At 37.6% G+C, this 61578-nt stretch overlaps 1 long non-coding RNA gene across 1 annotated transcript; it reads left to right on the top strand.

Moving 5' to 3' along the window:
- The first annotated feature begins 27202 nt into the window (after nucleotides 1-27202).
- Nucleotides 27203-46061, top strand: LOC125689396 (uncharacterized). Its single transcript, XR_007375239.1, has 3 exons — nucleotides 27203-27235; nucleotides 44172-44263; nucleotides 45235-46061. It is a non-coding gene; the product is annotated as an uncharacterized LOC125689396 (long non-coding RNA).
- Nucleotides 46062-61578: the final 15517 nt, after the last annotated feature.

Genomic DNA, 61578 nt, shown 5'->3' with positions numbered 1-61578 from the left:
GAAATCCACAGTTGCTGGCTTTGTTGCACATTTTATAGTGGTCATACTATCAAGTCTACTTTGGCTGGTTGTTTTCGGTGGTTGTTGTTGTTTTTTCCAAATCCTCTTCATGAGGTTTTGAAGTGTGTTTCAGTTTCTTTTGGTGTTTCAAATTGTATCCCTGAGTCCCAAGCAGAAGGGAGGGTGACTTCATTAAATGTAATGGTTGTAATGGCTGTGTAGGGTTTTTTGTTTTGTTGAATAGAGACATCAGTATAGGGATGAAGATGTTAATATTTGGACTGTATCATGTTTCCTATTCTATGTAAATTATTTATGATGTTTTTCTTTTATTTCTTTCTCATTTTTTTTCTTTGCAAGTGTGTGTGTGTGTGTGTGAGAGAGAGAGAGAGAGAGAGAGAGATTAATGAAATTTCATTTTGTTTTGCCAAAGATTGTAAATAATTATTTATTTGTTTACATGGACGGAAATTTATCATTTAACGTCCTGATTCATTTAGTCAGATCCTCATCTATCTATCTATCTATATATATTTTTAAAGAAATTAATGATAGGAAATAAACTGTAAAAAGGTTTTATAAAAAAAAAAAAAATCTCTTTACCTTTTTTATAGTTTAAATGTTTCTTTAAAGGAATATTCCATTCCCCAAGGCCCTTTGTTAGATAACTTCTTGCCTTGCTATGAACCAGCTCATTTTAAACTGACCAATAAATCTGCTGCTTGGCTACAGCTTGACAGTTGTCTTCTCAGATTATAAATGACAGGTTTCCTACTCGCATTGACAAGAGACATGGTTCCACATAATACCTTGTCTGGCAAACTTTCTCAAGTTTTACTTATTGTGAGTGAGAAATTTTGGTCCTATTTTTTTTGTTGTTGTTGCATTTGTATACACATTTCTAGTTTGGATCTTGGCTGATGCATTTGAACAAATACATAATCCTCGTCTGCAGCTGCTTCTGCTGCATGTCCCATTTACATCACTGGGATATGTTTGCCTGAGCAAGGATTGCCTTCCTGCTGGAGACTTTCAGGAATGAGTGCTTAGTAATAACTTAGAGTAAGATACGAGAAATTCTTATCATGAGAGGTCTTCACCATCACTATGAACCCCTCCCAGGAGGGGTATTTGAAATGGATTAGGAAAAGTCAGAATGTCCTGCATCTCAAAATGCCACTTTTGAGGTATGAACTGTAGTCATCTCCTCTTGCAATTAATACTAGCTATTAATTTTCCTCGGCCTGCCCAATAGTGTGCAACTGTTTGCTTTCCTTTGCTTGTGCTTCCAGTGTGCCAAAGCTGGAGTATTCAGACCATTACACAAGAAAACCATCTACTCCACAGTACCATCTTTTGATGAATCCTTTAAGCTAATATAAATATCCAGGCCTGATGAGAGTGGCTCTTTTCTGTTTATGCTGCAAAGAAGAAAGTGATTGGCATTGTTTGGGTAATACAGTAATCAAGATCTTTGTTACCTATGTTCTCAAGAGTCTCTTATACGCATCTATGAGAACAAGGTTGTTGTTAGTTTTGGGAATTAATGCTTTATAATGACTTGAAAAGAATGAAGGGGGGGAAAAAAACTCTTCATGGCAACCAAACCAAAATCTCCCAAACAGACCCAGGGAAATAAAACTATTAAACAAGTGAAACCATGGCAACACTGCACTACTGTATTACTAACAGTGTCTCCAAGAAAAAAAGAAGTGAATGGAGGAACAAAAAAAGCAGTAACACTTCCTGAACTCTCTACTTCGATCTCCATACAGATTTTTGAAAATATTCATGAATATTTGGATAATTTTGGAAAAATTAATTTTAAATTTTGGCAGCCTCTGCAATTCTTGTTCCCGGAGTCATAGGGATACGAAAAAAGGCCTGAAATCCCTGGAAAGAAGCTGATTTTTTGATTAAGGGGAGACGTTGGTGGGACCTGGAATCCTTTGGATGTCAGGGGGAAATTCTTTAAAGAGAGAGTGGTGAAGTGCTGGAACAGGCTGCCCAGAGAGGTTGTGGATGCCCTGTCTCTGGAGGTGTTTAAGAGTGGATGGGGCCCTGGGCAGCCTGGTCTAGTATTAAATGGGGAGGTTGGTGGCCCTGCATGTGGCAGGGGAGTTGGAGATTCATGATCCTTGAGGTCCCTTCCAACCCTGGCCATTCTGTGATTCTATGACCTGGCCTCCAATTCTGCTACTGACTTGTATAACACTATACAGACTTCTTTTTTTTCGTTTCTGTGAGCATCAGGATCCCATCTAACAATCAGTGATCAAATTTCCTCCCCTTTTAAGATCCTTCTGGTAAGTTTTATGTATCTTACTGTTTCTGAGTCAGATAAAAGAATAGGAAACACTAAAATCCTGAAACCCCTGAGAGAAATTCTTGCCCAATTTTAAAACAAGAATTTTTCAGATAAGATTTGGATAAAACTCTGAATTCTGAAAAATAATGATAAACTCACTTCAGAATTTGTCAATCTTAATAATATGTTTACATTGACTTTTCCAGAAAGAAAGGAAAAAGTGCACCTAACCACTGTACCTGTTATTTCTCATGTCAGGCAGCAGAAATATTAGCATCATGAATGCTTACATCTGCATCTACTACTTGCTGGAGTCAGAAGCTGAGTAGACTATCAGAGTCAGTGGGCCAAATCCTCAGCTTGGGATATGGATGTTTTCCTACAGACGTGAATGTTATCTGGATGAGATTCAGGGTTCTGCCTGTGCTGCAAACCTCCATAGAGGAAGAGCTGTAATACACATATGGGAACATCTGTTCTCTAAAGTGATTTAAAAAATAATATGTAATAATTTGGCACAGTCTTGTTCCCGATATGGAGAAGACCACCCTTGTAGATCAGCAAGAGGGACTTCGAAGCAAAAGAAACGTGGGATTGATTAAGCCAAAGGTCCATCTTATCCATTATCCTACTTCTTGAAAGCCGCTAGTCCCAAATGTGCCAAAGGAGAGTGTAAAATTCTAATCATTAAAAATTATACATCCATATGCCTGGAGGAAAAAAATGTTCTTACCCCCAGGCAGGTAACATGAGGTGTTTTATGCTTTCTTGCCTCTGTGGCTTATGTTACAATAATGTAACTGCAAATGTTCTTCTTATTTATATATATATATTTTTTTTTAATCCCACTTCTTGACTTTAGTAAAATCTACTTTTGAATTCCTGATGTTGATTATGCATGATACACAGTATAATTTTCCTTTTGATAATTTCAGATCTGTTACTGCTTAGTTTTGGTTTTTTTCAGTCTGTTTCTCGCAAGCTTTGGGAAGGAGAGAAATGCATACATTTCATCATAAAACTTTGTGTAAAAAAAAAAAAAAAAAAATACAACCACAAAACCTATGATATTTTGCTCTGCTCTTTTTCTCTGTGTGCTTGCCTTGGTAATGGGATCAAGAAATACATCAAAGGTAGAAGAATGTTCACTGCTTGCTGCCATAAGCTGCAGTGTTGTAGTTCTCTTCATGTCACTTTTTCCCATGTCTCTCTGTCCAGCTTTGTGGAGTCTCATTATAACATGTACATACACATATATAATATATACATTTTGCAAAGAATGAAAATTACTTTGTGCTTGTTTTATTTTCAGTGCTTTTCCTACCCACCTGCTGCTGGCCATTGTTGGAATCTGGCAAGTGAGTTGGACACTGGATGTTTTACAGTCTTATTCTGTCAATGACCGTTGATCATTATCCAGTCATCTTGATATTTGTAGAGCTAGACAGGAACATGTTTATTGCTCTTCTTTTAAAAGGAAGTGAATTCCTTTTCAGACATCTGCTGAGCATTTCTGGTCTCCTTTCAGCACCACAGAATGCACCAGCAGCCTCTAGATGCTGGAGGCATGTGTTGCAAATCACACTTAAAATCTCAGCAACATCTGTAGTAAGGTAACTTGTAACTTGGAAATGGGTTTTAGACATCAAGATTTCATAGTCATTCAGTAACTTTCAGGAGATAAGGACTTGACATTCCATTTGTCAACTGATTTTCTCTCCTTAAATAATGTTGACACAAAGGGAGAAGGTGGAAAGCTGCAAGCACTGTCAACTGCTTCATTGGATATTTTTTGACCAACATCCTTTTATGTATGTGAAAAAAATGAAAGACAGAATTATCAGTTTTATTCCAGGCAGAATTTCCTCAGATAACGTCTTCTAATTATTCATTCTAGTTCTCTTTCTGGAATTTCTGCTGCTACTCACTTGAAAGTAGCAACAACAACCAACAGAAAAAAAATTAGAACAGGATGAACCTATGATAGACAGACAGTGATTCAAGTTATAGGGAGCCAATCAGAGTATTCAAAAAAACGAGATTCAGGAGCAGTGGAAACCAATTGTGAAGACATTCCTTACTGGTAAGTCTTATATACTGGGAGGTGAAGCATGGACCCCAAATAAATTAATCTTTCCTGAGTACTGAAGATTCAGCTACACTGCCTGCTCTAGGAGTTTGCAGTCAGAAGTAAAGGACCACCCAAATGGAGCTAATTCAGAGGGTTTAACTATACTCAACAGTTCAACTTTGATACTGAAGAAGTGAAGACAACGTCTAGAGTTGATCCCAGTGTTGTGCAGCAGATTGTTTTCTCAACTGCGATTCAGTTGCAAAGAGACTGGCAATTGCTCTTTGAGACAAAAGCACTTACCCATTTAAGACAGAAGTTCTTATGCTTGTAAAGGAGACCAGAAGCTGAGAAGAAAGAGAACTTTGTTAATTGTTAAAGTTAATTAAGATTTGCATAATTTTCAAAGAAATAGAACATCCAGAGGCAGTAAAGTGGCTGAGATCACATCCAAATAAAAGGAAAAATCTTGGTTCTAATGAAGTGCAGAAAAAAGATACTAATAAAGGGAAAGGTGACTATGCATTAATATTTTTTTCATTAATATGATGAGAGGAAAAGTACAAATGAGCTGCAGAAAGCAGGAGCTGGCACTTGCAGCATGATCCTACCTGAACATTTGTGACAGCCAAAGAAATATTCAAGGTAAGTAATTGTGCCTTCCACTGTCCTCATGCTCAAGCCTTTACAGAGGAGAGAGGGAAAATAAGCTCTTCAGGCACAGAGGTTTGCAGATCAGTTACATGACTGCTATGGTACCTGTATTTAAAATACTCTTCCCTCTCTATATAAATATTTCTATAGTATGAGATTTAGCACCTAAGTGTTGTGCTTAAGATTTAAATCTTTTTTATGATGCATATAGACAAAAAAAATTACTTATTATTTCTGGAATATTTGTGCCAGTGGGTTTTTTTTGTTTGTTTGTTTGATTGTTTTATTCTATGGACCGGAAATTCATAATGCTACTATATGCCATAGAGAATGAAATACTGTTCTGAAAGTGTTCTTTAAAGATGTCCAGTACAAGGACTGTGCTGTTGTAGCACTGTGAAGGATTGTTGTTTCTACCTCTTTGTTCCTATTCAGAACATGTTCACAGTATGGTGGCCACTATTTTTCAAATATGATGCACATTTTACCTCAATGTACTATGTGCATATTTTCTTCTCTGTATTGTTTCTCCCAATAAAGCATGAGATATTGTGATTTACCAATAGCACTGATAAATTGCAGCCTACTCCCATGCTAGCACAACTATCATCTGTTACTTCATACCATCTATTTACTCCCTGCCCAATTTCCAAAACAGAATTGAGACAACGTGGTTTTTGCAGAACTTTATTTTTAAAACTACAGGATTGCTTGTTTAACTACTGCATTAATTTTTATACCTTCAAAATAAATTAATGTTCCATTTACACATACAAATTTCTTATAAATATGTGGTTTGCTTTTCTGTATAGTTTTGACTCGAGTTTCAATATTGATTTTAAAATATTAACACTTCCAGAGGCAATGGAAAGGATTTAATCAGTGTACTTTTTTTGTGCCCTTTCCTGTAACGTTCTGTATAAGTTCTAGCAGTGAAATGCAGCTTAGGAAACCTTTGAGCTGTATTGTTTAAGGAAGAACTGGTGTTTTTCAAGAGGAAAGATTATTTTGTAAGAAACTATAAACCTTTCACTGCAAAGTGATTAATAAGTAAAATAAGAAATGGCAAGTATCTGGGATATCTCTTCCTCTTCTATTGCTCAATCATTACTCTGTATAGACGTGTCCATGTGAGATGAGCCAATGTAGTCAGCTTGCCTTGTTGGGACTACCAATTTTTCATGCACATGTTCATAATTTTGAGGGATATACATTCTTTCAGCAAAAAACCTGATACTTGTTATACTGCAAGTGTTTTGCATTAAGAATGTAAAACAAAACCGAAGCTGTGGAAAGAGTAATTTATTCAATAGGAGACAATGTCAAAGCATTTTAATTTCCTCTTATATCCATAATTTTGTTCCTCATCAGCTGGGGCTCTGACTTGTTTATGCTCTGTGCTCTGATGTCCATATTATGTGAAAAGTTGTTCAATTTCTTCCAGGTATTACCTCTAGGAAGGGTAGAAAATCCTCCCATTTTTACCTCTCACAGCTCTGAGCTGCAAGGGGTGAGACAGTGTCTCCCAGCATCACAGAAAAGCATGCACTGAGAAGGAAACTGGAGAAGGAGTAAAACAAAAAAAGTGAACCAGAGGAATCTGCACAACTATTTGCTGGGTTTCACAACCCCAAATGGCAGCCATTGAAGAGGGCTCTTAAGGTTGTCTAAATTTTCTTCAAACTAGACATTAACTTTCTGAAGTGTATTAAGCCAAAGGGATTTCTTTAAAAAACTTATCTAAAAGGAAACAACAGAAGTATTTGCCAGCTAATCTATCTAAGGCTTGTTTGTCTACCTTCTCTTCTGCCTCAGCAGGCAGCTCTGGAGCAGCTGGCAATATTCAGCCGCTACCAATTGGCGGGTGGCCATGTGTGCCCCTGGGCCAGCTGCTCCATGTACTGCCTTCTTGCCAGCTTCCCTGGAGTGGGTGGGATCCTCACAGGTGTGGAGGTATCAGGTGGGAGAAAGGGGAGATTAGACGCTTCTGATGGGATTTTGTAGAGGTGGGGACGTGCCTCAATTTGTTGCTCAACTGTGAGTCATGAAACCCTAGCGAACTTTATTAATAAAGTCTATTAATGTAGGCTTTCTCTGATTACTTAGTCAAGGATATTGACTTTTCTCACCCTGGGTCAGTTAAAAAGTATTTGTGGCCATCTACCTATTTCAAATACACTTGCATATACACAAGACCATATATAGATAGTTTCAAGGCAAGTGCTTATGCTCACAGGTGTTTGCATGCAAATCATAATGGAGAAAAAGAATCCACACACGAAGAAAAACACACAATTCTTGTTAACAAAAACATGTTGATTCAAAACAGTTATAGAAAAAATATAATTTCTAAACTTACAGCTCAGTGGCAGATGGAGAAATATTACAGTGATTTGTGTTGCAAAGGGGCCTCCACTTCTTTAAACACCAATGCCAATATCACTTTGATGAAGCTATTGGAAAGCCAGCAGAAATTTCTCAGACAGAGACATGTAACATACCAGATGTGGCCTAGAGGAATGAATAGGGGGAGTACAACAGCAATAAAATTGTACAGAATTTTATAGGGACTGTCAAACCACACAAAAGAGGTGGGCAGCAGGAGAAGATACTCTGTTCAGTTACAGTCAGCACTTGCAGAACTGTAGGGTCTGGTCTGCAGAGATCATCAGTATCTGAACCTACCCTGGGGGATGCAGTGCAGTGTGCATCAGAAGCCAGCTGTTTGATTTTCTACGTTGCAGTATATTTGTTTTAAAATAGATTATAAAAGCAGGAGAGCCAAATTCCTACTTCAGTTGTGCATGGCAGTCTCAAGAATTAGATGTATTAATAAAATACAGAAGTTAGAATGCTCCTTAAAATGATCTTACAGAGATGGCATTTTTCAGTTGTGTACTTTTTATTTTGAAGGATTTTTCTTTTTTCTGGTTTCTTCATCCTGTCTGGACAAAACAAGGCAACTGATCTATGTTCTTACCTAGAAATACCAAGGCCTGTTAAAGACCTTCCATCTTAAAGATGGAAACAGAAATGATTTGATATTCTTAATGTGGAGCTGAAGACAATGGTTAAATCATATTTTCCAAAGGCATACTACTCGTAAAGCACCGACCATTTGGTCTGTACATCATGATGTCGCACTTGCAGCTGTGGCTGTAAGAAGTGCTGCGTTTCCAGATGTATGAGACAGATGATACTCTGGTAAATATATGTGGGGAGTGAAGGGGGGGAGCAGAAATGGGATTTACCCATCTGAGATGTAGATTACACCTGGTCTAACTCTTCCTACATCCTTTCCATTTACTCAGTGCTGTAAATTCCATTTTGGACTAGGATGGACTTTAGTTAATGATGGAAACGTGCAGTTTTGACACCCTCTCTATTGTGGAACTAAACAAAGCCACTGGGCTCTCTAAATAATAATAGAAGTTATTCTAGTCTCCATGGGAACAATTAGGAAAAGATATGGCTACAGATGCCAACTGGGTCTCTCTTCTGAAGTCCACGCTTCTGTTTGCAGAGTTCCTTTGCTACAAGAGTGGAAAAACAAATTAGATCTTTTTAACAAAAATTGCCAGAAGAGATGGTTAATCTCTTCTGTGCAGTTACTGCTGTTGTAAAAACACACCCTTCAAGAGCAACAATTCTTTCAGGATAAAAAGGAGGACCAGAGCTTACTGGAGGATGAGTACTGGGGCTGAAGCCTGGGAATGAAGAACTCAGAAGAACTTTATTTCTGAACTGTGGACTTTCAAATGATGTTTAAAATAGTACCGAATAGTCTAGGCAAAAGAAATGGAAAATAGCATTTTAAGATAGTTGTTCTAATCTCTGAGGTCTTCTAAATAAATACTTTCTTTAAGGAAGTAATAATGCTGTCTTAAAAGATGGGCATCGTTTCAATCCCGTAATCCAGTTCAATCCATTGTGGGGCTTTTTAGCACAAAGAACTCACAGTTTAACTTCAGAATAAAACTGTTTAAAGATATACAAGGAAACAGTTACCTCATCAACATTGCTGAGCTAACACTACTGCATATACTGACTATATCACAAATGATGACACTGACAAAATGTTGAGAAGAAACTGTGCTATTACGCCTGAATTGCCCTTTATAGTCCTAGCATCACAGCAGGTGAAAGTGAAAGGAAGCAGAAATGTCTCTCGTGGATACTGCTGGCCAAAACATTTAGATTTCAACCCCATACTGTGCACGCATACCAATGGTGGAGTATGCATGAACAATTAAAGTTGAAATAAATATTTCAGCAGTCACACATCATAGCAGTAGTGAGAATCAGAACCTTGTGTTGGTAACTCTTCGTCACTTCTGTGTAGGAATATTTGAAAGCCTTAATTGTCTACTGGCCTAACCATGAGGTGATGATCACTGCCTACAAAGTGCTGAAAGCTCTCAGAAACCACTGCAGTCAGATCAAAGAGATGCTGATATTTGGTACTTTACAGCAGCAGCAACATCCTTCCTCTCCAGACCCATACTACTTTTTGGAGGTCCTCATTGCAACCAATAGTTGTCATTAAACAACAATAGCAGTTCATCTGGAATTCCAGCTGTGTTTGGGCTGACAGCTTCAATTTCCAAGCTTGGTATCAATGAAATCTGTTTCTGACTCTGGAGAAGAAACAAGGCATTTGATCTTGAATTGTGGAAGACCACTCCTTTCCCCATACTCTCACGCCTTTCGTGTCTCCTTGAATTGAATCTGCTACTGCCAGCACACAGGGGAAGCCAGGTATGGTGATGTCAACAGGGCTCCTTCAAGCAGACTATGTGTCATCAAAGAGCTGCTCCTTGGAGGAAACCTGGAACAGTGCCTGGAGTTAGTGGAGGCTGCCAGCAATCTGAGAAGCATTTATCTTGTTGAAGGGGGCCAAAGGGCACTGGCGGTCTGTCCTTCTCATCAAATCAGTCAGACACCGAGGAGCAATTCCAGCAAAACAGTCCAAAGTAAGCACCATGATTCTGAGAGGGGTAAATAACACTAGAAGCCAAAGAAGTTCTTGAAGAAATAATGTGGTAATATTTCACTAGGCCACCTACTGCCATAGTTAAGCAGCTGCACTATGTACAAATGTAAGGTGAGCAGGGAATCTGTCATGGTTCTATGTTTTTTGTTTTTGTTTTTGTTTTTGGGTTTCAGTATTCCACATCAAAACATCATGTAGTGTACGGGGCATTAAAGTGTCACTGCCCCAATTCCAAGTACCTACCCATGTACATTACAGAAGTCACGGGATCTGGCCCTTCCGGGTGGGGGGGGGCGCTCTCTTGCTGCCTTGCAGTGGGTGCTGGAGGGTGCTTTCCTAGCCGTTCCAAGCTTTTCAGGTTTGAATCGGTCCCGGGAACTCTCTCTCTCTCATCTTGTCTGATTTATTAATCTCAATTGCAATTAAATTGTATCTATTGTGTTATCTTGTATTCCAATATTATAGTAAAATAAGTTTTCCTCCATAGATTGTTGCCGCTGTTCTTTTCCTCCCTTCCTTCCTTCCCATTTTTGTGGGACTGGGGTGTGGGGGGGGGGAGGGCAGAGGCCTGTCGCCCCTGTCACGGACATAGATTGATCTGGTCAAATCCGTGACAGAATCCCAGCAGGAAGTGTGGGCAATATTCTTAAACCTCACTTTAAAAGCAGGCAAAAATATAACTCCAGAAATCTGAAAAACAAATTATGAGGCAAATTTACGTATGCTAAAGAATGTTTGAAGATGATTGGAAGACACATTAGCAGAAAGGAGCAGAAAAGTACTGCATGGCTCTCCCTTTAATCACAGCAGACCTACAGATTACCTAATTATGTGCAATTGTCCAGTGTCTTTATTAAAATCCGTATGTCAGGGAGAAAGTTGTTGTTTTCTTTTTGGTGCTTTGGTGGTGGTGGTTTGTGTACATATATGCTGAACTGAAAAAAACTCTGCATTTAGACAGGAGAAGAAGCACTGTATTTTATCATAATTGGATTTAGATGTTCAGCCTCCAGTTGCTCTGTGATCACTGGTATCTATTGTGTCTTTACTCCTGGTAATAAAATCTCCTAGGTAACACCTACTGATCTTTTACCAGTATCCACCGTGACAGAGAGCTGCAGAATGGGTACTGTGCTAACAGACGGGGGGCTCCCAGGTGCTGGGAGCAGCAGGGATTCAACTCCTACAGACATCAGCAGGGCACTGGGAAGCCCCAGCACCAAGCAAGTCTCTGAGAACCAGGCTGAGATGAGGCTGGGCTGGGAACAGGACCTGCCAGTGGGGCCCAGGATAAGTCTTGGTGAGGAGGACTGGATTCAGGCATGGCCTCAGTGAAGGCTTGTTAAGGCTGAAGGCAGGAGCTGTGGCTGCAGCAGCCCCAAGGACTGTCCAGCCCTAGTCAGGAGCTTTCCTTCTTTTTCCTGGCAGTAACTCCTGCTTCAGGTGATCTGGCCTGAGCTTCTCTGATCTAGATGTCTTGGCAGAGCTCAATCCCTCCTAAGATTTTAGATTCTCTGAGGCTCATACCAGGTCATGAAGTTTGGTGGTCTTCAGTGTAACGCATAAAAAGTACTGTGTGCCAGACCAGTTTGTTCAGAGCTGGAAAGACTATGTGGAAGGCCTCTGTGAATGCTATAAGCCACAGTGATGTATTAACAAATTTATTCATGCTTGTTTTATCAGAAACCAGAATCAGCTGCGTAATCTCACGCACAAATTAGAGCCAGAAGCTGTATCTGTTCACTTAAGCTATCTTTTTCCCTGTGCTGATCCAACACCACACTTTGCCTGTCATCAGGACAGCAGTTGTCCCACTGCATGAGTTTCAGCTACTTCTTTTATAGGGAGTTAGATGGGGCAGGCTGTGCATAAATGAAGCTTCAGCTTTGCTAGCATCCCACTATGAATGAACTTCAGTTTTTTCAGGCTGCTCTTGTAGATACTTTTCTTTTTTAATCATTTCTGTCAAGGAGAAACATTGCTTTTTTTGTTTGGTAAGTCACTTGTGTTTTCATTTTCATAATGAAAATTTCATAATTTTAATAATTTCTGTGCTTACTCACGTGTACTTGGAAATAAAACCTCAATCTTTCTGCTATGTTTGCATGTATGGAGGAGCCACTACACATCCCTGCCCAATCTGTCAGAGGCTTTAATGTGAAACAAGGACTGCCTAGCAAATCAGCATCATTGTAGAACAGTGGTCCCACTGTTGTCTTGAGTGTAATTATAATAGGCTGTTCTGAGTGCAAGATATGGTTAATTTTGAAGTGACATATGTTTACATTGTTAACACATAAAACCAATGATCTTCTAACATGTCACATGGGTGAGTTTTGTAATACAATCTCTGTTAGTCAGTGACCATATTTGTGGCTTAACAAAGTTTTTCAAATACAGCATTTATAGTTTACTTTTGATATGACAAGATCCATGTTAAGCATGAATGCTAGCAGGTAAATAGTATATCCCCAGATGGTAACCTCGTAACCAAAGAGTTTTGTAGGCTGGGGTAGTGCTGTGGTTGTAGAAACTGAAAAGTCAGGGAATAAGCCTAATGGGGTAACAGGAGAAGCTTGATGGGAGTAAGGGTCATCAGTTAACTGCTATGTGTAGTTTTCTGATAGCATTTAAAAATCATAGGAGCATAGAATAGTTTGAGTTGAAAGAAACTGTAAAGATTATCTAGTACCAAGCCCTCTGCTGTGAGCAGGAATACCTTCCACAGAGAGGCTGATCAAAGTCCCTGTCAATCTGACCTTAAATACTTCTAGGGATGGGGCATCCACAGCTCCATCGAGCAGCCTGCTCCAGCACCTCACTACTCTCATACTAAAGGATTTTTTACTTCTATCTAATCTAAATTTACCCTCATTTAGTTTAAAGCCATTACAGCACATTCTATCACTGCACTTCTTCTCCAACATTATTTATTTTTTAGGTGTTGGAAAGCTGCTAACGTGCCTCCTCAGAGCCTTCTCTTCTCCAGGCTGAACAACCCCAACTCTATCAGCTTGTTTTCAGAGGTGTGATGCACCATCTCTTTTGTCATTCTCATGGCCCTCCTCTGGGGATGGAAGTAAAAAAATAATCAGGAAACATTTAAAATCTTTTACTAGATGCCTAGTCACAATTGTAGAGAAAATACACTGATTTTTGTTTTTTTTTAAATAAATTTAGGTGTAAATGGAAAATGGAATCTGCTACACATGCTTGTAAAATTTGTAGATGTACAGCCACACATGCTTTTCATTTTTACAGCAACAGATGAATTTTCAGGTATTTCACACAATCAAGAATGGTACATGATGTACATATAGCTACATATAGCTCATTATTCTATAGCATAAACAATAATGCAATTTTGTATAATTTGGATGACGAGAATTTGGATTAAAGTTAGAATATTGTAAAGGAAACAAAGGCATAGAAGAATTTGCAATTAGAAAGAAACATACAGATGTGTTATTTATTGTATAGGCACATTAATCATGATAAACTGAATGGAGAAGAATACAACAAACATTTCTTGTCAGTGTTTATGTCTTCTTAAAAATGTTCAATGATGTTGATCCTCTTATCTCTCCCTTCAAACTACTGAACCCAATACTCTGCTATACAAAATACCAACTTTTTTGTTTCTTCAATTTATTGTGGGTACTGGGAAAAAGATTTTTATTAAGTCTTTTTAAAAAACATAGAATTGTTATTTCTTTCCCTGTTTTTTTGTTTGTTTGTTTGTTTGTTTTTCCAATCTCAGTTCTTCTTTTAATCTTTTCTTCTAACATTGATTTTCTGGGCAATTGATCGGTCTTTGACTCTCTCCAGTTAGTTCAAATCTTTCTTGAAATATAAGAGCCCTAGTTATTTTATATAGCATGATATTTGAGCAATGCCTAAACAGTGCAGAAGAAATCAGAACTATTTATCTTGAAGATAGAACTGTTATTGTTTGAATTATGCAATCATGGTTTTTTTCATCGGTTGATTGGTTGTTTTTTTAAGCAGAATGACAGTGCTGGAAAAAAAATGCTGAAGATTTCATTTAGCTCTTTAAGATAGATGAAGATATCTTTCAGTAAATTTTGCATATGGGAGGCAATCATAATTGTACTAAGGACAGAGTTTTGTGGAACACAAGGACACAGTTTAGGGATGGCACTTGATAGGTCAGGTTGATGGTTGAACTTGCAAAAGACATTCTGAATGTCTTTTTCAACTTAGATGATTCTATGATCATATGATTCAGCTGGTTGACAACTATTAGTTGTATATCATATCCTTGTTGCTCTTCATCAATGTTGGACTAATTATTTATTTAAGAGTTTGCCTGTAGCTTGTGATAGCTTGAATTTTATTTAGTTTTTTGGGTTTTTTTTTCAGTCTACTCTGTATCTGAGATATACTGGAATCAGTTTGCATAGTTTACTCAACATTCTCCACAAGATAATGAAGTTTCTGAAAAGGCATACGAAAACATGTCAGCAACAGACATAGTATTAACAGACTATACTTTTCAGTTTACAGTTTCAGTTTCAGCTGCATTCTCTGCTATGCAGACAGGAAAATGGCTGTTTTCCAGTGTTCCTCGATCGATATAACGTACTGATTAGCCCAGGTCTCATTATCTTACCAAACAGAAGATCACCTTGCCTATTCCACGGTGTTTATCCTGAGGTATTCTCTTCTATACTAGAGTAGAAAGTGGCTCTTATCTTGACCGTGAAACCAGGCTTGCTTCTAAGAATGGTAAGATTTAAGTATCCATTTAGATTGAGAGTTTTTATAAAAAGATGCCCTTGAGGATCTGTCAGCAAGAGCAAGCAGTGCAGAAGTACTTTCTGGAAATGGGGGAAAATGGCTTATCTCTGCAGATACTTATTGTTAAACCAGATTTGAGCACTGGGTAGACAAGAATGGCATGTCTGGATTTCTGGGGGAGTCCTGAAACATTATGTTATCCTCTATTAAAATTCTCAGCTGTTATTATCAGAGCACGCCGAGAGCTTTTTTGAATTGTCTTTGAATTGTCTCAAAGGGATTAAAATTATGTAGAGAATCACGTTTACCTTCCAAGACGCTTCAAAAGCATACAAACATGTTATGCTGCAAGGGGATTGCACAACACTATCCATTAATTCATGTCAAGGTCATAGTCCCAGTATTCATCATCTTTGGAAATCTACCGAGAGCCTATAACTTTTGTAAGACTTGAGAACTCCTTTCTCATGGTTAGTGAGAGTTAGATAAACCATAGTGGAGTTCTGTTATGAGTCTATCTTGTATTTGTTTTATTCACCATTTTTTAATTCAATCCCTTTGAACCTTTAAGAATGAAATAGTATTGCTTAAGTAAAAGAAAAAGAAATGCAAGCCAAGATTGAAGAAAGAAACAGGAATATTTATAGCTCAGATAATTCTGGAATTGTTTTGTCTGGGTCAAAATGATCTACCAAAGTTTTCTTGGCAATGAAAATTCAAATGAAAAAAAAATTCATGTCTGATTAAGTTTATGTGACATAGATAGAAACTAGTTTCTTCTGTCTGATAGACTTGTCCTTCCATTTCCATTCACTGTTTTGCTTGTTGATGGAATTGAAATATTCTTTCAAATGCAGCGATTATTAGGGCCTAAGGTGATTTTACTAAGAGTGATTGGACCCCTACATTTATATAGGACATACCCAACCTTGAAACTAGATGGAAATGATGAGGGAAGAGCTTGGCTGAAGCCTGAAATAATGTGGAAGCATTCAAGGCCAGGTTGGATGGGGCCCTGGGCAGCCTGAACTGGTGGGTGGCAGCTCTGCCCATGACAGGGAGTTGGAACTGGGTGGGCTGTAAGGTCCCTTCCCATGAAAGCCATTCTGTGTTTCTACAATTCCATGATTCTATGGCTTTGGGCAATGTCTGTAATAGTCAGAATTTTCCTACTTGGTCTTATGGGCTGTGTCATGTTTGTGAAAAAGGAGAGTGGTTTAAAAGGAATTTTTCCACTGGGAAGGAATTATGCTCTGTGTGTACATGAGCAGCACAAGGAAAACAAGTAAGATTTACTTATGTTTCCTTCCATTAGTGAGACTTAGAAAGGACCTAGTAGTATATAGGTACATAATCCATTCTACCAGAGTCACTTTGCCCTTAGAGAAGTTAAGTAAATGAACTGCTCAAGAAAAATATCAGGTCACCTGGCTTTCATTTGTTATTCTAAAGAAAGGGTTAAGTATCTGGAGTTGAGTGGGTGGCTTTGCACTGTACAACGTAAGGTTTTCTTCAATTACTGTAAATTTGTCTTCAGAATATTATCTTTTCAATAAGAAGTACTTCTGTACATCATTAAGATGCAGAATTATCAATTCTGTCACAAGTAAGACATGTAAGTGAAGCCTTCCAAATAATGAAGAGAAAACCACATTCCATTGAGTCTTCTAAAAATAGCTTGGGCTTGAAAGTTGGGACTAAAAGGCTGGAAGAGAGACAAACCAGGGGAGGTCTTAATAAAGATTTAATAGGAAGTTTGGTATAATTTGAATAAATTGTATAAACTCCATTGGACTATAAACTGGGGGATCAGATTTAGACAGACACTACATAGATATTCTAAAGAAGAGAAAATTTATGTCTTCTGTGTTTTGTCCCAGACTGTTGCTAACATAATAGAGCTAATTACATGAATATTATAAGATTTCTCTAAACTAAAGGAAAAGGATAATTGCATTATAGATTGTGGGCTATTTGTATTCAACTGGCAAAAGATACTGTTAAGTCCTGACAAATGTTCTGCATTGACATTAAGGATAAATGACCAGAATTGTCCTTTTAGAAAGGCTAAGAATTTCATGGCGGAAGGACTTCAGAATATTCTGTCGGAGTGTCTTTTTGAATTGTGGATTTATTTATTGTCTATCATAAGTTCCAGATGAAATCTGTTCAGATCATGAGTAAAAGGTTTTCTCTTTATAACTCGCTAAGAGCCTTACAAAACTCATCACAAAATCTAAAAGAATGGCTGTGATCTTTCTGGCTCCAGGCTTTGTAATAAAAACACTGCAGTCACAATTTAGGTAAGAGATTGTATAGTGTGGACAGGAATAGAGAAGAGAGCAATTTTTTAAAGACTAAGGTTAGGATATCAGACTCTGATTAGAGAGAAAGAGTAGTTCTCTTGTGTAAAAAAAAATCATTTTTAGAGAATCACAGAATCACAGAATCACCAAGGTTGGAAAAGACCTACAAGATCATCCAGTCCAACCATCCACCTATCACCAATAGTTCTCACTAAGCCATGTCCCTCAACACAACATCCAAACATTCCTTGAACATCTCCAGGGAAAGTGACTCCACCAATACCCTAGGCAGCCCATTCCAGTGTCTGACCACTCTTTCAGAAAAGTAGTATTTCCTAATGTCTAGCTTGAATCTCTCCTGGCACGGCTTGAAGCCATTCCCTCTACTCCTATCACCAGTTACACAAGAGAAGAGGCTGAACCCCAGCTCACTATAGCCTCCCTTCAAGTAGTTATAGAGAGCAATAAGGTCTCCCCTGCACCTCTTATTCCCTAGACTGAACAATCCCAGTTCCTTCAGCCTCTCCTCATAAGGCCTGTGCTCCAGACTCCTCACCAGCTTTGTTGCCCTTCTTTGAACCCGCTCCAGGGCCTCCATGTCTTTCTTGCAGTGAGGGGCCCAAAACAGAGCACAGTACTCAAGGTATGTCCTCACCAAAGCTGAGTACAGGGGCACAATCACTTCCCTGTTCCTACTGGCAACACTATTTTTAATGCAATCCAGGAGAACATACAGAGCATTACTTATCATTCTGCTATCATGCTATCATTACATAGCAGAACTTCAGAGTAATAGATGAATGCAGAGACAGATCTAACGGATTTTTCCTGCCAAGTCTGCTAGAACAGGAAGAGTGTTATAGTGCCCAGCAGTATAGTCAACTATGTGTTGTGCTAAATTATCTAGGGGACATCATTAGAGAATATCATCCCCATGGACTGCCCAGGCCGTGATGTTAGTTCCTGTTAGGGAAAAATGATCTGACCTTGAGGAATAAGTTAGGCTTAATCTTGTGAAATATAACTGTCATTTCAGAATCTCAGCACCAGCCCTTGAAAACTATTTAAAAAACCTAACTGTCTAAAAAATGTTCTGTCCTGGTATGTGTGAAATGCTTAGAACTGCTAAAAACTTTTGATGCTTTCCCCCATGGAGACCTTTCAATATAAAAAGATCTGAATCTACCACTCTTCTGATACACTGAAAGATTTTCTACATTCAAAACTGTACCACATTTCTGCTATGCAGCTTCTTTTGCTCTTTCTAATTCCTGTGCAAGAAAGGACACAACATGTTTCTTTTGAAATGTTTGTTGTTATGAGTTAAACCAATTGCTTCTTGTCATAGAAGTTTGTGCCTCCCAACACAGTGAAACTTCTGTCACATTCACTTTATCTTTTTGTCTGAGCTTCCAAGTTGTCTTGGATGGCAATATGTATACAGGCTACCAAAAATGGCTCAAGTACAACAGATAATTTTAAACGCTGCTCATATTGTGTAGGTTCATCTTGCAAGAAGCTGGAAAAAAATACAAGTGGATATATATAATCTCTAAAGAAATAATCTTTATTTTTAAAATCTTTAGAAAATGTTGTTTATACCAAGAATTTGTAACCAAGTACTTTTCATGTTTGGAGTCAGACCCTTTCAACAAATTGTACATGTGGGTTTTGTTCCACGTGAAAGATGCCATGGGGGATAATGAGTACAGCCCCTGTTACTTCAGATCTGGTTTTGTCACAGGTCCCAGCCTCTCTGCCTGCCTACCTGTGTGTGCATCAACATCTCTCAAAGAAATGTAATACACTGAAGCAACTTAGAGTGCTTTATTCATATATATATATATATGTCACTTTGGGGGATTTAGTAGCAGTTAGTTCATCTGAGGCAAATGGAGCCTGAAATATAAATAAAAAGAGAGTGCTGCACAGCTCTGCCAATGGAATTGCATTACTTGATGTTTCTCTGTAAAATTATGCATTTGATTCCCAACTGTTTTCATTATCAATGTCTATGCAAGGGAGATTTTTAAACAATACTGAGGAAATTGCCTGTGGCAGGGAAAGTGTGAGCACATCTAAGCTAGCTGTGTGACCCACAGTTTAGGAGAGGAAAAATTGACCATGGCCCTGGGCCAGGAATGCCAAAAGCTGGGAAGCTTGTCTTGCACAGCTACAAAGTAAAAAACGTGTAATTGAGATTGCTTGGTCTTCAGAATTCCTTCTGAGAAAGATCTGCAGATGGTAGAGTTGCCCATAGTATGGGAGTCCCAAAAGAAAGGCTAACAAGTTTGGCTGTCTTTGTTACACATAAACAAAACAAAACAAAGGAAAAAGCATGCCTTTCTTGGCAGGGAGCAAACATGTCATTGGATAAAAATCCTGCAGCTGTCTCACACTGTAGCTGAGAAAGTTAATTACATACAAGGAGATTTCAGGATATGTCTCAGAGAAAAAGGAAGAAGGGGCCAGAGGTTTGGTCGTGGCAGTCAGCATTCCCTCAAATGTGCTGAGCTTGCAGGCAGAGCCTGGGCAAATGTTCTGACTGAAGGAATCCAGCCTGTGGCATGTAGACAGGGAGTCTGTGGACATGTGCTCAGAGCTGCTGTTCTATTTAGAAACTTTATTTCTGCTAAATGAAAGAGTTTTAGTCTGGAATTTGTTATCAAGGCTAGAGCTGTTCTAATCATTCTAAGGCGTAAACCCATATACTTCATACTGAAATGACCAAAAATGTAGAACTGCAAAACTGAAATATTGCTTTTGTTTTCTAATTAGAAGAGAGGACTCGTTTCCCCCCTGGCATGATAGTATGGCTAAAAATCAATAAAGATCCAAGTAAATCATTCTGGACTACATTCTGGGAGTGTGAGACTCAGCTCCATCTTTATTCACGTTTTGTACATGAATTAGTGCCTGAGGACTCACTGACACCTTAGTTAAAGGAGTCATTGGAGCCTACATCGCTCCACTACTTCAACCAATAGCAATGGTCAGCTTAATATCTGTAGACTCCGTCAATACCCATACAGCTGGTTATACACAAGCATTTAATGTTCTAAGGTATGCTGGATGACCTTCAGTAGTTGCTCTGGATTGATTTACAGAATGGGAGGAGAGACAGTGGTCTAAGGTAACTCACAAGGGACAAATATCACATTTCCTCACAGAAGGAAAAATACAGTGAAATAATACAATTCTTTCCCTTACAGAACAGAAGCCAAGCTGCCACAGGATGGGCTTGCTGATCATCAGGAGTACTGCAAGTCGTAGCACTCAATATTTAGCCCTTACCTGAACACTTTCCTAATGTGTGCTGTATGTTCTGAAATCAAGTTTGTGCCAGCCAATCCATTCGGCATCCAAAGACACAGTACAAAGACACTAGACAGTTAATAACTGTCTAGTGATTGCTACATTTACTCAATATCTTCCACTCCTTCCTGGAATTTAAATACTATAGTCAGTGGTGCACTTTCTCTGTTCTGGTGGCTAACACTCATTGCTGCCATGTTTCTTAAGTGGAAAAGATCCATATCAAAATTGGACAATGTTATGTTTCTTTCTACTACCACGCACTGTGCAGAAGTTGGCAAGAAAGGCCAAATCTCCTGTCTGCTGGCTTACATCCCACAGCTGCAAGAAGTCTCAAATTTTTTACACAGAAAGAATTTCTGATTCCAAAATGATTTCCAGGAGCTCTCCAGTATGAGAACTGTCTAAAGAACAGAAATAAAAACAGGAACAATTAGAAGAGCTGCGTGGCATATGGTCACAATCTATATTCTAAAACACATTATTTCTTCCCCAGTACCAGACATAGTAATTCTGAGTGCACAAAATTTACCCTCCCTTCACATGTTTTGTCAGCATTATTTTTAGCAAGAGAATATATGTAATGCTCAACAGCAGCGTACACAAAGCAGAGACCTGCTCATGGCAGCATTTTCTTGAGGAAGTGCGTCAGAAAATTGAAGAGAAAAAGCACAACTTTTTCAAATAATGTTAGCTACTGATACAGCTTCACTTCTGTTTTGCAGCAGAAAGGATCTTTGAACATATATGCAACAATGATCCATTTCAGGATTTGAAGTTTATAGCCCATATTCTGCTGTCACAGTGAATTTTTAACATTCAATTTGCCAGCTTGATTGATCCTTTTTGGGGTTGAATCTCAGATTATCACTCTGGAAGGTTATTGATGAGCACCAGAGACACAGCAGCAACCTGCAGAGAAATTGAATTTTTTTCCTTTTTCTTCTGTTCAGTCATTTTTGTGCAAGATATTCTTTTGTAGTTCAGCATGCACATGATTTTCTCCCTATGTGTTCAATTTCCCTACAAAAAAGAGGCAGAAATAATACCCAAGAGGTATTCCTGTGAAGGTAGACTGTTTTCCACCAGTAGAGCTGGGTTTTTAATACAGGTGTATTGCAATATCCTAGGATGAAAGGTAGAGACATAAGAGGTAAAAAACTGTACTCAATACAAAATAATTTTATTTTCTTGTTCCTTTGTGTTTAAAAGCCAAAACAATGTGATGAGTTGAAAATATACAAAGCAAAAGCCAAGCACAATCTGTTCTATTTAAACAAGCAGTCAATCAAATACAAATGAATGCACAAAAAAATCCATAGTGTACATTACCAATATCCATAAGTAATATTTTACCTCATGTTTCCAACACTTCCTTTTGCAACTGACAACTGGTTTGAGGAATGCAACTCTTTCTATTGTTTCAGTGGTATATATATAAAGTGTCTGTCTATATTGCTGTCACTTCTGTGTTTGAACTTCATGAAGATATGGTTCTAGGATTTCAGTGAGCTAAGCTGGAAGCTGCTAACAAGTAATCAACCTGAGAACTCCGCTTACATCCAGGTTTTTCCAGGCACATATGTTTTTCATCTTGAATTTATTTGCAGGTGGACTTTGAAGAAAATTAATACATGCCTGGGCTGACTGGCAGCCTTCATAGGGCAGATGATTTTATCAGACTGCTCTTCATTTGGAGACTCTAGATGTGTCACTTGTCTAGGCAGCTGCATGCACAATGGGGGCCAAACACAGTCAGCCAGCACTGTACAACTGCACAGGTTCCAGAAAGCGATGGATGAATCCCTTCAACATCCTCTGCTCTTGCACTTGCAATGGAAGTTAAATGCCTCCTGTGCACATCAAGCTCAGAAAAAGTGCATAGTAGGTCTGGTTGTCACGGATGAGTTGTCTTACTTGCCTGCTCACAGTTTAGTTTGAACAGCATGTAACATTTTGATAAAATAACATGACTTTGGACTGACATAGTAAACTATCTTCTTATATTGCAGAGGTTCGTGCATTATTCAGTGGGAAAAGGGACAAACACCTCTTTTCTGACAATGAACACAGAGTTGAGGGAGACTTCCAGAGTCCAAGCTGCCAGAGCAAGGGCAAAACAGGCAGCAAGTCTGCAACACTGCCAAAGCCCGCAGGGCTCCTCAAGGCAGCTACATGCCAGCTTGCATCAGACAGCCCACCCAAAACTCCAGGGGAGCTTCTGCAAAGTCATGGCAATGGAAGAAGCTATGGAAAGTTGCTGGACTGGAGAGCAAAGCTGGAGGAAAGGACTCATGCTGTGAAAATATGCTGGGTTAGAGAAGGGCATTGTTTTCAAACATTTGATTTTAATCTGTTTCACTCAGCAGATTTAAGTGCCTTATTTTTAAGATTTCCTTTCTAGTTCTAGAGACTAAAAGCCCTTTTTGTGGCATTAGTATGCTAACCTTACAGGGAGATGGGCCTTGAACAATTATCTGGAAAACACAGTGCACCTTTATTGACAAACTCATGTGACAGTGCATGTATTATTTTTGTTTTGGCAGACTTGTTTTGTTTTGGACTCCAAATCCTACTCAAGTAGGGAGGAAAATACTGAAAGGTTTTCTCATGCCAATTCCACAATGGTCAGTTGGTTTAACTACCATTATTATTATGACGGCTATAGACTCTTTAGGAGAGATAGGCGAGGTAGGAGGGGTGGGGGAGTTGCTCTCTATGTCAGAGATTGGATAAACTGTGAGGAGCTCCCTACGAGAAGCAGTCAGGAACAGGTTGAGAGCCTGTGGGTTAGGATTAGAGATGGGACAAATATAGGTCAGCTGGTGTTAGGGGTATACTACAGACCACCTGATCAAGGGGAGGCTGTCGACGAGGCTTTCTTGCTCCAGATGCGTGAGATGTCTGGCTCACGGGCTCTTGTCCTGGTGGGGGACTTCAACCATCCGGACATCTGCTGGGAAAACCACACGGCGAGCTGCAAGAGCTCCAGAAGGCTCTTGGAATCCATTGATGATAGCTTTCTGGTTCAGGTATTGGACAGACCGACCAGAGGTGAAGCGTTGCTGGACCTGCTGCTCACCAACGCTGAGGAGATCATCAAAGGCGTCAAGGTTGGAGGCTGCCTGGGCTCCAGCGACCACGCCCTGGTTGAGTTTGTGATCTCAAGCGATGTGGGCCTGGCAAAGAGCAGGACCAGGACACTGAACTTCAGAAGAGCAGACTTCAAGCTACTCAATGGATTGCTGGCCAAGATCCCCTGGCGCGCTGCCCTCAAAGACATGGATGTTGAGGAGAGCTGGCGGCTCTTCAAAGAGGCCCTCCTGGAAGCACAAGAGGTCTCCATTCCTCTGAATAAGAAAGTGGGCAGGCGAGGTAGGAAACCGGCATGGCTCAGCAAGGACCTGCTGAGAGAACTGAGGGCGAAGAAAGGGGTGTACAAGCTCTGGAAACAAGGCTGTGTCACCTGGGAAGAGTACAGGAATGCCGTCCGGACTTGCAGACGTGGGATCAGGGAAGCCAAGGCGCAGGCAGAACTGAACTTGGCAAGGGACGTGAAAAACAATAAGAAAACCTTCTACAGGTACATTGCCCAGAAGAGACAGGCCAAAACGGGCGTACCTGCTTTGGTAAATTTAAAAGGAGAACTGGCTTCAACAGATGAAGAGAAAGCCGAGGTGCTGAATGAGTTCTTCACCTCGGTCTTCACTGGTGGCCAGGATTCTAGTCTTTTTCACGTCCCTGAACCCTGCATCCCCAAACCTCTATGTGGGGACCGAGGAGATAAATCCCTCCCCACTGTAAGGGCAGAGCAAGTCCGAGAGTGCCTCCTTAGACTGAATGAATACAAGTCTATGGGGCCGGATGGCGTGCATCCCAGGGTCCTGAAGGAGCTGGCCGAGGTGGTTGCCGAGCTACTCTCCATCATATTTGAGAAGTCGTGGCTGTCAGGTGAGGTCCCGGACGACTGGAGGAAGGGTCACGTCACTCCCATATACAAGAAGGGGAGCAGGGAGGACCCAGGGAACTACAGGCCAGTGAGTCTCACCTCCGTGCCTGGGAAGATCATGGAACAGATCCTCCTGGACAACGTGCTCAATCACATAAAGAATGAGCATGTGATCCGAGACAGCCAGCACGGCTTCACCAAAGGAAGGTCATGCCTAACTAATCTTGTGGCCTTCTATGATGGAGTGACGGCATTGGTGGACGAAGGGAAGGCAACCGATGTCATTTACCTGGACCTGAGCAAGGCCTTTGACATGGTCCCCCACCACATCCTCATCTCCAAATTGGAGGGAAGTGGATTTGATGGGTGGACGACCCGATGGATAAGCAATTGGTTGAAAGGCCGCAGACAGAGGGTGGTGGTCAATGGCTCTATGTCCAGGTGGAGGCCGGTAACAAGTGGTGTCCCCCAAGGGTCTGTCTTGGGACCGGTGCTCTTTAACATCTTTATTAATGACATCGATGAGGGAATTGAGTGCACCCTCAGCAAGTTTGCTGACGACACCAAGCTGAGTGGTGCGGTTGATACGGTGGAAGGAAGGGATGCCATTCAGAGGGACCTCGACAGGCTGGAGGGCTGGGCTCGGGTGAACCTGATGAGGTTCAACACGGCAAAGTGCAAGGTTTTGCATTTGGGCCGGAAGAACCCCAGGCACCTGTACAGGCTGGGAGGAGTGGTCCTTGAGAGCAGCTCGGCAGAGAAGGACCTGGGGGTCCTGATGGACGAGAGACTGAATATGAGCCAGCAGTGCGCTCTGGCAGCTCGAAAGGCAAATGGGATCCTGGGCTCCATCAGGAGAGGGGTGGCCAGCAGGGACAGGGAGGTGATTGTCCCTCTCTACACGGCTCTTGTGAGGCCCCATCTGGAGTACTGTGTCCAGGTGTGGAGCCCTCAGTACAAGAAAGACATAGAGATTTTGGAAAGGGTCCAGAGGAGGGCGACTAAGATGATCAAGGGGCTGGAGCACCTCCCCTATGAGGACAGGCTGAGGGAGTTGGGCTTGTTCAGCCTGGAGAAGAGAAGGCTGCGGGGTGACCTCATTGCAGCCTATCAATACCTGAAGGGAACCTACACCCAGGAGGGGAGTAAACTCTTCAAAAGGGCTGACAACAGCAGGACTAGGGGAAATGGTTTTAAGTTGAAGGAGGGAAGATTTAGGTTAGATGTTAGGGGGAAGTTCTTTACTAGGAGAGTGGTTAGGCCCTGGAACGGGCTGCCCAGGGAGGTTGTGGATGCCCCGTCCTTGGACGTGTTTAAGGCCAGGCTGGACGGGGTCCTGGGCAACCTGATCTGAATATGTATGTTGGTGGCCCTGCTAGGCAGGGGGGTTGGAACTACATGATCCTTGGGGTCCCTTCCAACCCGGGTGATTCTGTGATTCTGTGATTCTGTGATTATCACCTCACATATTTTCTAGATTTCCTTTGCAGACAGTGAGAGAAGAGAGGGATTGGCAAAGGCAGCAAGTCAGCCCTTGGGGCAGTCTGAAGCATATGAGCTTAGCTGTTATCTCTGCATTTCAATTGATTCTAGAGGGAGATGAGAAAAAAAGTCTTAGATTGGCCTCACTATCTGAACTGTATCTACTGAGAGCTGAAATTAGGTAGGTGATGAACTTCTCAGAGATCTGCTGCAACTTTGGTAGGCAGCAGGCTCAGCTGACCGCTCATTCTCTTCCTTCCTCCAGTGGGACTGCGATAGGAATAAGAGGAACAAGGAAACTCATGGGTTGAGATGAAGAATGTTCAGTGACAATATAATTTGGAAGAGAAACAACAGCCAGTGTCATAGGAGTGTGAACAATATTATTAAGGGAACATTGGTTTCAAAAGTCTGTATACATTGTTCATGATCTCCAGCGGCGGAGAGGAGTACACACACTAGGCTAACGTGCTCATTTATGCTGTATTGCATGTCTGAATGAATCAGCTAACCCCAGAGAAAAAGGTCAACAGTAACTGGAGAAGGGAGCAAAAAACTGGAGGGGAATTTTATTAATATTATTTAGAAGAAAATGTAATTATGGAGTTTCTTCAACTATTCCTTTTCTGATTGTCACGATGGTAGGATAACATAACTACTTAAATGGTATGTGATGAGTTCAAAACCAAAGCAAACCTAAATAAATACATATTTTCTCATTCATGTAGCAAACTTTTACATAAACATTAGATTTTCTGTACTGGTCTCTATTGTGTACAATTTCATAATCTGTCCTCTTTTCCAAAATTTATAGTTAACTCTGTTCTGTTTTGGCCCAAATGCACTTTTTTATTAAAGTGGTCCCATGAATTGGTTCTCTGTGCAGTTTTGGACTACGCTAGCTTAATCTTACTGCTTTATTTATTTTCTATCAGATACATTCAGGTATCTCAGGTCATATATGCATATTACAGTAGTTTCTTGTATACTTATCTGACGTTCTCTGATATTGCTTTTACCTGCAATTGAACACAGGCAATTGGGTTACAACGCTAAATGAATTTTCATAGCAACAATCCATTCTAATGACTACTTATGGGTTCTAATCCCATTAAAAAAATAACATAAATGTTCTCTGTAAACATCCCTGACAGTAATTTATTACATTCCAAATTGAGACAATATAGTGGAAATGCTAACTCATGGCTTGAACCAGTGATTGAGCACCTGGTTGGAAGGCAGAGCCAACTTAGGGAAGCTCAGATGCATGCAATGTACCTGAGTGATCAGAAGGGGTGGAGCCAGGATACACCCCTTCCCAGACCTCATTTAAGTGTTGGCAGTGAAGGTGAGGGTATTTTGGTGGAGTTTCCTGTCTATCTGAGGTCTTCTAAAGGTAAGTAGTTTCTTTTCTTTATTTCTGTGTCTTCTGCTGTTGTGTTTAAATTCTCGCTTGCTGCAGCCTATGTTTAACTGCTCTGATGTTGTTGTGCTTTCCATCATGGAGCAGATCCTCAAGTGGGTATCTAGGTTTGGAGACTTAATAGTTACTGTAGTTCAGACCCAGAGTGTGTCTGAAATATGTTGGCTCTTTACAGCGTGACAAACCAGAACTGGCCCTTTGCGTTTTCACATTTTATAATGTAAGACATTTGTCTTTAAGTCTATCATAAGGTTTTGTACTCAGGAATTCTACTAAAAATCAATATTTAGTTGTAGTTCATACTCTGCTTATTTCTAGCTCTACAGAACTGTAGTTTCTTATGACTGCAGCAACCATACACTTCAGTTTTGCATACCATGTGATATGCAAATGTGAAAAAATACTGTACATTGAGCAGGGCACTCTAGAAATTACAGACAGATTGCACCTCTGCAAATGCATTAAGTCTTTGTTGGCTATATAAGTCAAACTAACTTTAATGTTAGTCCATGTAAGTTATAAGCAGGTCACTCATGGCAAGTGAGTGAGATTTCTCTCATTCTGTAGCATTTTGTTGTAGATAGGCATACTTTGTAAAAGAAAGTGAAATAATGCTGTAGAAAATTGATTAGAAGTGAAGGAAAGCAAGAAAAATAATGCATTGCACTAGAAGAGTATTTCTGATGTGTCTCTCTATGGAACTTCTCCTGGACAACATCAGATGCTTCAAGTATAAATAAGGACCTTTGAACAGCATTATCCCTGCTAGCTGTTGACAGTCAGCACTAGTCACTAATTACTGTATTTGTAGCTCAAGTAGGTAGTCTCACTTAAGCTGTTCTGATCTGGAAAACTCCTGCAGAAACCAAGGTGTCTTCTCAAGTTGCTTAGCTCCTGAGAGAAAATTAGTTCTTATAGCTTTCTTTTTTATTTTGCCAAAATCCATACAGAAAACTTATTTTCTTTCATTGGTTGAAGGTTGCAATCCCTTCTCTGTTTGTTGTTATATTTGTTCAGAAATACCTGTCTTAAAAGATGAGGTAAATGTTAAATTGTTTTTAAACTTTTTGTTCCAAAATCTTCTGATACTTTTGTGTTGTGATATCTCACAAAAGCCTTGGCTTAGAAATATCACTATATTTTACTTTCTCTGGCTGAATTACAACACTCACAAATGAGATTAGAAAATGATTTGTTATTGAGGTAATTAGTTGGAATTTGAAATTGTTTAGAAGTACTTGAAGTCTGGACTTCTCATGAAGGGAAAAGCATTCTAAGGAATTCTAGAGAAACCCTGTCAGAGAACTGTAATGGTGACAAAGGAAGACTTTACGTACCTGGGATAAATCTATATTGAATTCTTCCCAGATATCTAGCAAACTAACAGGTGAACTAAATGAAATCAAAGTTACTGCATTGATTTACTCCTTGTCCTTTTTCTTGGCAACTGTTTTGCACTTACTTTTGTCCGACTGCTCTATTGTAAACCAAATCATAAGTTTCTTGGCATAAATCTTCTTGATGTTGAAGTCTCCTTAGGGCTTAAGTGGTAACTTTGGATGTTGACTCATTTGATGAATGATAACTCATGGTAGTGACTGCAGCCGCAGTAACAGCTGAAGTTACATCCCATGTTGCTATGTCTTCCTTTGTGCTGCATAGAAAAAGGAAAATCTAAGAAGGTTCTGCCCAGGCAAGGTAAAGGATGTTTTATAGTATCTCTTTCAAGACCAGTACAGTTACAAGGACGAGTGCATGTGCTTCTCATCTGGACCTGGCACTATTCTCCAATTAAAAAGCAGTCTCTAAGGTCAGAGCTGCTCTGCCGAAGGGATTGTACTCTACGAGTTCCCAGTATGGGTGTCTTCCTCTGGTGGTCACTGTCACTTAGCATGCTGCCTAGGGCAGAATCATCGAGAGGAGAGTAGTAGAACATGATGTTGCTGCTGTGGGATCAGGTCCTTCATTTTGGCCATAATGTACAAGCCCTGTTGCATTGCCTCCTATGCTACTAACCCTAACCAGGTCATTTTCTTGTCAACTGCTGCTAAATGACTATGGTATAGGTAACTGCCTATTGTACTTTCCATTTCCCAGCATCAAGTACTTGAAATACTTAGTTACCTTTGAAATCCCTTTGAGTATATTCAGTGATGTCAAACTCAAATTCTGCAGGTAGGTGGACAGGCAGGCCTGCAAGCAATTAACAGATTAAAAAAAAAAAATAATCAAGTAGGTTTTTGGTGTAGCTGTTACTGATTTATTTTTTTAAAGCTCTTTGTAAGCAATTCTGCTAGGTATGTCTCAGATAACATTGGGTTTATAAATATCCTTCTACTTGAAAACGTTTGCTCTATTTGCTAGCAGCCTGCATACATGTAATTTGGCAAAATCTGCTTGTGAGACTATTTCGACTACATGTGGAAAATGTTGAAAGTTATCCTCAATCTGACCCTATGCACTAATTTACCTATGATTCTGGATGTCTTATTCTATTACCAAAATAAGGTGTTTACAACAAAGGGAATGACAGGCAGTTAATGTACTATAACTTTTTTGAGGTCATGTGCAAGGATATGAAGGGTTATTTTTCTGAGTAGCTGTTGGTTTTTTACCTTTTCTAAAATGTAAAATACACTTCAGAAAGATCTTTTATGTTTGGACATGGTGTTGTCTAGGGTTGGTTGGCCTCTTAATTCATGTACCACTGGACAACATCAGGCAGAAAAGAATGTGACTGTCACATTAATCTAAGAATATTAGGAGAAAGCTAAAGAGCTGTGTTGTCTGAAGGTTACAAAAAGAGACTTGGGTATTACTTCTGCAGCTGCTGATTCTTAAGCTTAATTGCCCACCATGTGATCTTAGCAATAGCAGATCCCAATAATCTCTATGTTAATTGATCGTTAACTGTCAGATTAATCCTGGGTGTTTTTCAGTATAGAAATCTATGCACATGCATGAGTTAGTACATTTATGCTGTACCATGAATTAAAAAGACCAGGGCACGTGGGCATGGGAACTCATTCATCTGTATTGGTGAACTATTATAACTATTTTCTTATGGAGTTGATTCAGTGCAATTAATGGTTTCCCTCTAGTGATGACTTGGCCATGGACTGTTCCCACTGAATACTTTGGACACCACTTATCTATCTGGGAGGGTAAAAATAATTTTATGACATGGATGTGAGTTACTCTGTAAGGTTGTCTCAGTGACAGAGGATGGTATGTTTAATGAATTATCATAAATGTAGCCTCAGTCCAGTGGGTATGTAACACATCTGCTGGAGTAGCAGAGCGACCTGCACAGAGTGGTATGTCAGTCTTACAAAACACTTATATATAACATTGGTGTGTATGCATCTGATGTATCTAGGATGCACAGGGGCCATGTGTATTTGCTGAGCAGATGCACATATACAGATCTGTTACACAAGGTGAATAGATACAAGTTACACCTGCATATAGCACATGTATGACTGGTGTGAGATATCCTGTAAGCATAAATTATGCACGCATGTGCTGCATCTCAGGCAGCCAAATGTCTTCTATCCTGAGGCAAAAGTCCAAATTTATCAGTTTCAGGTTTCCTTTACCCTGTCAACAACATCTCTAGGTCAAAACAGAGGCCTGTGATAAATGTAAGCTATTGACACAATGAGTGTCTTTGCTTCCCTCCTACTCTATGACTATGTCAAAGCTACAGAAGTAAGAGAACTTGGAAGTCTGGGGCTGTTATTGGGGATTTACTGAGCTTTCAGAGACCTTCAGCAAAAAATATGGTAATGCTCAGACCTTGTGCTCATTAGGAAGTGAAATCAGGTGCAGTGTAACTGGAACAGAATTCATAAATTCTCTCTTAGATGGGATTTCCTAAAATTCTGAAAGGAGCAAGTCCTCAATTCCCATTAAAACGTGTGGAAAACTGAGAAGTTAACTTATCTCAAGACTCTTTAAAATGTTATTTTCAATCTTTATAGCTTTCTAGGCAATGTTTTGTGGCTATAAATGCAGTATTTCACTGCATAGATATAGGTATTATGTAAAGATTGTAAACCTCTATCTGGTATTGTATTACTGAGCTGTTTGCTGCTTTTGTCACAAGCATTTATGGGAAACACAAGATGCAGCATGCACAGTGTAATGCTAAGAGTACTAGAAAAAGTTGTCACAGTAGCTGCTGCCAAATGCTTTCTTTGAAAACAATCTACTGCAAGCTTAATGAGATTTACTGTCTTTAAAAATTATTTCAAGTCTTTAGTGTTTTCCTCTCAGCTAGTTATGTATAAAAATGATGAGCCAAGTAATCTCTATATAAAAATAGACAGAAAGATGTGCCTGAAAAATATTAAAGTAGTAAACCTCTAATTGTTGTAAATGACATGCCCAACAAATGTTTAATTATAGTTTCAGCCTCATTAATAAAGGACCCCATCACATTTGTGTCACATAAGATCTTTTCTGTTGTCTTAGGCTTTTTTTATTGAGGATTCCACTGCACATATGTGTATCCATCTGTCCAACCACATCCTAAGGGACCCAGAGAGTGAGAGAATGAGAGACTGCTTTATGTCTGTGTAAGCAGTTGTTCCACATCTACTCTTCTCTGTACCACATTGTAACTGAAAACCTACTCATTTAAGTTTTGAAGTATATATTTCAAGCTGCATTCACCAGGAATGAATCTCCTTTCCTTTTCTTGACCACATTCTTGCAGGGCTCTTGAAGCCTGAGCACTGAGTTCAGGCTTGGCAGGTCCCCACCCCCTTCCAAAGTCTAGGTTTAAGCCATATTTGGGTTCTTTTGTGGTGATGTTTGCAATCCAGCAGGGAAGTTCAAGAGAGGATAGATGAGCCTTAACAGTGTTTAGATCAGCCTCCATTTCAGAGCTGAAAGGTGACAAAAAGTGCAAAAGTGAAATTGGTCCAGGAAGGTTTTAAACAGCGAGCCATAAATTATCCTTCCCTTTTTTTCCACTCCTTCCCCCTTCTCAAGAGAAGGCATTTCCAGTAAAAGCTAAATTTGTCTCAAAAGTTGGCAAAATTCTTTTCAGCACTGCTGCTAAGCTTTGCTGCTAAGAAGGACCCCTAGTGTTTTTGCTGGAGTTTCTTTCCTGACTCAGGTATTTTTATGTATTTCATATATGTATGTACATATATAATTATGCACATGCATAGATGCATGTGATACACAGTGTAGGGAAAGACTTTCCTGTTGTGTCACTCAAAGCATGCACACTTATCTATTCCTATGTCTGCAGGGCTGGCTGTTCCCAAAGGCATTCTGTGCAACATGGAGAAAGCCAGCTTTATAACCAAGTAGTGACTGTAGATGCACTGATCAGGAATATATGATTACATGGCATACAACTCAAACAGCAAAGGGCTTTCTGTCTGAGTGGCATGGTAACTCCTAAGGAAGATCACCTCAGCCCCAAACTTCTGAATGTCTCTGAGGAAGGATGTTTGAGAAAGGGCCATGTATAAATTCAGCTCTGTAATATGTGGAATACCAAATTTAACACAGTGAAACTTGTTTAAGTGTATAACTGGGAGGTGTGGAAAACAGAAAATACTGAGGAGGAATCAATCAAAGACTGAACAAGAAGGAAATGGAAAATAGACATTGTTTAACTTCAGAATCCCAGTCAACCTTTTCCTGCAGTGGCACTTGATCTTATCTAAATGTCTATTCAAACTAACAGCTAGGAATTAGCAATTTTTAAGAGGAGAAAGAGAGGGTAACTTAAATTAGCGTAAGACTCAGTGAATGATACTTTTGGTGACAGGAAGTACAATGCTCTAGTGATAGACTGGTGATTCACCATTTGAGCAGGTGATTGGAGGACCAGAAGTCTGTGCCTGCCACCCACGTAACTTTTTTTTCTATGTGATTAAGACATTCAGCTATAAGACTTCAATGTGGATTTTCATTTGTTATTGACTACACTTACTGGGCAAGAGTTACTCAGGCTACTTGGGCATTTTGACAAATTGTTTTTGACCTGAAAAAACACCAGTTACTCAACACAGAAACATACAGAAAGGTTAATTATGACACTCAACATATATTCCAGGTTGTATTTTGACCTTTTGTGAGGAAAGTGTTTCAAATTTCCAGCTCAAAATGTTTTAGTAATGTACACTCAAAACACTTGGGTTGAGATCTAGATATAAATTTATCAAAATTAGCCAAGGAAAATAAAATAGCTGACTTAATTCAGACACTTGATTCATATAAATTTTCATATTATGCCATCTTCTGCCTGTGTAGTACTCTCAGTATCTCCCTTCCCTTGTTTTGCAGTCTGAGGGTCTGTGTTTAATTGCTTTCCTCCACAGCACACTTTGTGTGGCTTCTCCTAGTTTAGGTGAGATCTCTCTCTCTCTCTCTGGTGTCTTGATTGGTCAGTTTTCTTTAGACGAAAAGCCTATTTTTCTAATCAAAAGTAGTGTCTGCTTCTGGATTTTTAAGTACAATTACAAAAATTCTAATTTTCAAAGTAAGCTTTCAACCTGTAAATTTTCATCTCATGAACTGGAAGAAGGGTATCTTTTTCATTAACTACTAGCAGGATTGTCTCTTTTATTAGGTTGTCAGAAAAAAAAAAAAAAAAGAAATGCATAAGATGTACTGAAATTTTCATGTAATATCTTCCACAGCAAAGCTGTACTATACACATTTTAGAAATTATCCACGATCAGACCCTTGGCCAGAAGTTTGTTTCTAAAGATGTTTTACTAAAGGCCTCCTTGTCTTCAGATCAAGAATTTTTCCAACAGGAAAAAGTTCATTGTTAGTTTGCTGATGACACTAATTAAATAAATAAGCATGCAAGTGAATAATTCATACCCAGTAAAAAGTATCTTAATTGCACAACAGAAATGTTTTGTTGCTTGTTATTCTAGTAAACAATGACCTTCTGCAACATAAGGTCATAACTAAACTATTTTTTTTTCCTGAATCCGTACACATAAACATAAGGAGTTTCACTAGAGTTCTTTAAAGAAACTTTAAGTCACACTGCTGGGAAAATAAGAACATAGTGTATTGTCACTTTCTTACATTGGTTTATACTAGCTTTCTGTGTGTAAAATGTATCACTAATCTCTAGATCTTTTTGTCTTCTGAAAGTTCTTTCTCTTCCTATGTCTATAAACTCGAGAATCATAAAAAACAAATGGGGGTGAGGGAGGAAAAGCCCTTCTAGTCAAGAGTTATTCTTGATGGGCTGTATGAGCTTCACACTTAATATTAAGGCAGGACCTGAGGAGGGAAAAAAGATAAGAAATATTCTGGCTTATAAGAAAATGGACAAGAAACAAGAACAGTTATGTGTCTAGCTAAGTCTGATATGTGAACAAAATATTTCTTTACCCTGTTGGCCGAAGGTAGTTAGATCACCTGCTTCTCTTTTGGAATTAACTTGCTTATGTCTTACTGAGAACAAAGTAAATAGAGTTCCTAATATTTTCATGAATGCAGTATGTCAGTGAGACAGCATCCCCTATGGGGGAAGGTTTGTTTTCTGCAGGAACAAAACCCAGCTGATGATAGTTTGGTTTCTTATTCTGTTTGCTATAGCTGTAAAAACTGTAGTCAAATATTTTATATACCTCTGATCTACTAATAAAATGCATCAGTGGACATATTTAATCTGCAGTCATGAGATTTGAGCATGTACTTAAAGTTGTATGCATGATGTGACTCAGCAAATTAGCCATTTACCTTTTTGTTTTCAGAGGAAGTTTAGTACTACTATAATTTTGAAATGCTCAACTAATTGCATTACTAACCCTTAACCAATGAGGGAAAACTTCAGATATATAAGTACATACTAGTAAGCTGAATATCAGGAAATGATCCCAGGTCTTGTGGCACATGATACACTCTGGCCATTCTTACAGCAAAACTCTTCAAATATGAGACTGTGTGTCTGAATCCAAACTTGGAAACTGGCTTCTGCTAATGGCTGTTTTATGAGTAAGAATGGAGGAGAATATGATTGTGCCCAGGTCAAACTGGCTCAGTGCTGGGGGTTGTTAAAATATTAACAAATCAAAAGTCTGTTTCTTTGTCCAGAATTACTCCCTGGATCTGTTTAGTTCATGAGTATAGTCACAATCATCATAACCACTACTTTTCTGTAGGATGAAAATCAGCATTAGGTACACAAAGGGTGGTGAAAGTTTCGTTCAGCAAAACCAGGACATTTGTTTTCAAATCCAGGTGTTAGATGAACTGCTGATCTCCTCTGTTTATTGGAGTAATTGTTGAAAGTGTGCTAGGAATTTCTAACAGAGATAGATATTTGGGAGATGACTCATATCACTGCAAATCTAATGCAGAAGAACTATTAATTTTTTAATTGTTTAATAATTTGCCCAGTTATTGAAGTTCAACACTTCGTTGGTAAAGATGCTTTGAAAATCTGGAAGTCTCTAGCTACGTGTACTGTAGAAACTATCAATGAGTCAGAAGGAAATAAAGGCTTCAGCGAGGGCTTTTCACTTCCCCCAAGCAACAAACATCAGCTACTGTTAGAGACCTAGTTCCAGTCATAATGGAAGCATATCTGGTCTAGTTTAATAAATTCTATATCCTTCACTTTGGACAACTATCGAAATTTTTGAATCATTTCATTACAATATCATATCTCATTTTCCTTTCCATCCCTCAGAAACAAAGTGATCAAGCAGTTGATTTCACAGAAACGTGCATAATGTAACATGGCTGTGCATTTTCCTATTAATGAGGTTAGAAATTGAATGTAAGAAAGTGATTCTCCTGTTAGTAGTACTTCTGCCCTGCTTTTTTTTTTTTTTTAAGATATATTTAGCAAGTAGAGAAGTGACTCTGCTTTGAGCAGTAATGTCATATGAAAAATGAGAGCTGGAAAAAAAAAAAAAAACATGAAAAAAAACAGGCCATTTCATCAATTTAACTCAAACCATGAAAAGTATCTGCTTCAGATAGAGGAGTCTGAAATATAAAACCTAGAACAATAATATAAGTGCTCTGAAAAATAGAGGATAAAGAAAGCCAATAGCTTTCATTTTTCTAAAGAGCTCGTGGTTTTGGATAGCTTAAAATACCTCAACTTGCTCTTGGATGGCTAGAACACAGAAAAGGATAAAGGATAGCGTAAGAGGAACAGAAGCTGTTATAAGACTAATGAACATTATTTGACTGAGGCATTGTATAATTTACAAAATTAAAGTCATATGGGCTTTGTCCTTTACCTACTGTTAGCAGACTTTTTTTAATGTGATCAGAGTTTCAATTTTTTTTTTTTTAAGAAACCTAAGTGCTTTCTCTATGTTTTTCACATTAAACAAAGTTAAATCATTTCACTTTCCACCAATGCTCTGTGCTTTCAGCTTACCGTTTTCCAAACTTTTCAGAACGAAAGTTTTTTCTGACTCTTTGGAGCCTTCTAAAATTTCTTTTCTTTGAGTGTAATTTTTCCAGATGGCAAAGATTTTAAAACATCCAGTTGTATAGTGATCTGATCAGCGTTTTAGTAGTAGTTAAAAATGTTTACATAATATGTAGAGAGAATACATGATGGCTTGTGGAGATATAATGATTTTATTGCAGCACTAGTTGTGCTGTCTGCGTTACTCACATGTACTGAAGTCATGAGCATGTGTTGTTGTCACTATTATTTATTTAGTGCCAAAAACGTGCTCAGCAGCACCTTGTTATGAATATAATAAAACCTTTTTACAACATGGGCTATCATGTATTTACATTAGTCTCTATTTCTGAAATATTTCAGAATACACTGTAGAGTCTTTAAATTCACATTGGTTTTATTTTCCAACCTCCTTCTCCCTCTAAATTCTAGCTTCTCTTTCCCTCCCCCCATTCCCTCTGTCTCACATCACATTCAAAATTTAATTTTGCAGTGTTAACCACCAGCACCAGTACTTTGCCATTTGCCTGGTATAAACACTGGTACTTCTTGCTGCAAAGCTGGGAATCCAGAAATCCACTGAGAAAGACCAAGTATTTCTAGCTCTGAAATAACTCATAACGCATACTCAAGAGCAGAAAATCTCTTGTAGCAGAGTTTGGAGGGAAGAAAGATGATTTTCCTATTTTAATTTAATAAAATGAATGTACCAGGGTTTTTCTCATGCAAATGCCTCCTCTTTTACTACCCTAGTGGCTGAGCACCACCTGGGAAATTGTCAGATGCATCTGAGCTTAGTGCAAGGCAAAGGAATGACAATTGGGAAGGGAAACACCTCTGAACTTTGGGTGGAGCAAGCAATTTCAGTTGTGATGAAATCCACAGCATAGGTGAACATTTAATTTGAAGAAGAAACCTGACCATAACAACCTGTGTGTAGCATTCCTGATACTTTCAACCCTGCCTTTAGACAGTGGCTCTGGGAGTCCTCTGAATGCACACATGAGCCTTATTTCATTTAAGCTATGTTATTTAAGCATAAGGGCTATTATTTCTGTGAACATCTTTCTTCTGACCGTTTTCAGTACCATTAATAACCAGTAGCTTGGTGAAGTGTGGAAAAAATAGTGGAAACATAGTGTATGTGAAACAAATCTCTGGCAGCTTTTGCATGTCTAAAGTGCAACTGCCTAAAAAGTGTTCTCAGTTACCAGTAAGGCTGTGGGGGCTTTGCCTTCCTTTAAGAAATTTTGACAGGTTTTGCAGCAGCAAAGTTTTCAGTCTGTCCACCTTCAATTTCAGTAACTTCCTAGCTATTGAAGATAGCTTTGTTTTCAGGTGAATGGCACTTGCTTGTGATCGTGAATGAGCCTGTCTCCTTCTTAAGCTTTTTGTACTTATGGAAACAGACTAACAAGGAAAAAAAAAAAAAGGAATTTGGCACACATAGCTATCTGAATAATGCAGCAGTAATGATAAAATTCATTAAGTATACTAAGAATTCATCATGTTATTTTACATGGTAATATTTTTTCCTAATTCTAATAAGAGTAGTAAGTCACAACTTGTCTACTTCCTAATCCTCAATCCTGAAGTTACAAGGGAGTGTTTGACATCATCTTTTCTGATCTTCGTTACAACCACACCACAAAGCTTCCCTAAATTGAAGTATGCTTAAAGTAAAGCATATCTGTGCCTCTCACTTTCTCTGCTCTATGCTCACTCACTCATAATTCAAACTTTATTTTGAGACTGGTGAAAAGAGAGATAATCCATGGCTTATTGAAGTAATTTTTTCCAGTGAAAAGATCTTTCACTGTCAAAAACATATGCCTAACATCTTCTGAATTAGTCATGCAACAGCTTCCAGCCATAGGATCTTGCCATAACTTTGTATTCTAGGCTGAAGACCCAACTCGTTGCTAAAATTTTACTGCCATGAAGGTGCTTATTTATACAGGCTGTGGTCAAATTTTTTACAGTGAGCTAAATAAATACAGTTTCAGAAACCCTTGGCTAGGAGGCATAATATTCAGTCACTTATTCATTCCCTGACAGTAACAATAGCTAGTAATTTAATCATTTTTTATGGCACTTCTAGAGTTTCACCCTTCTTGAACCTTGGTCCTCATAGAAAACAGTTGTGCAGGAGTTGCTACCTCAGATCCAGATTCAGGCCTATGGCAGAGGTTTATTCTCTCCTGCTCCTGGATGCTGAGCTGCTGCATTTGTGTGGGAGGTAGTATGTCTGGTAAGAACAGTACAGTCACAGAATGACCTGGGTTGAAAAGGACAATCATGATAATAGAGTTTCAACCCCCATGCCACTGGCAGATTCTTCAAGAGGCATGTCTTAACTGTGAATCTGTGACTTCCTTTTAACCATACAGCACTTAAAGAGATTAAATCTTAATCTTGGCCTTTGAACCTAAACAGTGTGACCATCGTTCCCTTCCACATCTTCAATTTTTTGTTATGCAATAAAAAAAATGAACACTATATTCTATCCATGTGTCTTAAGACTCAGTTAAATGACTGCATCCCACCATTAAATCCACTCAATGCTATTGTGAGGGTGGTAGCATTTAGCAATCCAAAAAGCCTGCCTAAAGCAAATCTTATTGCACTTAAGACATGAGCCTCTGTGATCACTTCTGAAACACTATGCAAGCGCTGGCCTACAGTTTTCACATTGCATACACCCAGCAGGCATCCTCCTAGTAGTAATAAATCTGTTTGCACTTCCAACAGTGTCTTCAGTGCTTATCTCTACAGGGTCTAACAAATCATGCGCTACATGAAAGGACTCAAATTGTTTATTTGGTTCTGTTGTGATGGTCTAAGTTCCAAGATAGAAATTGCTCTTCTTGGATTTGGGGGGGGGGGGGTGGGGGAAACAAGACATCCTCTGATTGCATGTTAATGCTCTGCTTGTTCTACTCAACTACAATGTGTAGCAATGAAATGTTTATTTGGGTAGCTATTTGACATCTCTTAAGGTCTGCTTCATCCTCAGTATTACTGTAAGTTACTCATAATGGTTACATTTGTTGCTGGAGCTGAATAGAGGTGCATTTGATAATGTTTGCATTCATTCTAGTTCGTATGTGTTCATTTTTTTGTCAATTACAATTGTGATGTGCTGAAGACTGCTTTGTTTATCAGCATCTTATGATATATGATTTTCCACCAAGAGGTCCACACTTAAATTAAGGGGATATTGGATGTTTGCCTTGCTAGATCTCACCAAATCTGAGAAAATGGAAGTGGTGAGAGGACCAGCATGACACTTCTGGTTCCATATGAGATATGGAGCTTAAGAAGCTCCATTAATAATAGTGTGGGACTGCTTGGACACTTTTAGTTTCAGATAATACACAGACTGCAAAGGCTCTGACTATGAAAATTACATTTTAATTACTTGAGTCAGTATATAGTTTCAGAAAAAAATTTAAGTAGTTTGGATATGCTTCTACATTAACATAAGGTCAATGCATCAGCATGAGACTCTTGTGTCACAGTTTAAAGCAGATCAAACTAGAATCATCAGCGATAGCATGCACATGCATATCTCCACTTAATCCTGGTTTAATGAACTTTACTTTTAATGAATTGTACTTTTGGAGTACTCTGTAGTATAATAAGTATTATAATGATAAGTATTTGCATAAAATGAGTAATTTTCATTCACTTCATGAAGAGAATAATTGTCCCTGCATTTTTGAATAAAAGTTATTATGTGTATTGAAATACTGTTATCTGTGTGAAAGTTAATAAGTTGATAGTATTTAAGAACTGTACCTAGGCAGCAATTTTTTGAATCGCCACAAATACCTATCACTATTATATCACTACCTGATAGTGTTGCTTAAATTACTTAATCTTCACATTGTGTTTGGGAAGTCCCCAGGGGCTTAGCTTAGCTCACTGTGACTGATGTCTAATTTTGTGTGATGCGTACTGGCAAACACATGCTCTGTTGTACTTTAGCGTGGCCAGCATGCATCATTCTTCTCGAGGACATGGGAAGTCCCTCTCCTTAAATATTGGCTGAACTGCCCATGTCGAAAAAAGAAGGGGAAAAAAAGCTTTATCTCAGGAAGGTGGTACATTATCCTACTTCTGGGGAAGATACTATTTCTCTAATAAAAGAGGGGGATTGCGGTAAGAGGCATTTCTACACATCTTTTTAGAAGCTATTATATTTAATAGTGATTTGGAAACCACACTGGATTCTTATCTGTACAATTTAAACATACACACTATCAAGTCCTAAAGGGTCAACCGTTACTTAAAGTTGATTTACTTGTTATTTAAAGTGCTTTTTAGGTAGAGTTTTAATACACTGGGAATGACTTAATGGAATTTTTAAGCAAAATATACTTAACATACCAAATCACTTCAGGCTTAAGAGGTTAACACATCTAGTGTTCAGTTCTTACTTGGGCAAGTTAGGCTTTGAACTGTTAGCATCATCTTTATCTAGCAGAAACTTTGTTCTTATTCAGCAATATAGATGTTTACTGCACGTGGATAAAGGTAGTGTTTATATTGTACACAGTTCTGAGAATTTTTGCAGTGTTTAGAGGAGTCATTTTCAGCTTCTATGAGTGTTACTAGCTGATTCTGTTTTCCGACTATTTCCTGCTGTCTGGCAATACTTTTGTTGCAAGTCATGTGATTTGGCTTCTACTGAGGCAGTTCTCCTGGACCAATTTAATTGCTATTGTTATTGTTAAGAAATAAACTTTGACTAACACATGGGTGTCCAACCTTGTTACTTGCCTGGGCTACGCTGAGTGAACAAGAATTGTCTTGGGATGTGTATAAAATGTATAGTTTATGTATGGAGTGAAACTTTTAAAATGCATTTTTTATCAAAATATTTTTAAAAAGCAACAAAAACATAAACTAGTAGGATACTTGACCTTGTGTAACTATTGCAAAATGTCTGGTTCTGGAAGTGGAAGTAGCTGCAATTCAAAGTGAGTTCTCAAAGTGTTTGTCAGATTTCTGATGAAATTTGCTTCTTCCTGTGCTTAATCTTAGACAATTTTTCACAAGTGTATGTAATTCCAAACAGCACTGACATGAATGATGTGGTTGTGAAAATAATTTTACTTGTTAAAATAGAACTTATAAAAGTCTAGTAAAAATAAATAACCAAATATTTTCTGAATTGAATATCTGATTGCAACTCTGTAAGTTACCAGCAAATTTTTGAATGGAATGTATTTATATTAACTGGAAATGGAGTTGCAAATACACAAAATTACTTTTTGGAAATCTTGAAACCTATTCTCAAATAGGCTGTGTATTTTTTTTGTTTACAGGGAAATGTTTAGTTAATGTAATGAAATGTATAAAATTATTTGCTATTACTTGAACTCTCTATAATTAAAGGTTCATTTCAAATGGTGTTATGGATTAAAACATAGCACAGATAAAATTATTTTTTTTCACCTTGAAGATGCATGTTTAACTAGTTTTGGGGAGTCAAATGCACTGAAAGTTCTAAAGCTGTAAGCTATCTTTTGTTTACAATTTATGGCACAAATTTTAATTTTGATTCCATAAATTACTTGGTTTCATTTTGAAAATCATAAAATCTCAATTTTACCCTAGCTTAGATATCTTCCTTCAGAAAAGTAAAATGACCCCAAAATCAGCATCCAGACTTCTAAGGAACTCCTGGATTTGGAGATGATTCAAATTATTGGACTTTGATATTCACGCCTCAGGTGGCTTGCATTACATTACTGATTTCTCTTTTAATATTTCTCAAAAACTTTGTGTGATGCACTGATATTTCATCAAACATGAGTTGCTGGCATCCGCTGCATTGTCTTCTATTAATTTTACAGGTCTTTTTTTTTTTTTTTTTTTTTTTAACCAGCCATCCGAAGTTTGCCATCAGTGTGCCCAGAGAGGTTGTGGACACCCATCCCTGGGGAGCCTGGTCTAGTGGTTGGCAATCTTGCCCGTGGTGGGGGGGTTGAAGCTAAATGAACATTGGGGTCCTTTCTATGGTGTAGTAAAGTCTGTGCTGAAAACAAGTGTGGATGTAACTGTACTGAGAAAGCCACCTGCTTGAATCAAACAGTGAGTTTTAAGATGGCCTTGGCGGCAGGCATGATATGATTAAGTAATTTTAAATAGATTACTAATTTCCAGTATAAAAGCATTAATAAAATTCCTCTGAAGAGGGATGGACTGCTGTCCTGGGGGGTAAGGAACACAGGTACTCTTAATATAGAATTTAGTGAGTTTTGTGAAAAGTCTTAGTTCTCCAATTCTTCTATGTAAGAAATTAAATCTGGTTGAGAATTGAAATGCTACAACACTTTTTACTCAGTAGATCCTATTCTTTGGATCTATCACTGTACAGGTTTCCTTTCAACTTGTCATTTACGTAAATCTGATTATGTGCTGTTTGTTTTCTTTTTCTGCTGTGCCAGTGTAATTACAATATGTAGAGCAGTCATGATATTTTATTGACATTGAAATCCCCCAGTATGCTTAGCTTTAGAACAGTGGATTCAACTGCATGCTTAAAATATTATTAAATTCTGGGTCACAAGATTGGTGTGTTATTCTTTTTTTTTTTTTTTTTTATTCTTCTCCACACCAGATTGGGAATGTTAATTGAAGATTTTGGAAGAGAGGGGTGAAGGTTGTCTTATTTAATACATGGGAACAGGTCAGGTTGAGATCAGAGTTTTGTTTTTTCATTTATCTATTTTTTTTTTTTTTTTTTTTTTTTTTTTAGTATTACTCAGTGTGCACCTTTATAAATATTCTGTAGTAGAAGATGGAATACTGATGTCCTGGTACTTGGAAATCAGCTAACTACACAAAATAATTTTGCTTTGAAACGTATGATTTAAACTTCATGTTATAAACATAAAAATATACGAGAACCTTCTCTTAAGGGAAGTGGTAGAAGACATCACTCAAATTATGTAAAATTTTACCCTTTATGAAGAATTCAGAACTATATTACAGAGATGAGTCATACATTGGCTGGGATGGAGCAAGATGACTTAAATCTTTAACTACAGGCTTATATGCCCAATGATTTATCTTAGTTTAGTAAGAGGATAAACATGCTTCTGGATTTGATGTCCAAACAACACTGAAGACATTCGATCTGATATTATACTTCTGTTACTCACATAGATGTATATTATATCCTGGGTGATACTTCTTTCACCCAGAAATACCATAGTGAAAGGGTAAGATGTGGTCTTTTCCTGGAGGCATTCAAGGCCAGGCTGGATGTGGCTCTGTGCAGCCTGGTCTAGTGGTTGGTGACCCTGCACATAGCAGGGGGGTTGAAAATAGATGATCACTGTGGTTCTGTTCAACCCAGGCCATTCTATGATTAATACCTTTTAACAAGTGCACATTAGTACATATTTAGCATTAGTTTTGTCATGTTACTGTGCCTGAAACTTTTGTATATATTAAACATGTCTCTATAAACAGGTATCAGCACTCACCATTCTGATCATTAATGGCCTCCTCTATATGATCTCTGATCTCCAATGTACAAGATCACAGAACTGTCTAGAACTCATGTAAGTTAATGGTTTTTGAGTTTCCTTATTTCATCAGTTATGCCCAGTTATGGGCATATCATTTATGGCCAAGGAAATGGCCAGAAGTTATACCAGAGGAGGTTTAGGTTGGATATTAGGAGAAATTTTTTCTCTCAAAGGGTGGTCAGGCACTGGAATGGCTGCCCAGGGAGGTGGTGGAGTCACCATCCCTGGCAGTGTTCAAGAGGCGCCTGGATGAGGAGCTACGAGAGATGGTTTAGTAGCTTGTGGCACTGATAGGAATGGGAGGGTGGTTGGACCAGATGATCTTGCAGGTCGTTTCCAACCTTGTGATTCTGTGATGTGCAACAATTTCATCCTTTATCTGCTTTGCTTTGGTATATTCAGTAGCATAACTTTGAAATAACGTAAGACAGTAATGTACTTAATAAAAGTGTTAGTAAAATTTGATGTATATGTATATACATCATATATATGTAGCCTTAATTTTGCTTTTTTTTTTTCCATGCTGATGGCATTAAGATAATAAAAAATGAAGGATGGTGATGCTTCATAGGCAAAGTTCAGAAAGCCATCATGATTTTGAACAGCAATTATATTAACTTTACTTTGCTAGAGCTTTGCTAGAGAGTTCTGTATTAAGTCTGCTTGTGTGGATTAGGAGAGCAAGTTGCAGATAGATCTATCAGCAGTAAGAAAAGTATTTCTTCACAATGAAATAATAATAATAAAAAAGCTTTGTTAGGAGGCGTGTTCCTATGCCAATATTGTTTTTCCCTGCTGGGGTTCCATCTGCATTTGCTCTGTAGCATCAGTTAAAGATTTTTTTGCATTCTGCAGCCAGTTAGCATTGCCAGGCTGTTATTCTCCTTCCAAGGATATTTACTTTCAGCTTATGCTCAACCAACTTACAGGATAAATTCTTTTGTTCTTTATTGTATTAAACTTCCTTGTGTACAGTAGCATTTCAACACATTTCTATCACTCAGGTTATATATTCAACTTGTTTCTCTTCTGTCTTCTGGATTGGTGATGCTTCCTGTTTCAGTTTCATCTGCAAATCATAAGTTCATAATGATTCTTTGTGAAGAAAAATGTTTCAAGATACTTAAGTCATGCAAGACCTCTTCTATTAACTTCCTTCACTCCAGCTGTATTCATCACTACTCATTTTGCATTTACCTCATTAGTCCATTTTTCAAGATAGCCAAAAATATCCAGTTTAATTACCTGTCACATTAAATGATCTTACAGAAATCAAGCAGTCTACATGACTGCCTTCTCTTATTAGATCAGTTTTTTCATCCCCCAAAAGATATCAGTATAACGTTCTGTGCTTTATCCTGTTTTTGCCTATTTCTGCCTTTGCATATTTACTTGTTTCTTGAAAAATTGCCTCTAAGCCTAATATTCTATGACGTGTTGTGCAAACTGACATTTTCAATAAATGCACAAAGCTTGCTGCTCACAAAACTTAAGATACTGCTTCATCTTGAAATAATAAAAAAAAAATGGCAAAAATATCCCAACAGTTTCCAACAAAGTAATGTAAACAAATATTCCCAATATTCTCAGGCTCATACATTTTCCCCAAAGATTTGCATTTTTTTGTGTAAGATAAAATTGGTGATAGGGAAAATATGTTGGCAAGAAAATTCTAATTACTATATATTAGCTTTTAGAATTGGATAATCCTTCATTCCTGAATTAAGAAGCCTTTGTAGAGTTTGGCAGAGTAGACTTTTTGTATCATGTATTTCCTTTCAAGTTTGGGCCTCAGTCTGATGCTTTCTGACATCAGCCCATCCCACATCTGTGTTCTGGAGCAAGCGTGGGACAGGGTCTCAAGTATGCCCTTATGGATACATTGTGTATTCTGCAAATGCTCATTGTTAAAAATGGAATTATCAGAAAAAGATTTAAAAATTGTTCTAGTGTCTGTATTGATAAACAGACACTAAAATAAAAGCATAAAATTTCACAACTGGATGCTTATTAGAGTTCTTTTGCTTTGCTAGGTCAAATTCGGCTGTTTTTAAACTCTGCCAACGAAGACTTATGGATTTTCTGGCCAAACTTGTTTGTCTCAGCTTGTTTATCCCAATTTGTATCATTTTTTGAGATTATAGCTTTTGGTATTTGCACAAAACCCTGTCTGGACTCGCCTCACACAAGAGAAACTTTCTGAAACCCAGAGTAGTTTTCTGTTCCAAATCATAGTGACACTAGTCCTTGCTTTTTTTTTTTTTTTAACTTTGTGTACTCTAATGCTTATATCAACTTTCTCTATTTCACAGTTAAAGGAATTTCCAGTACTTCAGGTCCAAGATATTAGCAGTAGTGGAGAAAAATGGTATTTTTTGTTTAGCATCTAACTTGTGCTTGCTGACCTATGGAAACTTGTAATTACTTCCAGATACAGGGCTCTAGACTCAGTGTACTAACAACTCTTGTTTGGTTTCGAAATGTTTTGGTTTTTTTCTGAGAAACTCAGTTTTTTCTAAATACAGGCAAAAAATTCTCTGTGTAGGAAGGTTGTTACTGGTGATTTTTACAAGGTTAGTGGAAGAATAAGAGGCATCTCCTTTGTTAACCTGAAGTGAAGCATCCTGGCATTGTATCTGTAGTAGCCGTCTCTTCAGTGTAAAACTTCAGAAGTTCATTTGTTCTTAACTTGATAGCTAATTAGAGAAAAGTGTGAAAAATATCAAGTTAAAATGGAGAAATCCAGTTAATTTTTTCCCTTAAATTCAAAATTTACATTTTGGGAAATTCACTCCTGACAAAATATGGTCTTTATTTTGAGAAGCAGACAAAATTATAGAACAGATTCTGCATTTAATGACGAGCAATTACAGATACTCAGTGTATTCTAATTCCATAATTCTTTAAAGTAATTGCATGCATATTGCCTTTTTCCACATTCAGAATCTTTCACAAACATTCTTAACCAATTACTGTTAATACTCTTATGCTTTACATTTTCCTAAGCAGAGACCAATATTTAATTTACAGTCTTCAAAGCTAGGCATTGAAACAAGTATTTCAAAATACCAAGTATGGAAGACATTGCATCAAAATGGGGAGAGTTTTACAAGTTCAGTTTAGGCAGACATCTAGATGCTTCTTTTGCAGCTAAGAGCTGCTACATCTTCATGTCAGAAAATCATTCCCTGGGAAGAGCCTCAGCCTCTGTTCCACATTTGTACCATTTGCTTCCCCTTATTCAAAAAAAAAAAAACAACTAGATCATGTGCAGCCAAATTTTGATCCATTTTAAACCAGCTTTGTCACAGTGTTTAGTGAAATGAAAACCAGATCAATACCCTCAGAGATTGTTATATAGAACAATAGACTGTGATATTATATACATATATATATGTATATATATACATGCTGTCTCATAGATAATTGTTCAGGTCACTTGCTGGTAAGATCTCTAACACTAACTCTTTTATGACTTATTGTTGATCTCAGAGAATGGCAGCTCAGTCACCCTCTGTGTGTTTGTCTTCCAGGTAGAGTAAGGGACATTTGAGGATACTTCTTACAGATCTATATTCAGATAATTAAGATGCACAGTGTTTCCCATTGTATTTCTAATACAATAATTTATTAGGTGTGAACTTTCTGAGAGGAAAGTTTTAATGGAAATTACCTTACTGATTGCTTTAGTAACTGTCATAATGAATATCAGATCTTCAGAAAATGCTTGGGAATTTATTTTATTATTTTCAGTAGATGAGGTTAATAGTTTGTATAAAATAGAGCTAGCAGCATGACTTAGCTGTCAGCAAAGCCACTTGCTGGAGGGTTGGTAGGAATACAATAGTTAGAAAAGATGGAAAATAATGTGCTGAAGCATTCATTTTCAGAGTGTTTTTGATACTGATTAATTGATAAGTCAATTTTGGAAAGATATACTATAGGTTTTGTTGGAACTACCTTAGGAATTGAGGTTACACAGTATTTGCTTTATATTTTGTAACTTCAACCAAAGGAAGTTAACATTAAATGGTAGAGGTCTTTTACGTGCACCTGAGTGCATGTATCAGTGTAGGTAAACATCTGTCTCTTCCACTTATGATTTCTCCCATTTTTAATGCCTATCCATAGAAACTAAGCTCACTTTTCACTGTGTATAACACATAATTATATTGCATTATACTGGAGTCTGACTTTTGAAACACATACAGCTCACTCATCCTCATGATTTAGGTGCTTTGAGATAAAAGTTACAATTCTTATATAAAGAATGAATATAAATTCTTATGTACCTAAATACGTGTGTGTGTGTGTGTGTGTGTATATATATAAACACAATTATTGTCAATACCAATACCTCTCTATGTATTTGAATCTAATTGTTCCTTCATATATGATGAAGGAAATTATTATTAAAAGAATTGTTATGTGAGTTGGAGGGTCTGGATTTTACATTTGAAGTATGGATTAGAAATAAGTTATCTTTTCCTGTATTGATTTCTTCCTTTTCAGTCTTAGGTTACTTCATTATTTTTTTTCCTAGCATGGCATCAGAACAGCACCAATAGGTACTTTAAACCTGTCAGGTTAGCCAGGATAAACCTTCTGTGGGTATGCATGTTGCATTGAATCACAAGGCTCCTGAAAGTCCTGGCTCAGCAATCCTACCAACTATGCAAACACACGCTCATGTTACTGTAGCAATAGAAATTTTTGATTTAAGATGATATATTTTTTTAAATAGAGATTAACTTGTATTTTTTTGACATGTGTTCACAGTGTTTAACATTTTATTACATGAAAATACAATCTTGGCAGTTATGAGGAAATGGAAAAAAATAGTTTTGTAGACTTGTTATAAAATTGTTATGAAATAAAACTTCGTTTTTCCTTCCTGAATGTTACCTATACCTGATCAATGAGGTGAGAGATGGAAAATTGTTCAGGGTCTTGTTTTATCCAAATATCGTAAGTCAGTTGGAGTAATGTATTTTCTTATCTTCTCCAAGATTAGAAGAGAACCTGAATAATATCCCCTGTAATTGCATGGCAAATTAGTAATGTCTGAAATCAACAGCTAAGATTTTTGTTCTTGACTTTGTTCTGCCTGATTTTCTCTGTGGGAAAAAGTTTGGTGTGAATGTTTCTAGAGACATCTGAAGTTCTGACTGACTGTGAATAGATGAAATTGAGTAAAATAAACAGAAGGCCCATTACCCACTGGCATTTTTTCACTTAATATTTATTTTCCTCAAACAGTTCCAAGTACTGGTCATTGTCACTAATGACTTGGATAGAGTATTATCAGGTTACATTTTCTGCTGTTCTCTCTTTCCTCATGGTCAGATATTAAGAATTACTGTTTTTAGAGGTGTCCAGCAAATAAAAGTATTTATTTTTTTTTTACTTACAGAGGTTTGTGATTTTCCACCCTTCAGTAACCTGAATATTTATCTATATTTGTTTTCTTGCTTGAGTATAACTCAAATTCATAACTCATGAGCAAAACAGGATAGATTTGCACAGAGATATAAACATACTTCAAAAAAAAAATCTGAGCAGTGTGTACCTGCACGTGTACATGAGAAAGGAACAATTCTGATGTTAGTGTCTGCTTTACACTTTAGGAATTTGGATTTGTAATTCCTTTAGAGATTGAGGGTGGAAGCTCTATAGTCAGCAGTTTTGTTTCCTTGGTGCTGTTAAATTAATTCAAAATAAATCTGTTTGCAGACTGTTTTTACTTTTCTGAGTTTAAATTGGGCAATTTGTAGTCTGAACTCTTATCAAAATGTAAATCTGAGTAGAAGGCACACTGCCATTATTTTTAGGGCTGGATTTGCTCTTGTATTTATTTGTAGTAGTCCTGTCTAGTAAGAATAACAATTTGATCTATGCATTTTTATTATCACTGGGTCATCTGCAGGAATAAATCCACAGTTTAGCTTCTGTCTAACAGTGTTTTTATAACATAGAAATAACAACTTGAAAATTAATTTTTAGTCAGACTTGAAACTGTTTGCTTAGCTTTGCTGTTACTCTGGTATGTTACTTCATAAATCATACAACACAACAGTTCGTTATATATAAATCTTCCTTTAGTATCAATTTCCTTTAGTATAAAGGTAGAAATTCTATATTCTTGACGTCAGTATTAAGTTTTTCATAGTGCTACAAGGCCATCCCTATGTAATTATTCACATCCTCTTATATATCTGAATAATTGTTTGCATGTTCCTCTCCAGCAAATTCAAGCTGCTCTGGTAGAGTGCTTCAAATTGGGAAGAATGCTGGGAGAAAAAAAATTATCAAGATCTTTATACATCCTAGTATACAGTGGTGCAAATAATTTATTTTTCAAGGAGATATATAAACCCATGCACACTCAATGTATTATTTCTGCTGATCCAGAATGAAGAAGTTTCCAATTGCTTTCTAAAGCAGAAAGCCTCAGCACTTTTGTTCCAGCTTAACAAAACATTCTCTTTGACTGAAATTACATTGTTCATCTGGCTTTTTTTTTTTAACTTCTGAAAATATTCAAAAATTAAGCATAACTACATGTGTTCTCAATACTTCACTTGGAAAAACAAGCCCTAAAACCTTTCTTACCCTCATTCCAAACTTACTACTAAATTAGATATGAATTGAAGAGTTTCAGTGGTCACAAAACTGACTATTTCAGTGAATGAGCTACATATTGGAGAAAAATGTTCACCTGGTTCCTATTATAGCACTGAGCTGCCAGTGTGGGAGTCTGCTCTAATGGTTTGATGTGGGCTGGCCTTATGTCAAACCCATGGTAGCCATTCCCAGGGTGGGTGAAAGCTGCTATTGAAGAATGGTTACGATACACATCTCTGTGTTTAAGAAAGATGAATTACTCATCAAACCTTCTACAGGAGTTAAACAGAATGCATAGTCAAGTCCATAATGAGGATGGTTTTCTATATGTTTTGAGGCTGCAAAGCCTTCTCTCTGAGGTGATGATTTCCCAGTACACCTGTTTTGCAAAGACTCTGGTATTATTGAAGTGTTACAAAGAAGTGTTCTTAGATGTGGTACAGAAATGGATCTATGTTGTTTCCTCCAAAAGTAATGCCTCATGTTAGTTTCCATGGAACTTACAACAAGTATCTAAAACACAGTAACTTGTAACTCTATGAAAGAGTAACTCTATGAAACACTTTTTCAACATAACATTGAACCATTAGCTATGCCTTTTTGCCAGCAATAAGCAAGAGCCTGCATGCTGCATTTGTAAATATTTACATGTATGTCTGGAACGTGGCTTGTCTTTCATGGCACTGTCACCACTGCTGAAATGCACTACCCACCACCTCATCACGCTCACACCCAGTGTTTGGTGTCCAGCAGTGTTCAGCAAGCAGTGATAAATGTCAGTGGGTACCATTTTTTTTCCACATGGAAGATTTCAATTCCATGTCTTTTCTTCACATGCACTTCCATGTCAGATACCATTGTGTCAGACTGCCACAGCAACAAAATGTAACGGAATATTGATGGAAAGGTTCAATCTCTACTGACGTACCTCCACTGTCTGCCTCTGACTTTATGGGCTGATATCATAAAATAGGAGGCATTACTTTCAGAGCAGACCTCAGACAAAACTCTGTGGTATAATAGTTTACCTTTTAAACAAAGTAATCAGTGTTAAGCCTGTGTCACTCAGGTATTGATGTAGTCCCTACTCGTTCTGATTTATGTCTTATTGTGTTTAATGAAGGATCTCACTTGAAGAATAGGTATTATTTAGTATAAAAATTGTGCCAGAATATGATACTTGAAATAAGAAGTGTTTATATTGTTGGGAAGTGATGTAATGGCAGCTTGACTTATGTTTATTAGCATGTGAAAAGCATTAGCAGTATATCTGTCTGTTTTCTATTAAATATTCGTATGCTACAACAAAAAATATCCATGGATAACAAACTGGAAACTATGCATAACTGGCTGCCTTTAAATTTTCTTGTTTTCTTTTTCTTTTTTTTTTTTTTAAACTAATTTCCAGTGAATAAGCAGGCTCCATAAAGGTGATGTAGAGAGACAATATGCATAAGGCTCTTTTTAATAGGAAAGAAAATAAAACTAACCTAAAAATAACTCTGCTTTTCCTATGTGTTTTAGGAAGTATGGATACTTCTGAATTTCTGTTTTGATACAGTAACTTTTTTTTTTTTTTAGTTTATATTCCTGAAGGATGTGGAAGCTCTGCTTAGTAATTACAGGCCTCTCTCAGTTGATTTGTGCATAGGGAGAATGTTTGTTTGTTGATTTTAAATATCTGATTTATTTTATGGAAGATGAAGCCTCTGTCTAATATCTTTGTGAATCTAGGTGTTACTGTATTAGAAGAGAAACACACCACAGATGAAACAGGCTGTATAGTTACAAGTTACTTTCTTATTTGTGTATATATAGATTTATCTTCTTCTACCAAATTAAAAAAAAAAAACAGAAACAAAACCACTCCCTTCTAGGGTAAGTATTTACACATTATAAATGATATTCTTTTTTTTTTTTTTTTTTTTTTTTCAGCATTTGCCACAGTCTTTTATAGCATTTTGGTGTTTTTCTTTTCCCTGTTTATTTGTTTTGAGATAAGTAGTATCTTCATCTAAAAACTTTTATCATCAATTTGAAAAGTTGTGTGATGTGAAAGTACATATTTTAGCTTTATATCTGAACAGTTCAGTTCTCACAACATAGTGGTCTTTTAATAAGTCAAGTATTTTAAAGCAAAAATATGCATCAAAGACAAGCACTCCGACGGATGTATTCCAATTAAAATGATTGGAGTGCCATTAAACTGAAGTCCTATTTGAGAAATGATAGAATGTGAGAAATTATCAGCTTTATGCAATTCACATTTAAAATCTGAGGACTGTACTAAAGTAACATATTAAATTTCACAGCCGATTTGAAAGAAGCTTCAGGCCATTTTCTAAAGATTCTACGGGTTTAGTGCTGCTTTTAACAGCCAAAGAACTATGTAGTATGTAAGAGGTGATCTGGCATATGAAAGAGAATATAACAGTGGCTTCTCATTCCTTTATGATGTATATGATACCCTAGAAAAAGGCTTCTGAAAGTAACTTCTATCAATAGAAATTTCAGCCGGGGTTAGATTTTATAAAATAATAGTTTCCCGAAATTGTTTTTTTTTCTCTTCACATTAATTTTATTAAATGATTCATAAGTACTGTGAGCTGGAAAATAATGACAGTTGAACATCAGAGTCAATATTTGGGAAAGCTAGATAGGACCATTTCACTAGAATTTAGGTCAGTGGGGATTGCATGGAACTTAAAGTTAGGGGCAATAATTCATTTGTAAATGAAGTCAACAGAAATTACTACTTTTAAAAGTACAGATATGTCAAACCTTTTGCAATGGTGGAAGAACTTATTTGATGTGAGTAAAGCAAAACAAATCCAAACAAAAACCAATAATTCAAAAAACCTCAAAAGTTTTTCCTAATAGAAAACTTTGTACCGTTAATGATAATAGGACTGTAGGGAGCAAGAGAGGAAGGAAGATTTGCAAACAAGTAGGTGAAGTGGCCAAAGTAGCAAGGAGGGGGACAAAGCCTCTGGGTAACCATCTGCTGGTTAGAGATGTCCGTGTGACAGTGCTGTAACTCTCAACACCATAACTTGGCCATTAGCCCACTGAGTCCCAGAAGAGTTTTCCCATTGTTCTAAACATCTGTGGAAATATCCTTACTCAGGATGTGATGAGTCAGTGAAACGTTAACTGTAATTAGATTGTAATGGAATCTTGTCTGATTGTTTTGCGATTGCAACTTTCCAATTGGTTTATATCTAGATTTCATTTGCAATTAGCCTATTGTCATTTGAGATTTGTAAGATAAATTTCCTCTTTCAGCAGTACTGGAATGTATGTAGAAGATTTACAGAAGTTTGCATTCTCTATTTCCTAAATAGTTATGTTTTTTCTTATTTTTTTCTTACTATAGCTTAAATGTGAAAATTGTTTTCTATGCTCTCAAAGTTCAGAAGCAATTATAGCTACAGATGTCAGGAATGATTCTCAACAACTGAGGAGTCATTTCCCCATGGAAGTTAATAGATATTATCTTTTCTGATCTTTAATTTCAGTATAAATAGATTTGTTCTGCAGTTAGTTGCAAAACTCCCTGCTTTTAATGACAAAAGATGAGGAAGAGAATCTACCAAAACAGATGCACTATATTGAATTCACTACAGCTCCTATTTTGTTAATGACTGTTGAAGTCCTGATAAGTATGTTGCTACAGATAGATGCACAGACAAGCTAGTGTGAACATGAAACATGTCTAGGATCGTTTGGAAAAGTGGAAAACCCCTGCATTTTTCTGCGGAAACCAGACAGGGTAAGATTCATCTTGTCTGCGTGACATAATGTCTTCATTACAAGACTGCATGTTAGAAATAGGAACAGTGTATAATTTTGCAGAGCTTGGTGGAAGTTAGATACCTAATCTGTCATTTATTTCTTTTACTCTAGTTGATGGTCACTTCTGAAGGTCAAATTGTTGTCTCTGAATACCGGTGTCTCAGATAGCAAGGATCACCTTTTGGAAGTTCTTATCTCTTTCCACTCGCTGCCAAAGAAAACTTGATGGCTCACTTAAACCTTGATAATGTGATTTTTATCTTGCCCATCTTGTTTTTCCTGGTCTTCCTGTATCCAGCAATCAACTTTTCTAAACTAACTTACTATGTATCAATCTTTTTCTGTTAACTATTATATAAAATCATCTTTGCAGAACACTCACTGATTCTGTGTGAACATCCTGCATAACCAGTGACTTTCTCCATGTTAATTACATGCACAAATGAAAGTCTGAGTCTTTACACTTTTTTTTCTCATGTAAAAATTGGCTTCAGCTTGTTCTGAAAGCAGTGTAGAAATAATCCAGTTCCTTCAACAATATTATTACTGCATGGAAAACTCGAAAACAAACTTTAAACTCAATATAAACTTAGGTTCTACTTTCAGCTCTTGAACCATCCACAGGATTTGACATGATTTAGGTAGAAAAATATCTGGCAAACTGTATTAACACCAGTGAAGCAACTCAGCCTGATTAGCAAATATTATTTTTGCTTGGACCGGAGGTTCAATTCCTAAGGCTTGAAGAGACTTGATCTAGCAGGAATAGGTGAATCCCACAGCAACTCTCAGAACTTGCAATCCTTAGAAGAGATTAGCTATTGTAAGAATATTGATGTATTGTGTGAGTCACTAAAGCACCTGATAGGTAGAGAATGTTTTATAAGTGCAGAGAGACTTCTTCTAGAAACTAGTGGTTCTGTGGAAAAAGTTGAAGACTGCTGTGAAAATCATGCTTAAGGTCAGAGTTGTTATTGCAGAAAAATACGTGAAATCATCTTATAGAAGTTATCAAAGCAAAGCAGTATGTGCTGGCTCAGACACTGAACTACTCTATAAATGATAGCAGATGAAAAGTTGCTTCAAATGAGAGACTGGAGTAAAAAAGCCTGATTTCTGTGTATGAACTTCTGACCATGTATGAGAAATTAGACTTGTCAGTTCCAGATTTCTTCTGTATGAGAAGGTCACAAAGAATGAAAAAAGCTCAAATTAATGTAAGCTCAAAAGAAGTCACATAACTTCATAAAAGTTTATCTGTTAAGGAAATGAGAAAACTATCAAGAGATGAGGAAGAACACTATGAAATTATAAAAAAAAAAAAAAAAAATTCTCCACAGAAGGATATTTATTTTCATTCTTCACTATGTAGTAGGTTGTCATTCTTCTGACTAGAGACGGAAATGGAAAGAAGTATTTTCCAGCTGTTGAGCTCCTTTTTTGACCCCTTTGCAAAGGAAAAGCAATAAAACATGTCATAGAATCATAGAATAGTTTGGGTCGGAAGGAACCTTTAAGATATCTAGTTCCAACCCCGTGCTATAGGCAGGGACACCTTCCACTAGACTAGGTTGCTCAAAGCCCTGTCCAGCCTGGCCTTGAATGCTTCCAGGGAGGGGGCATCTGCAACATCACTGGGCAACCTGTTCTGGTGTCTCACCATCCTCACAGTAAAGAATTTCTTCCTAATATCTAGTCTAAACCTACCCTCTTACAGTTTTAACCTATTTCCACTCATCCTGTCACTACCTGCCCTTCTAAAATGTCCTTCCCCAGCTTTCCTGTAGGTGCCCTTCAGGTATTGGCAGTATCTTCCTTACAGAGTTTTGCTCATCCCAGCCATGCTGCCTGCTCTGACAATGTTCTGCTCTGTCTTCCAAATACAGATTTAAGAAGCCCTTCCTCCCTTCTGGGAGTCCTATGAACCTGGTATGCCAACTTCACCAAATCTGTGGCAAAATGTCTAGTAGCCTCTGTACATCAAGGGCTTCAACCCAAGTACATCCTTTCAAATATTAAATACAAAAATGGATTGACACTTAAAAGGGAAAAAAAGCCAAGCAGACAAAAAAATTCAAATGTTGAGTAGTTGAAAGAAATGTTAAATCATGGTCTCAAATGTATGAGCCATGCAGGAGACGGGGGGGGGGGGGGGGGGGGAAAAGCTGTAGCAGATAACTTTAATTGATAATACAGACTGTTAATAGCATGAAATCTGAAATACCTGGCAGTATTATGAGCTACATGGACTATAGAATTGACGTGTGATAAAACTTTTCTTTCAATTTATTATTAATATGTACTAATAAAGTGAAGTAGAATTTACTGAATAGATGTAATCCTGAATTCTATATTTTTGGTTTTTGAAAACTTTTGGGAAGATCAGGATTTGTTTAAGTTGTGTTCTTAATGACTCTACAGCTCTGTCATGAAAATTAAACCAGTGCTGTTATAAAGAGAGAAGATGGAAAATGGGAGAAAGCACGCTTTTCCATCATAGAACATCTGAAAAGAAGTTAATTCTCAAATGCAAACTAGTAATTTTATTGTACTGCAAACATCTGTGTCCTGAAAGCAATTTTTCATGCAGCCAGCAGAAATGAACACTTCCCATGTGTGCTGGCCTAACACTGGAGAACTGTTTAGAGCTGTTGGAGGATGTTGGGATGAAACACTTTCCTTTGGAAAATAGCAGGCTGTTGAAACTTAAGCTTTTTAGGAAAGGGTTTGTTTCAAAGAACTTTTGATTTTATGAAAGGAAAAGAAAAACGTATTGAGACTGCCAAAGAAATTTTGGCTTAAGGTTTTTTTTAATACGAAAGTTACATTTTTAGTTCGAATGGACTACTAATTCCAATAAATTAGTTAATTTATGATAGTAATTAATTAACTTCCTGTAAAAATATTTCAGTTTTATTTTGAAAAATCTACTTGAACTGCTGCTGTTCCAGGGAGATGCCACAGCAGAGCAGAAGATATATCCTTTGCACATTTTAACTGGATATTCTCAACAACAAGCTGTCTTAATTCCAGTGTAAGAAAATAAAACTGTAAAGTTGTCTCATAAATGCTGATAGGTTTTTTTTCCCAATATAAATACCTTATAGCAGGAATTCTATCTAGCACGGTTAAATACAAATCATAGAAAATAAATAAAATGAAATCATTAATGGTATCTCTCAGCAAAAATACTGGTGTAGCATCGTGCACTTTTCCTGCTTTCTGCACAGCAAGAATACTTGCTTTCCAAGCATCAGCACACACTTAACTTAGTTTTTTGAGGACTAAGTCCTTTGCACATCTGTATGCTAACTGTGAATTTAGCGTTCTCTGAATCAACAGTTTAAAACCTGTTCACGTACATTACTTTTTCAGTAGGCATCAATGTGGTTGTTTGGGAACGTGCTAGGGTGTGACAAGGGGGGAAAAAAGTGAAGAGTTTGTTTTATTTACATTTGGCAAGTACAGAGGATTATCAAGTATATTAGACTGTGAAAACAAAATCAGATTTTCTTCATTGTCTCCCATTTTGTTTCAGTTCAAATACTGATAGTTGTCAAGCAAGCATGGTGTCAGATAATTTAAGATGTTTGGAGATTAGCTTAATGTGTCCTGGTTCACTGAGCCCTGACATGCTAATCTCATTCTCAGTTCCTATTATATACGAATTATCATAGGTGATTTTGTTGTTGTTTTTGTTGGGGTTTTGTTATTTGTTTGCTTAAATCCTAAATATACTGAAGACCTTCCTCATCCTCTAAGAAGTGTTAATAGCTATGAGGAAAAATTTTAAATTAATGAACACTCCATATCAAACAGTATTTTTTCTGAATGCATTAACTAAGCATGTGTTAAATTTAAGCAGTCCTGGGCTTGCAAAAACAAAGTTTCTCTAAAATAAGGATTTATGGGAGTAGAAGCAGCAAACCACTGTGAGCACTAAGGATTTCCCAAGACAAGAGTGTGTCTCATGCTGGACTTGAGGAAATGTTTCATATGGTCATACTTAAAAGGTAGAACAAACAGCTGTTAACTAGATTTCTCAATAGATAGTTTAAAAAAAAAAAAAAAAAAGCAACTAATATGTTGAGAGTATTTTTTTAATCATATGAGAAAGAAAAAAGACTCTAGTCTAAGAGCTTGGACAGCCCTTAGATTCTAGGAAAAGTGTTAATTTAGTGCTAGTGTAGAAATATGACCATTAGAAATCTGGCTTTTTGGAGAATGTTCTTGTGTGACCGTGTTTAAATTAACATACTGAGATTCAAACAAGGCCTATATTCTGTATTTAGGACTATCCTGTAGCAAAGTCTATGAGCACTTTCATATTCTTAAACCAAGTTCTATCAAGTCTCTTGTTCATGCATTGTTCTGCCACTATTCATGTAAATTAAAGCATTCTTAAACCTCTGCCAGAATTGTCTTATACTGCTTTATCTTCCTACATTGATACATGTTCCGCCTTTATTTCTAAATAAGGATAAATGGGATTGTGTAGGTGTAAAAGAGAGAGATTCACTGGGAATCCTGAAGTCTTGATATATTATAAAACAACCAGATTTACTACTAATATGCTTCTGTCCTTTTCCTGGTTGTTAGCAGATAGATCTCAGGCATCTTGTTGACTCCCAAGCTGAGTTTGCAAAGGAAATGAAAAAGCACTTGTGGTTTTTTTGTTTTTATTTTCCTTTGTGTGAAACCCCATAAGCAAGAGAGGGCACCTGCTCAAATTAGTATTTTCAGGATGATAAAAATATCAAATCCAAAAGCTAGATGACTTCTTTTCCTTCTGCTTAATTTGCTTCATTTTGAAGCGATTTTGCCATGTGTTCCTATTAACTTCATAAATCAGCATGTGTATGAGAAAAAATTCATGAAATTCTTGGTCTTAGTTTCAGCTGGGACAGAATTGTTTTCTTCATAGTGTCTGATATGACAGTGTGTTTTAGTTATAAGTGAAAACTAATGTTGATGGCACACTGATGTTTACAGTTGCTGATAAGCAGTGTTGAACAGAGCCAAGGCCATTCTCTGTGAAGGGCCCAAAGAGCTGCGAGGGAACAGAATTAAGACAACTGACTTAAACTGGTCAAAGAGATGTTCCATACCACATGACATCTAGCAGAAGAAGTTTTGAAGGGAGTGGGGGTTCATTTCTCCTTCTTTTCTGCTGCTCAGGGCATTGTTTGGAGGTGGTGAGAAATTGCTTGTGCATCACTTGTTATACACATTTGCAAAAATACATACAGTTATGTAACTATTATCTTTTTCCTTTTCTCTATCTTACTAAATGGTTTTATCTCAACCCATGAGTTCTACCTAGTTGGTTTTCTTTTAATTCTCTCTCTCTTTTCTCTGGAAGGAGCAGGAACGAGCAAATGACCATGTGGTGCTCCGTCACCTGCTGGGTTAAAACACAGTAATCTCTTAATATTTATTACTTTTTTATCTTTATTACTTATTGCCCAGATATGTCTCTAAAATACTATGTGTGTATAATTAAAGCTATAATAAATTTAAATATTGTTTACAAAGTTATTAATGAGGCTATTGAACAAAACTGCATTTTGTTTTCTTGATTAGGTTTAAGATTTCTTTTACTTTTCTACTTGAGAAAATGTGGTGTCCTTTTGCATAGCATCTGTCATGAATTAAATGCATCATTCAACAACTTTTATGTGATTCCTATATGTTCTCTTTTTATATAGCAAACAAACACAGTGTTCTGAAGCATTGCAAACTGACAGCCATTTGTATTACATAGATAAAGTATGCCTGCTCTTGCTCCTACAGCAATAATGTAGTAGGGATGACTGTGCTGATAAATGTAACAGTGGTAATATTCCAAGGTAATGTGGTCATGGCAGAGACAGCTTATTAAATGTATCAAAGCATACCACAGATGACAGCTGAATGAAGTTGGATGGTTAGGAATTGACTGTGGTTGAAAATATGTTTTATTTCCTTGAATTTTAACTACATAAGTACAGACTCCACCCAAACAATTGTTTGTTCTCTAAAACACAGTGTGGTGATGCATAGAGACAAAAACAAAAGAACTTCAGATGTTCAGAAATGAAGTAGAACAATTAAGCATGATGTCATTTGGATTCAACTGTTATGACAAGGGATGACAAGGAAGAGAACAAAACATGAACTACATGCAAACTGTTATTCCCTTTCTGTGAACAGCATCAGAACGTTTTGGGCCTGCAGGCCGAACAAGCAACATAGTTAGTTGAGTGATGCTTAATTTCCAGCTAATTACTGGCACTTGAGTCAAAGCAGGCTTGTACAACTGCATTGACTGACATAAGCTCTGCTATGGGATAAGGTGCAGTATGACCAATGCTTTGCGAAGTCTTAGAAAAATCTTGCTAAAATCTCAAGGAAAGATTAAGCTTTCTCTCATTCATCTTTATTTCCTTTTAAGCCTCAAAGGCTCAGTTCTGATCTCATTAAAATCAATCTGACTTTTAACATTGTGTTCTACGAGGTCAGCGTTAAGTTATTGAATGGCAGTTTGTGCCCTCTTGGATCTTTTTGTGCGCTAGAAAACCATACACTCTTTTGATTCCTACCAGTCTCCTAACACTTTAAACATACTAACATGGAATTCTGAGATTCGTGTGGGTGACTGAAGTAATCTCTTTTTCAGAGACCTCATTTTGATTTGGTAGTTTCAGGCAGGAGCACTGTGTTGTGCTGATCAGTGACTATCTAACAGTATGAAACAGATCTCAGAAACCTCCACACAGGGATGTCAGTAACTTCAAATGGAAATTTCAACTGGAAAATTTCAATTACACCACTTAGCACAGAGGAATGAAGACACAAAATGTAAACATAGTTTTATCATAATGTGTGGAGTTAGTCTGTGCGGATTTTAAAGAAAACTGCAATTAGAACTTTTACAGTGTGGTGACAAT

The sequence above is a fragment of the Lagopus muta genome, chromosome 2, assembly GCF_023343835.1.
Source record: "Lagopus muta isolate bLagMut1 chromosome 2, bLagMut1 primary, whole genome shotgun sequence".
NCBI lineage: Eukaryota > Metazoa > Chordata > Aves > Galliformes > Phasianidae > Lagopus > Lagopus muta.
Note: the sequence above shows the minus strand (reverse complement) of the source record. Positions and strands in the feature narration are given on the sequence as shown.